Source organism: Micropterus dolomieu, linkage group LG13 (assembly GCF_021292245.1).
Source record: "Micropterus dolomieu isolate WLL.071019.BEF.003 ecotype Adirondacks linkage group LG13, ASM2129224v1, whole genome shotgun sequence".
NCBI lineage: Eukaryota > Metazoa > Chordata > Actinopteri > Centrarchiformes > Centrarchidae > Micropterus > Micropterus dolomieu.
The window spans coordinates 20,104,553-20,176,641 of NC_060162.1; the positions used below are offsets into that span (position 1 = coordinate 20,104,553).

General features: G+C 40.4%; 3 protein-coding genes across 5 annotated transcripts; 1 reads left to right on the forward strand and 2 right to left on the reverse strand.

Annotated features, from left to right (window-relative positions):
- Window positions 1-12,141: 12,141 nt before the first annotated feature.
- Window positions 12,142-12,865, reverse strand: LOC123981941 (heat shock protein 30-like). Its single transcript, XM_046067209.1, has one exon. The coding sequence runs from the start codon at window positions 12,718-12,720 to the stop codon at window positions 12,142-12,144; it is 579 nt and encodes a 192-aa protein (XP_045923165.1). The 5' UTR covers window positions 12,721-12,865.
- A 1,793-nt stretch (window positions 12,866-14,658) lies between these two features.
- On the reverse strand, window positions 14,659-17,580 carry si:dkey-175m17.6 (N-acetyllactosaminide beta-1,3-N-acetylglucosaminyltransferase 2). Its single transcript, XM_046066674.1, has 2 exons — window positions 17,453-17,580; window positions 14,659-16,825 (listed from the first exon to the last, which is right to left on the reverse strand). The coding sequence occupies exon 2, from the start codon at window positions 16,794-16,796 to the stop codon at window positions 15,444-15,446; it is 1,353 nt and encodes a 450-aa protein (XP_045922630.1). The 5' UTR covers window positions 16,797-16,825; window positions 17,453-17,580; the 3' UTR covers window positions 14,659-15,443.
- A 1,257-nt stretch (window positions 17,581-18,837) lies between these two features.
- smad2 (SMAD family member 2) lies at window positions 18,838-37,902 on the forward strand. Of its 3 annotated transcripts, none has more exons than XM_046066670.1 (12): window positions 18,838-18,985; window positions 21,226-21,325; window positions 21,453-21,753; window positions 28,337-28,426; window positions 29,359-29,552; window positions 29,868-30,002; window positions 30,255-30,329; window positions 31,300-31,353; window positions 31,588-31,800; window positions 32,073-32,210; window positions 32,986-33,130; window positions 33,795-37,902. In XM_046066670.1, exons 3-12 carry the CDS (start codon window positions 21,497-21,499, stop codon window positions 33,916-33,918), a joined length of 1,425 nt encoding a protein of 474 aa, XP_045922626.1. In that variant the 5' UTR covers window positions 18,838-18,985; window positions 21,226-21,325; window positions 21,453-21,496; the 3' UTR covers window positions 33,919-37,902. The 3 variants fall into 3 exon arrangements, with proteins under 3 accessions (XP_045922626.1, XP_045922629.1, XP_045922627.1); XM_046066673.1 differs by having other exon boundaries at window positions 30,255-30,317; XM_046066671.1 differs by having other exon boundaries at window positions 21,226-21,753.
- The last annotated feature ends 34,187 nt before the right edge of the window (window positions 37,903-72,089 follow it).

Below are 72,089 nucleotides of genomic sequence, written 5' to 3' on the forward strand. Positions count from 1 at the left end.
TTTTTGGACTTTACTACAGTGGCTTTGTAAGTTTGTAATTTATCTGAGATTGGTAAACTGAAAAATCTAACTTTAAATTAACTTTTAACTTTAAAAGAGGACAAATTTTAACATTTGATTATTTTTAGTTAATATATAATTTGTAGTTGCTTTTCTGATTGCTTCGTTATCAATCTGTTCAAATCATTCTTATAAAAAGTGGCCAGCAACCCAGTTACCTAGAAATTTACTGTATTTTGAGTATGGGCTTATGACTGACTGCAAACCATGCTGTATCTCTTGATCAAAAAATTGCATGGTGCAGCACAGCTAATGTACATAAACATCACAGAAAACCATTGCGGTCTTTAAGCATGTTCGGTTCAGAGAGTCACAAAACAACAGCAGACATCAGATTTATGAACAATCACATGGCAGTGATGAAAACAAAATGACAAACATACACTCTCACCTTTAGGGCACCTGAAAGCAATCCGTGTGACTGCCGTCTACATTCTGGCATTGGACAAGCTCAGTATTACAAATGTGAGTTTTATGCGAGCCACATGAGTGGCCACTACAGATGAATGCAATGCTAGATTGGAGGCTACAGAGCCCAACACCTGAATCCACAGACGATGTATAGTACAAAATATTGTAAGTGTTATTAAAGGAGTAACTGAATAAAAGCCACAGCCCGGATGCTTTGTGCATGTTCTCAGCCAGGAAGGCAGTCTCACTCAACCAGGTATCCTGCCTCCTTTGAAAAGTGGTGACATTTTTGCTTAAAGCCCCACAGCTGCTTATTCACTCAAGATGAATTAGTAGAGTACGGATACACAAATTCACATGTTAGTCCATTGCATAGACTGTATATAAAGATGTACGATGCCTCTCCATTTACTCCCTCTGTACAAAAATTAAGGTAAAATATCCTCTCACCAGATTTTTGACAACTCTGCATCTGATTTGGAAAAGGAATCTGCAGTAGTGATAGGTGTTGGAGCTGTGATCTCATAGTACTATCCATACATGGGACCGACTCAATTGCGAGCAGGGCTCAGTTGTTAATAATGATGTGAAACCCATGTGCTGAGAGAATGAAGATATGCTTTATATGAAACACCTTTTTCATACTAATTAGTTTAATTGTTTGTTCTGTTGTATGGCAACCAGTGTGAACAGTAAGGAGGTGGGGGTGGTGATTCTTTAACAAGGCTGAAAATCTAAGAATCTAGGGCCATGATAGCATCTCTGTGAGGCTGCACACCAGTGCTTTGTGCTAAATGCTAGCTACAGCCTGCTAGCATGCTTACAATAATGACAGTGCCAACATACTAATGTTAAGTAGTAGGAAAAAAATACAACTTTCACCATTTGAATGTAGTGTATTTACATGCTTACATTTGCTACTTAGCATTAGTGGCAAAATACAGCTGAGGCTAATGGCAATTGACCGACATTATCATCCCTAGAGCCAAGGTATAACGTGACTAAAAACCTCTACTGGTCTAGCCCTTGTTGTGAATTTAGTTGTGAAGGCTGTTGCTGCCCAGTTCTTCTTTTCTTTTCCACCAACGAAAACACAGTTAATACTGCAGGAAATATTTTCACCTTCTGTGTGTGATTTTATGAAGATTTTTCTTGGAAAAGACATTTTCTCGTGAGAACAGCTAATGTAAATCTTTTTATGACCTTGTTATAGCTTTCAGACAAAAAGTTGATCCCCCTGTTACAAGGTTAAAGAAAATGTTTGGCTAGAAATGGCCCCAGGATAGCCATTTGTGGCCGCAATTTATTGATATCTTGTGTCAAGCCCTGATCTGATAGATTTCAAATTTAATATGATTTATATGTTTGAATTTCACTTGAACTTCAGTGTAATAATTCCACATTTTATTGCTTGTGTTGTGTAGTTGTCCATTGCTAACTTGCCAACCTTTTACCAGTGAAACCACATTGAAATTTACTGTTTCTTACTATGTTTAAATCCCTAGTTATTTATGCCCGATGGGACCTTTTCAATCCAAATTTTAAAAACAGATGGATAAAAAAAAGAGTAGTTTCATTTTGATGTTAGTGTCTTTGTGTGTGTGTGTGTGTGTGTGTGTGTGTGTGTGTGTGTGTGTGTGTGTGTGTGTGTGTGTGTGTGTGTGTGTGTGTGTGTGTGTGTTGTTAATCTGCTCCTCCCCCTGTGATACATATCCAAACTGGCTCTAGTTTTCCATTCTGCCTTACTGGCACAAGTTCAGTGTACAGTCCATGACCTCTTTGTCTTTACTTTTTCTTTTTCTTCTGCTCACTGTTTTTGTATATTTCTTTCCTCATCTCTGACTTTTATTGTCTCTGTTCTGTTTCATTCAATCCATTTATTTCCTTTGATTTTATTTGTGTTTCTTAATTTCTAATTCACTTGTCCTGCTTTGTCTCTTTAACAGTGCATTTCGTCTTAATTTATGACACACATTTCTCTTCATGCATTCTCCCTCTGTTTTTCTATGTAGTTCTCATATTTCTTCTCTACTGTTTTTCTCTCTGGTCCATCTCACTCCTCATGCTTTGACATCAGCTATCCATCTCAGCTTTTATTTTCTTGATGTCTCACATTCATACAGAAAAAGCACTCGGCATCTCCCAGCTGAGAACTGGAACGTATCGCCACATTTCAGGCACACACACTTTCGGACTTTCTAAATATATGCAAAATGGTGGTATTTGAGTATTACAGTGTGACACATTACACATCACAGAGGCTGAAAGAAGCTAATTAAACATGTGTGTACACATACACTGAAACATATGAGGTGGAGATGCCTTGAAAACAGTGCAACACTATACTCTCACTTCCACCCCATTTGAAAACAACACACACTAACTGCTTTGTAAGAGAGAGAGAGAGAGAGAGAGAGAGAGAGAGAGAGAGAGAGAGAGAGAGAGAGAGAGAGAGAGTGTGTGTGTGTGTGTGTGTGTGTGTGTGTGTGTCCACTCCTAAAAGTATCTGTGAGCATGTGTTTTTATGTGTGTTTATGGCTTGCATACTGACCCTTTGCGCACTGTGTATGTGTTTGTGTGTGTGCGCATGTGTTCAGAAGGTACAGACTATGATTGTTCTCTCTGGGTGTTAGCTTTCGGAGCAGGAAGTGCACGTTCGGGTCGGGGGGGAACCAGGCACACTCAGCCTGCCTACATCTGTTCAAATACCAGAGACCCTCATAATCACACAGGAAATATGTGTGAGTATGTGCGTGTGTGTGTGCGCGCATGCTTCAGAAGCTGCTTTTTGTGAGTGCAGTTTATAAAAAAAATATTTGACCTTTTCGCTGCATATAACGCATTCCCACAATAAGTAACAGGGGAAAATGTGTCATGTAACCGCTGTAATGTTACTCCTAAAGGCCATAGACACTGAATAAACGCACCAGTTATAAAACTCCAATGCGTACAGTAAATTGTTGATGCATGATAGTGTTACTAATAGTAAAGGAATCTCACTTAATCTACTTTATATTAAAATACTCATGGCTCTGTGAATAGAATATGTTAAAGGAAATAGTAGCTAAAATAATATTAATAATAATACATTTTATTTCTATAGGTTATGTACATTTAAAACCAATTAAAAACATAAATAGCATAATATAAAATATACAAACAGTAGATAAAAACATGTGGTGCGGAAATACATGACAGCAAATGGCTCTATTTGATGTTAAAAGCTAGTCTAAAAAGGTGGGTTTTGATAAGTGATTTGAAAGAGTCCATGTCCAGGAGTTCCAGAGCGAGGGGGCTGCAATGGTGAAAGCTCTGTCGCTATTTCTTCCAAGCTAAACTTAAATATGGTTGTAAAAAAAAAGGATACACCTGTGTATGGTTATGGTTACAACAAACAACAAAATAACACTTGATCTAATGCTCTTTCCGCCTCAATACATACAGTATAGAACACACTACTTTCTGCATTAGCACTGAAAATTGGCATTGGACGTAAATCTTGAGGTTCAGAATGATCCAATATGGATGAAATTCTGAAAAATACTGTGCTGAAATGAGATCATCATTTAAAATAATACAATGGAACTGAGTCCTTAGCACACCATGTTGCCAGTTGGACTGAGACAGCGCTGGATCAGGCGTAGATTGATAGTTAAAGAGTAAAAATAGCTTCAACCACCATCTCTGATGGTACCAGCATGGTACCAGCCTTTAAGTAGAGTTGCCTAATGTAAGATTATTTTCGTTCAGGCTGACACATAAACCTATACAGCTACAGAAAGAAATGGCAAAGATTTAATTAAAGCTGCAAGCAGCGTTGGGCGGGCCCTCGCACTTGTAGCGCGTCGGGGTGTGAGCCGGCCGCGTTGCATATTCTGGAGCTCTGCCGGTGTGGCTACGCGGTTCCGACGCCGCATGAAGGTGTTATATGTCATTTCCTGTATCCCTTTTGTGGAGCTACATAGCACTTGGTGCTACAAATATAAATCAATATTGGCGTGTAGATATGTTCAGGGCAGGACAGTTATCAAGCACATAACGTTTGGTGCAGATGTGAGCATGTATACTGAAGTTACAACTTCCTGTGTCACAGCAAAGAGTTGATCTTTGACGCCACGCCACGGACACGCCCATTGACGAAAACTCACAGATAGCACAATTTTTCATCTTCAATGCCTTTAGAAGGCACAGCACAAATTTGTGAGAAATCTGTGAGTTTTCGTCAATGGGCGTGACCGTGGCGTCAGAGATCAACTCTTCGCCATGACACAGGAAGTTGTAGTAACTTCAGTGTATATGCTCACATCTGCACCAGACTGTACATGTACGATGAGAGTCCCGCCCTGAACACATGTACATGCCGACTTTCACTCACAGTCATAGCGCCACCTGCTGGCAACAGGAAGTGACCTTTAACAAAGCAGCCCCCACCGCACGTTTGACCTACATGTATGAAATTTCTGTGGCACATGTATCATGTCCAGACGTACCAAAAAGCCTTTTGGAGCAATGCCCTAAACCCAACAGGAAGTCGGCCATTTTGAATTTTACGGCAATTTTTGGGTGATTTACAGACTCCATACTTTAACGAACTCCTCCTAGGGATTTAGTCGGATCGATTTCAAATTTCTGCTGTGCCTTCTAAAGGCACTGACGATGAAAAGTTGTGCTATCTGTGAGTATTCGTCAATGGGCGTGTCCGTGGCGTGGCGTCAAAGATCAACTCTTCGCCATGACACAGGAAGTTGTTGTAACTTGCTCACATCTGAATAAAACCTTACGTGCTTGATAGCTGTCCTGCCCTGAACATATCTACACGGCAATATTAATTTATATTCATAGCGCCAAGTGCTATGTAGCGCCACAAAGGGGACACAGGGAGTGAGGTTTAACACCTTCATGCAGCGAACGAAGCGCGTAGCAAATTCACAGCTGCACCGGCAGAGCTCCAGAATATGCAATGCGGCTGCCTCACACCCCGATGCGTTACATGTGCGAGGGCCCGCCCAACGCTGCTTGCAGCTTTAATATTCTTATTGTGTTTTGTTTAGTTTGCTTTGGTTTTCGGCCATTCACTTGCATTGCACATTAAAGTGGTACTCCAGCAATTTAATATTGCACTTTCTTAAATAGTGCAAAGTTCCATTCAGTTGAGGGACAACAGTGCAGCGAAAAAAGAGGCAGATAGTATGTTCCCACTTTTAGCCCCTAGTATGGGTCAAGCTCCGAAGTACTGGATCCTACATTTCCCACAATACAACAACATTGTTTATATAGCACTGTCTGTAACACATCCATACTGACTGTTTTATTGGGTGTGATGCTGGTCGTGAAATGGGAAAGGACTGGCGTCAGAGGTTGTGTGTTTCCCTGCATGCTTCCAGGAGGTTTAGGTACAATCCAACCTTTGTATGTGAATCAGGAAAAATCCTAAAATTAAGAAATATTATATAATTCTTCAGAAAGTGTTTGACAAGCTCAAACTTTAAAGTGTGCAATGTGGAGTTTACTTGTTGAATCAATGCACGCTTTTTCATATAACATTAGATAAGGCACCATATTGCATTTGTACTACATCATTTTAACATAAACAGATGCAGACAGACACATGCACACACACACACACACACACACATATATATATATATGCACACACAAAAGACTGACTCATGGCATTTGGTAATAGCAATAAAAGCCATCTGCTTCAAACACACCCTGTTGATTAAGAGTCAGTTAAAGTGTCTGGGATGGCGGGGGAATGAGTGGAAAGGTTAGGAGGGGGGAAATGTGGATGGAGTGAATGTGCAAAAGGGTGGGAGGTGAGGAGAGAGAGTAAAGAGAAAGATTTTTAGTGAAGAAGGAGAAGGATGATAGGAGGAAGGGGGGGAGGAAAAAAGAAATAAAGGAGTCAGGAAATGTTCCCATCTGTTGCCTACACTCAGCATCTTGCAGGAGAAGTGAGGAGATGAAAGCAAAGGATAATGTGTAAAAGGGGATGTCATGGCAACGCCCAACCTAACTGTGACAGAGGAAGTGGAGAGGATGGTGAGGAGGAGATGGAAGTGGCACTGGCATAAGGGAAGAGAAGACTGAAGACAAGAAGATATGAAATGACACAACAGGATAAGGGATGAAGGCTATAATTCTTATCTGGGAGACATGGAGGAATGAAGAGGGGAACAGAAGGGCACCGTCTGACATTTAAAGATCCAGCGAAGAAGCATTCTGTCAGCACTTTCCCTAAAAAAAATACAGAACAAAGAGCAGCTCCATAAATAGAAAATCAAACAAAAGCTGAGTCCCGAAAGTTCTCTCCTCCTCCGCCCCTGTGCTGCCACGTTTGCGGGACAATCCGTCTATTCTTGGGAAAAGAAAAGCCCTGACAGCCAGACGGGAGCCAGTCAGAGACCAAGTACCCATGGTAATAGCTGACATTAACTTGTAAACAACGTAGGGCAAGAAAAGGAGAAAGAAAATGGGTGGGAGAGGTCATTAATGCTGTTTCACTGTACAATGTTAGTACGTTGGTTAATATTGTTTTGAATGTTTATTCTGTTTTTTTAACTTGCTGATCAAGACTGATTACGGTCCCAGGAGAGACTAGTTGTATTTCAACAGTCTTAACCAATGAGTTATTGTTTTATCTCCTATTATGTGATTTGAGTCACACATAGAAGGTAAAACTCGGGATAATTAGACACATTTTCATGCAAACTTCTAACAGCTGTAACACACCTGCTACCCAGGAGATGAGTCTTCTGTGATGTCACAAATACGTGCCTGCAAGTCTGTTTTTAACTTATCATTAGAAACTATAACAATACAATTATTCATTTAGTTGACGCTTTTATCGAAAGCAACTTAGAGTTGTTATATATGTCAGAAGGACACATCGGTCTCACAGTGGGGAATTGAACCCGAGTCTCTCACACCAAAGGCATGAGTTTTAACATAAACAGTCTTACAGTACATGTAGTGCAGTGTCCCGTCATCACTGGAACCTATGAACAGTTGTTGATGTTGCCCGTTTTCAAACCAGAGAAACTACCTTCTTAAATATTTAAAAATTATACAGTACCTGCTAAGAGAGAGGATCCTCAATACTCAATACAGTAAAATCAACTTGATCATTTGATTTAGGAACCTTTAATATTGCAGGTATGGACAGAGCGGCAGTTGATCGTTCCCATGACAATGATGGTCAGAGCTGTTTATCAGCTGAAATATGACATCTAGTGGATGTTAATTAGCTACTACATGCTTCATCCTTCCTTTTTTTTTCTTTCCCAGGCTTTAGGGGAGACAACCTTCAAAGTACTGTAGTGATTAAATAAAATAAACACACAAAGATAAAGAAAAAAATCCCATTATGACGTCCAGAAGAAAATTCCCTGCAAGGTAAAGGTCAAGAAAAGAAAATTCACTTTAACTTAACTTGTAATGTAAATACAAAGTTAAAATATCTCATAATTATTGAAAGTAAAATAAAGATATTGTACTATGTGCTACTATGCGATAGTTAAAGGCAGATCCTAATAATGAGATACTTAGGCATAATAACAAGATAAGGTCTTCTAGTTTTGAGCCTGCATTGAATTAAAATATTAAAAATAATAGAAAATACATTTAGTAATTACAGTCAACTTCTAACATTTAGAGCACATATGGTAATCATTCAGCATTTGCATTAAACACATTTACTTTACATTGTTAGAACAACGTGTGGCATGCAGTAAAGTTTCCCCTCCAGGCTTCAGGATCTTGCCTGTTGTTATCACAACCCTCCACTAGGTCGTGCTGTTAGTCAAGAGTGCCGACGTCACTGGTCAGTCACCATAGACTGGATATCCCACAGTCCAGTGTCCAGCAGGCAGAATTGTTGTCATAACCTATTCTTACAGCAAAATTACGATTTTTTTTAACAATATATGTTGAGGCCAAATTAACATAGAAAGTTGTTTAATGTGCAATAACAACAAATTTCGTCATACTATTTCTTACATGAACTCACCGGGACAGCTATTATTGGTGTATATGTGTGTTTTCACTTGTGCCTCGATAACTGTATTCAAGCAAGGACATGTTTAATTTTTTAATTTTCATTCATGCTTGAAAATTTTCAAAAATCCCAGTGTACCATCAACATCAACATGTTCAAAGATTTTGTGTCACCGATTTCATTTTCTGAAAGTTTAGACTTCTTTTTTCTTGTGTTTTCTGGCTGGTAGCAGATGGAAACGTTAAATAATTTATAGCCTTATTTTGACCAGGAGCAGAAAAATTATGTTACCACATTCGAGCAGCACGGTGGAAGGTCCAGGGTCTTCCCAGCCTTTCTGTGTGGAGTTTGCATGTTCTCCCCATGTCTGCATGGGTTCCCCTTCGAGGGAACTCGAACTGGTGATGACACTATGGGAACGCCTCTGGGCGAAAGGCTCCTACTCTTACAGACGCCAGGAGTTCAGACAGGAGTTTGATCTGCCTGAAGGGCTGAACCCTGAAGCCGTCACCTGCTGCCTGGCTCCAGACGGGAAGCTCCACATCCAGGCGGCCAGAGCTCCATGTGTTGAGGAGGCTGAGAGAGAGCTGACCATCAAGAGGAGCTCGGAGGAGAAACCACAGCAGAGTGTGTGTTCACACACAGAAGGCAGCAGCACAGAGACACACAACAGCACACAGGACAAACCTGAAGACATGGACTCAGCTACATGTTGTTCTAACAATGTGCAGTAAATGTGGCTTATAAATGTGTTGAATGATGATTATATGAGCGTTTTGTTTATTATTGAACATACTCAATAAATATATTTATGAAATATATAAAAGACAAACTTACTTCCTCTTATTGGGTTACAGTTTCACTGAGACATTTTCTGAATGTGTTAAATGGTTAAATCAAATAACATTTCTTAATAAACACAAATTGAAGGGGGAGTTTATAAAAGTGGGGCAGTCAACATTTATCATGCTTTCTTTCTCTCTTTCTTTCCATTGCTTTTGACTTTCTATTAAGTTACCATGAATATGAATTTGAAGGTACTTTATTTGTCACATACATGTAGCGAATTTCCCTGAAGGGAGCATTGGCAGCCAGTGTACAGTGCCCGCCAACTCCAGATTGCCATGCAGTGCCAGGTCAAATGGCACTGACTGGAGAACCTACCTAACATATTTTTTGATGTTGGGGGAAACCGGAGCACCCGGACAAAACGTCACGGGTTACATATGTAACCCTTGTTCCCCGAGAAGGGGAACGAGACAGTGCGTCGGCAACGACACTATGGGAACGCCACTGGGCGTGGCAGGGCAGAGCTATGAATGAAACTACTCCAATCCTTTTGGTGTTACTAGAACGGTAGTGTGTGACGGAGTAACCGGAGGGGGTATATAAGCACGCCCGCACATAGGACACATTAGCTTCTTTCTATTCAGCAGGCACTACCCTCCCTGGCTATGTTTGGAAGCTCCATCATCCTACCTGAAGTTCCTGAGGTTGGCCTTCGGGGGCACGGCTTACCAGTATCGGGTTCTTCTGTTCGGCCTAGCACTATCTCCCCGCACGTTCACCAAATGCATGGATGCAGCTCTGGCTCCGTTGAGGCTCCAGGGCATCCGCATACTGAACTACATCAACAACTGGCTCGTCCTGGCCCAGTCTCGAGAGTTAGCGGTTCGGCATTGAGATGTCGTCCTCACCCACCTTCAGCGTTTGGGGCTGCGGCTCAACGCGAAGAAGAACGTGCTGACACCCGCCCAACGGACTACGTTCCTAGGGGTGGTTTGGGACTCAACGACGATACGGGCCCACCTGTCTCCCGCACGCATCGAGTCCATTTTGTCCACAGTGACCGGAGTGCAGTTAGGCCACACCATCACTGTAAAACACTTTCAGATGGTGTTGGGTCTCCTGGCATCAGCGTCCAGTATAACACCTTCCGGACTGCTGCACATGAGAGCCCTGCAGTGGTGGCTAAAATCCAAGGGATTCTCCCCGAGGGTAAATCCGCTCCGTCTGATATGGGTTACAAGCGGGTGCCTGTCTGTATGGAGGAAATCTTGGTTCCTGTCCCAAGGTCCCGTGTTGGGAGCGATCTGTCGCCAAACAATTATTTCAACAGACGCCTCACTCACGAGATGGGACGCGGTCAAGTACGGCCGCTTCGCGAGAGGCTCCTGGGAGGAGCATCATTTCTCTTGGCACATAAATTGCCTGGAAATGTTGGCGGTTTTCAGAGCGCTGAGGAGTTTTCTGCCCGCCCTCCGCGGTCGCCACATCCTTATCAGAACCAACAATACGGCAGTGGTGGCCTATTTGAATCACCAGGGGGGTCTGCACTCGCGCCCAATATGCAAACTGGCACATCAGATCCTCCTGTGGTCCCAGCAGAGACTGCTGTCCCTCAGAGCGATGTACATCCCTGGGACCCAGAATCAAGGAGCAGACCTGCTGTCGAGACAGGGGCTGAGGCCTGGGGAATGGAGACTCCACTCCGAGGTGGTGGAGTTATTATGTGAAGAGTTCGGCCCCATAGACGTGAAATTGTTTGCGTCCCGAGAGACGGCGCACTGTCCCCTGTGGTTCTCCCTCTTGCCCCCAGCCCCGCTAGGGCTGGATGCCATGGTGCAGACGTGGCCAAGGCTGCGTCTGTATGCGTTTCCCCCAGTCGCTCTGCTCCCGGGGGTTCTGGAGCGGGTCTGCCAGGACGGCGTCAATCTACTACTAGTAGCCCCGTTTTGGCCGGCACGAGTGTGGTTCTCGGATTTAATATCGCTCCTCGAGGGCCCCCCTGGCAGGTCCCTCTGAGGAGAGACCTGTTGTCCCAGGTGGAGGGCCAGATCTTTCACCCGCACCCCGCCCTGTGGCAGCTATGGGTCTGGCCCCTGAGGGGGCGCAGTTCCTAGAGGCGGGCCTGACGACAGGAGCAGTCGCGACGCTGCTCAGCTCTAGAGCCCCGTCCACAAGAAGGATGTACGGCCTAAAGTGGAATGTGTTCACCACCTGGTGCAGAGAACGGGCAGTGGACCCAGTTACCTGCTCGGTAATTGTGATACTGGAGTTCCTCCAGCACCGTTTCTCCGCTGGCCTCTCCCCGTCCACGCTCAAAGTGTATGTGGCTGCCATTGCAGCATTCCACGCCCCTCTAAGTGATGGGCCCTTGGGGAGGCTTCCACTGGTCGTGTACCTCCTCCGTGGAGCCCAGAGGATGAGACCCGTGACTCGTTCCAGGGTTCCCACCTGGGACCTGGCAGTGGTTCTCAAAGTGCTGGCTGAGGACCCCTTCGAACCCCTGGAGTCGGCTGAGGCCAAGCACCTGACCCTTAAGATGACCTTTCTCCTCGCTATCACCTCTCTGAGGAGGGTGGGGGATCTCCAGGCACTTTCGGTTTCTCCCCGATGCCTGGAGTTTGCCCCGGGGAGGGTCAGGGCCATCCTGCACCCTTGTCCAGGTTATGTCCCTAAGGTTCCGGCCAGACTGGCAGGGTCCACGCTGCTGCAGGCGTTTCATCTCCCACCTCATGTGACGGCGAAGGACGGGAGACTTCATCTGCTCTGCCCTGTCAGAACACTGAGTATTTACACTCTGAGGTCTTCCCGGTGGAGGAAAGCAGACCAGTTGCTGGTGTGTTTCGGGTGCCCCAAGGCTGGGCTCCCTGCTTCTAAACACACCATCAGTGTGAACACACACTCTGCTGTGGTTTCTCCTCCGAGCTCCTCTTGATGGTCAGCTCTCTCTCAGCCTCCTCAACACATGAAGCTCTGGCCGCCTGGATGTGGAGCTTCCCGTCTGGAGCCAGGCAGCAGGTGACGGCTTCGGGGTTCAGCCCTTCAGGCAGATCAAACTCCTGTCTGAACTCCTGGCGTCTGTAAGAGTAGGAGCCTTTCCGGTCCTCCTGCTTCTTCTCTGTCTTCCCGCTGACTCTCAGCTTCCTGCCCACCTGCCTGACAGACAGCTCCTCTGGGGAAAAGCCTTGAGTGTCCAGGGTCAGGCCAAAGCGCTCTCCCTCTTTCTCCAGCTGGTAGGAGAGCGGTCTCAGGGCCACACTGCTTTGGAAAGGCTCCGTCTCCTCCAGGATGTTGTGTTGAAGTTTGTCCATCAGCTCCAGACTGCTGCGGAGCTCCTGTAGGTTTCTCTGCAGTAGCTCCTGCTGGTAGAGCAGAGGCTTGACCTCTGGCCACAGACTGCGTACAGGCCAGTACAAGTCCATGACTGGACTGAGGGCAGAGTGGAGTCCGTGAGAGCACAGCATCTTCACTGTGTGTTTAGTGTTGAGTCCTCGTAATCTGAGATGAAACACTGTTAAAGTGTCTGTCCTCTTCTGTGTTGCTTTCTGTCTCAGCAGTGGGACTGCCCCAGCTTTTGTATTCTAACTGGAGGAGCTCCAGAGTCTTCAGGAACCTTCCTGTCGTCACCACAGCTCTCCACTGGGTGGCGCTGTTAGTCAGGAGTGCTGATGTCCAAAACACTGGAAAGATCGTGTGTTTTCAGGACCACTCCTGCATTTGCAGAAGTTAAACATTAGATGTCACTCAAACTTATGTCATTAGATAAAAATTTCCATTTTCCTAAATTGCAGTAATCATATGCTACTTAACTTCAATGGGATCTCACTTTTTTAAATACTTGCTCTACTTTTATTTGTCCAGTTTGTCTTGGTAAAGGAATCTCGTAGTAGTAGAACTAGTTGTTGCAGCTATTACTACTAGTAGCATTTAAAACAGTATAGAGTAGCTTTGTAGTTAAATTTAATTATTAATACATTAAAATTTAGTTCACCTTGCCTCAATCTTTCCATTTCCTCATTAGTGTTCAGCAGCTCAGTAATCTTCCCCTCTGTGTTCCTTAGATAGACTTATCTTCCTGTGCAACCACATTACTCTGAAGCCACTGTCTGCCTATTAGTACCAAAATCAATGATAGAGACCAGACAGGAATGGGCTTTAATACAATGAAGAGAAGAGAAGAGAAGAGAAGAGAAGAGACAACGTTGTAAATTAAGAATTACATGACAATTACATTAAAAACTTTTCATTTAATATTTTATACTGGTTCAGTGAGGACACAGTGACACCAAGTGTCTTATCTGTCTTCTCTATTTTTTGGTGATTTTATATCACAACTTTCATTCTCCCTGGAGGAGATCTCATTTCCTATCTCCTCCTCTTCATTTTCCAGCAGGGTAAATGAAGACGGTTATTGTAATTTCCTTTGTTTTATTCTAACTTTGCCGGGCAACAACAGATGCAAAACACATTTACTTCCTGGTTTTCATTTATTTCTTGTAAATATATAAATGTTTGCTTTGTTAACAGTCACAAAACTAAAATTTTCCCTCACATAATTTGCTTCCACAAATTGCACAGCTCCCATGTGTATACTCTGGAAATAGCTAAACCACCAATTGCAAAGATGGAAATTTACATCATGTAACTTTGTTTAAAGGTACAGTGTGTAAGATAAGAACTGAATTTTTGTTTTTTTGTTTTTTAGCTTAAAACGTTCAAAAAATGAACTAACAGTTACAGAGAAGTAACAGTCCGGATTTTATACACAGTACTGAAGTAGCATGCTAATCATCCACTTTGTACCTCAATAGTCCAATAGTATAGTTCAGCCCCCCTGTTGTTTCATCTGCAAGATGTGTCAGAGTGGCGAGTTCATTATGTTACACAAGCTGTCTTAGCTTTTTTAAAAATGTGAAAATATTTGGCCTCTACACTCCGTCGCTTGATGGGAGTTAAACCCCAGAGTCAGAATCCTAGTCGGAGCTGCTGTAAATCACCATGGTACAGTGTTCTCTGACGTCAAACTGGTCTCCATCTGTCTCAGAGGCTGTGTTTGGTTCACTGGGAGGCTGTTGAGTCTGGTTCTGTTGCCTGCACGCTCCGATTCCAGTACCCATTCCGGACTCAGTCAGCTAACAGGACCGCTAAGTTAGCTGCACGGCTAACTGAGCTAACTAGCTAATGGCAGTTAGCAGCAATTATGACCTGATATGTGAAATGCTTCCCCTTATTATTTAGGAGTATGAATTCAACAGGTGGAGTAGTCTCAATTTTTACACATTGTACCTTTAAACACCCACAGTGCACTTATACTGTGAGTGGACTACCAAACAACTAAAATATAATATATAATATAACTATAACACCATAAATAAAATAAAAAATAAGGATATTCAATAGAATTATGTTTTTAGAGACAAACATTTATTTACATTATACATTTTTTGCTGGAATCCCTGAGGACAGCAACAGACCTCCAGTAACACCACTATCACTTCCAATTTAGAGTCTTTCAATAAATAGTTGGATAACATTGCCAGAGTAAGTCACAATCACATTTGCCATGAATTCAAATCCTCATCAGATATTTTTAAAAATCAATCATTGTGGTGTTTTGTCTTCTGTAACCATGAATGAAAAAAGTGAGTGAGTGTTGATTTTGTAAAATCCAAGGCCCCTTTTAAAATCAGCAACATATTGTGCAGTTAAAAAAACTTGTAATTGTTCCAAAATCAGATAACATAATTCTTCTATACATTACACCCTTCCTGGCTAAATGATAACCACTGTCAAAGTCAAGCATTGCTATAAATGATTACTGAAGTTACAAAAGATATGCATGAAAATGTATAAATTTCATCAGGATCAGTTGCATTTTAATTATTCTGCAAAGTTGATGTGAAACACTTTGAAATGGACTCTTAGTTGGAACTGCTGAAAATATGATTTAAACAAGAGAAAACACAAATAAATGCCTTCATAATCAAAGTACCCCCGAGGTAGATCAGTCTCCTCCTCAGTCTTATGTAACTCTTCGGAGGAAAGGTACACTGCATGTGACCTTCATAGAGTACCGCCTGCTTGACATGAAGATGCAGTCACAGTGTGTAGCCTGAGCTTTCCAAATGAGTGTGGTGGCAGCATTCATCCTGTGCTTAATAAATCCTATTTGGCAGGCAAATGAGCCTCAGCATTGACCTGGCATGTTCTGGAGCTGCCTCCACAGTGTCAGCATCTCCTTGGGACTCCGTCTGTGAACAAGCAGAACAGATTTGTAAGCGCAGGGATTGTCCCTGTTTGTCGATGGGAGATCAAATGTTAGAAAACCCGGGTGGTGGCTTGGAGTGAGCCCGAGTCTGTGCAGGCACATGCCCAGATACACATCGTCTATCGGGAAAAGGCGGACCCTCTCAGACATCGCTTTTAATCGTAATGCAAGTGAGCCAGAGTACACTACCCCTCCTCCTCCTGCGTACGGTGGGTACACGCCTTTGTAGAAACTTTCTGGTATGTAGTATTTAGCGGACGGCTCACGGTTTGGCATTGCATTATAGATCACATCCCCCAGAAACAAATCCATGTCAGTTTCATTTGTATAGGCTTTCCAGAGGTTGTGCTCCTCCCATTGCTTGTGCAGGTAATCCAGAAGGGCACCTGTTCGGACAAAGACATCATCATCCCCTTTGAACACAAACGTGGCAGTGGGGCAGTATTGCTGGAGCCAATGCCAGAACAGCAAGTCCTTTAGGGTCAAGTTAAAGAAAGTGTCTCTGAAATCCCACTGTAGGATATCCGCGTATTTCTGGTTCTCAAGCTCCAGGAGGTTTTTGAGGTCTGGGTGAGGACCTGTACCAGAGTCCTGCCTTCCAAGCAGAAACACTGTGCGCACTAATTTGCCTTCCTTATTTGATTCCCCCTTCACCAGACCACTGTGTCCCCAGGTTTCACGGATGGCCTGCCTGTTTTCAAAGTTCCCCACTTGAGATTTGATGGCCATGATGAGCATGGGAGAATCCAGACCAAAGCTGCTATTGTTCCTCCTACACATACCAGGCTGATTGATGAGGAGCGGATACTCCCGGCAGTGCATTGACCAGATAAATGCCCTCATTTGTTCTGGCAAGCTGTTTAAATCCTGCACACGAGGGACTGAACACTTGTGTGACATGCAGTCAGAAAGGCATTCATCTTCTATTTCTGATAAAGGCTTAACTTTTGGCTTCCTCATTATCCCAGTTGTGTTTCCTCGCAGTATTGGATTGTGGTGACGGTCCCAAGCATGCTGCAACTGGTTCCACAGCGCGCTGTCCTCCAGACGAAGGTTCCAGAAAGGGCCAAGTGGGTGAGAGGCCAGTGCAGAGGAGTTGGCAGAAATCCCTGGGGCAATGTAGTGTATGATTATTTTTGGAGGCGTGTAGGAGATGGTGACGAATATGGTCACCATGATATAAATCAGAAGGTGGCTGGTCATCATGAAAGGCAGCAGGCACATGCACAACAGTCTCCCGTTGCATTTGCAGCACCTGCAGAATTTGCCCATTTCCCGCGGCGTACAAATCGGACTCTCACCTGCACACACATATAAAATATTACATGAGAAAAGATTTTTGTAATCATAACAGAGAAAATATATAAATTGCCGCCCTATCCTGAATGACCTCAGACCACTGCAGTGACATTGGTCTACCTAGGAGATTTTTACAGCCAACACTGCAGGCAACCCTCTGGAGTTTCTGTCTCCTAGGTGATGGTCCAGTGAGGTTTATTATTTGTTTTTGTCTACACACTCAAAGCTTCATATAATACCTACCTGCCAGTAGACACACAGCCCCTGTAGACACAGTGTGGAACATGTAATATGCAACTAAGTGGATTAACTCTCTCTTTCTTTAGCTCGGAAAAGTTGGGTTAACAATATTTTGCCCATTGGCTTCAGTGGAGTATTTGAATTATTTTCCTTTTCAACAACAGCACTTATTAAATGACCATATTTCACTGCATGTAAAATATTGACATGGGATAACAGTCTAATATCCTAAAGTCAACAGCATGTTGTTACTCTACAACCTACAGTAGCCTATAAACTTGCAACAATTTGCCATGGAGTCTACTGACAGTCATTCTTACAAGTGTTTGCCAAACCCTGAGGCCACTAGTTAAGGCAATGACTGAAAGACAAAGCATAAAATTACTTACAAGTGTGTGGACTCCTTTCGTTGGTGAAGCTGACTGAGATAAAAGACAGTGACTTGTTGTGTCACCTTTATGTCTTACTGTTTTCATCCAGCTTGATTACTGGCTGGTTATAACGCGGCCAGTCTGTAGCGCATCACGTATGTCCATGATGATGAAGGATAAAATGAAGCATCCCTTAAATCTAGAACAGGCGTTCTCATAACACAGCAGTAGCCGCAGCTGAGCAACAGGTCCCAGGTGACTGTGCGCAGAGAGCATGCGCCTCTTTGGCTCCTTTAACAGTGTATGGTGAGGAAAATAATCACCGGTTTGAAGTACCATCTATGCTGACACACCAGGCAATGATTCCTCCACAGAGAGACTTTGATTTGCGTGCACGTGCCGAAGGTTCATTTGTCTGAATATTTGCATGATATCACCAAATGGCCTATAGGTTGTCGCAACCACAACCTTCTGATGATTTATCTAAGTGATTACTGCTTAACATTTCACAACAAACACGAAAAAGCACGTAGGCTTAACCTGATGATCCATAGCCTACTCTGCCTTTAGGGAGGCGTCATGTCCTTTTAGAAATTTGTTTGCGGTTTTCAATGAATAAATAAATAAATGAATTTTAATAAATAGCACAAATGAAGCATGCCTGGGCTATTTTGAAAAAAAGAAAACTGTAAAACATTTAAGAAAAATAGACGATAATGTTTATCCTTAATAGACCCAACTGGGTCTATTAAGAATAAACATTATGCATTAATAATAATGTATAATAACATTATTAACTTAACTGAGTTAAGTGACCAATGATAGGCTAAAGTAGCCTATAGCCTATATACTGTCACACGATTTCAATGTAATATTTATATAGGCTTATATAGTTTATGGTAACCCTGTGTAGTTTGTCAGCAGCAGCACAGTTTGCTTTATTTTTAAAATCAAGTGCTTTCACTGTAATTCACAATTTGCATAGCACAGGCCTACAAGTGTGCCTCGTCGCGGTGTGTTAAAACACTCAATTTTGAGAATGGAAGAATTGTGTAAAAAAAAATAAAAAAAATAGTGGTAACATTGTATATTTTATTCGTCTATCTATAATATGTAGCCTATGTTTATTCTATGTTATTATATTGTATTCTCTCCTCTTTAATAAACGAGCTACAGTGTTATGCAAGTGCAAAAGGACAATCAAGGTACCCACTGACAAACATCACCGACATACCTTCGTACGTAACAGCGTATGACAGGCACGACCTCGAGCCAATAAAACACACGTCTGGCAACAGGTTATCGGCTGAACCCCGGGATTCAGCCAATAGAAAGATAGAGGAGGCGGGGCATTAAGTCGTCTCGCTGCCGTTAATGTTTTGCATGAAGCGATACATGTTTGGTTGCGCTTTGAATGAGGGGCCATCATCCCGGCGGCTCGGAGGTGGAAAATACAGTTTAAAGTCTCTCTCGGTGCATTTTAAATGAACAAGAAGGCTTTTCTGACAGACACCTGAGAGGCCGTTTAGTATCCTTTCATCTCCTCGTCGGGTAAGTGTGTTTTTAACAATGAAACTGATCGGATTTGTTAGCGACGGAACGTGCAACAGACCTGTTTATTTGTCTGTGACACAAAGTAGCAAGCTTGCTAGCGGATTTTTCGTACTCTCTTTTTTTTTTTTTTTTTTTTTTCCTTTTTTTTTTTTTATGTTTGTTTTTGGAGGCGAAGGGAGGAGGAGGAGAAGGAGGGGGGCTGTCATTTCGAGACAAAAGAAATCTGAATATTCTTCACTGTGCCTGTATATCACAGCAAATGTCACCTATCTGTGAAATGAACTCGCTTTTTTTGTGGCTTGTCAAAGTCTACATCCAGTGGCTGATTAGTCTGAATTGCCGTTTGTAGCGTTAGCTTATTCTTCTAACCGTGTGTGCTGTGTGTGTTTTGTGTGTATGGTCTCGGGGGAACAAGTAACCCAAACAGACAGTGTATCACAAAAAAAAGACGAGACATTGCAGACAAAATAAGGTTGCTTATTTTGCCCACAAGGCCCTGATAGCCGTGGTCAGCATTTCCAGTAGACATATACATTGTGGCCACATCGGCACGTTTTTTTTTTTGCTTTTTGTTCCTTACATTAAGACTTTCTGTTCAGTTTTATAGGCTTCCACATACAGCAGTGTTTTTATGTTGTTATAAGAGTTTATCCCACCTCCTTTCGTGTATAACCTTTAGCAAAAGGAATAACCACAATATTAAGTGATCCTTTACTTTGCTATATAATACTCTTCAGTGGTCACAATCAAGGTATTGACCAACCTACAGTATTTTACTTCCAGCCTTCTCTTATTTAGACATCAATGCAGTTATTTATGTAGTGTATGCTAGCCCTAGTGGATGGCATGCTCGAATGTTTAGACAACAAACTAGCAACTGCAGGTACTAAGAGTATGGCTGTTGTTAATTATTTTCAGGAAAGGTCTGCCTCGTTCTGAAAACCATTCATACTTGCACTATTAAGTAAGCAGTCCAAGGGTTAAGACTGGGAAATGGATTCTTAGAAGGAGCTTGGACTTTCAGAGGAACATGCCGAGGACAGTTATCCCTTCTTCCCTTCCTCCCTGGCACCTGAGTTGAGAGGTTGTGCTGCTATCTGTTTATATTTTAAGCCTATTTGATAAATAATGTGGTGCTCTAATCTACACCTGACAAAAGTGTTTCTTTTTTGAGATGACTGGGCCCACGGAAAAAAGATACGATTTCAAATTTGATTTAACAAATCAATTTGAGTATTCTCTGTAGATCCTTTCTGGACTTGCTTTGTCTGAGCATGTGTGTTTCCTCATTACGCTGGAAAATGGATCTTGGCAGTAAAATGAGAACTTTAATAAAGGATAAGGTTACATATGCAAATCAGAGCTCATGTAAACTCATGTTTTGCATCCATAGAATTCCATATTTTGGTAGCTGTTTTCAGCACTGTTGCCTGCCTGATAGGAATTTCAAAATAGTGAATTACTCACCTGCCAGAATGGTTGACGGTCTGACAAAAGGATCTGTGAAACTTAAAAGGTTTGAATGAGTCGGCACGCTTTGTGTGGTAAGGCTTTAAGACCCTGCTCCTAAGAGGGGTTTAACAAAGTCCGTATGAGAGGGTGAACACTGGTTTTAGCATAGTTTTACTATAGGAACAGCTTAGATATTGACATAGATTTGTCACCTCAGTAAAAAAAAAAAAAACATTGCTTGAACATGACTTTAAAGGTTGACCTCATAAAGAAAAGAGACCATGTATTGGTTTGGATCGTCCACAGCCTTGTCATATGGAATATAATGGATAATTTTGCAAAAGTACATGGTTCTGTTGTTGGTAGTACACAAAGAAATGATTTGTTCAGAACTACAGCTTTATGTACATCTATGAGATCAAGTGACCCAACAGTTTGGTATATATAGTGAAATGTTGGGTGGTGATAGGTTTATATGATAAATTGCCACTAGTAAAAACAGTGGTAAATGAAGGATACATCTGCTCACTTTAATAATCACCAATGCACAAAATTTTAAGTGGTTTTGTGAGATGGCAAACCTGTTTATTTTGTTATTATAATCGAAAAGCACTAAACAGCAGAGCAAAGCGTGCACCAGCAGTAAAATGTATTTATCAGAGGTTGACCTACAGAGAGACGAATGGTGAATATGGAACAGAATCCGTGAATGCTTCCAAACTGTAACTCTTTGTGTTCACACGTGTTGATGTGTGCTTTCTTTTTTTTCCCCCTCTGTTTCTTAGGTGTCTTTGGATGTACTCCTCTCCACTCCTTACGTTGTGTGCTTTCAATCTGATATTTCCCAAGACTCATCTAGACTGATGCCTTAGTTCCAACTAGACAGTAATTAAAAACGCATACATATATTCTGTGTTTATATAGTTTTAAAAAAAACTCCAGTGGGAGTTCAGACAATAACCCATCAACCATATTACCCTCCTTCCCCTCTCCCTTTTTCTCTTTACGTCAGACTAAGAGGGCCATCAAAACACACACATACATACATAAGCCACCATGTCCTCCATCCTTCCCTTCACTCCCCCGGTAGTGAAACGCCTCCTGGGGTGGAAGAAGACTCCTGCAGGGAGTGGAGGAGCAGGGGGAGGAATTGGAGGAGTCGGGGAGCAGAATGGAGGTGGGCAGGAGGAGAAATGGTGTGAGAAGGCTGTGAAAAGCTTGGTGAAGAAGGTGAAGAAGACGGGGCAGCTGGACGAGCTAGAGAAGGCTATCAGCACGCAGAACAGCAACACAAAGTGTGTCACCATACCCAGGTGAGATGAAGACAAACACACATCCGGTATGTCCACGGCCTTTCTGGCTCTGTCTTCTACATGCTTACACACACACACACACACACAACACACACACACTCACACTCACACTCAACGTGGTCATTATTGTAGGGAATTGTAACAACCATGTGTCATGCTATTATGAATTATCAAAACGAATCAACTAATGGCTTCAGCACTAACACATGGCATCGAGTCGTGCTCACATTCAGACAAGCACACATCCGCAGTCCCTGTGCACTGGTATACCACAATACCACCAACACAGATCAGCGCAGCGAGTTGTGTCAACACACATGAAAGCAAGAAGGAGGGTGACTGGTACCCACAGGCTTGCAGTAAGAAAAGTCTTTGTTGTGCAACAGAAGGTCCACTTCCGCTTTCTGTTGTTCAGCAGGTTAGCAAGGCAGCAGAAGTGAAACCTGATTGGAGGAAACAGATGTCCAACACGATGCCAGCCAAAGTTGTCTTAACTATATGCAGGAAGCATGTCTGCGCGTTCCCCATTGTGTGCTGCGATTTGGATGGTTTGCTCTATTTTGATCAATCGCTGGATAAGTGACAGGCTCTGATCGTGCCTACGCTTTGGTCTTTTTACAAAATCCTGAACTGCCTGATATACTGAAACTATGTTTCAGTATTTCCTTTCATCTCATTACAGTTTGACATAGGCTTAGCTTGTTGGAAGGCATTATCTGGATTAAGATCATCGGATGTTAATCATTAATCATCAGTTAGCTTTTTGTTTTATGTATTAAAAGCCTAGAGTTGCACCAATACTCTGCGAGCACCAGTATCTCTGTCCTTCTGCAAATGAAGTTTGTTTAGATACCATGTATTTGAAAAAAAATGTGAAAAATTTAGATTTTTTGCCGGTTTTACAATCACGATGCCTACTCAACATTGTGATGTCGGTCAGCAATCGCTAATGGACGATGACATTGTCCATCGGCTCAACCCTATAATCAGGCAGACTATAGTAAACAAAAGGTAAGAAGACAAAAGGCATTCTGAATGGCTGATGTCAGTTTAGGATGGCGTTATACGTTTACCCTGGGCTTTGGTGCACACACCAGCTCCCACAGACATATATATATATATATATATATATATAAAATGATGAAAGTTGAAGACATTCTCCACTATTAACAAAACAATGGAAGTTTACAACCTATGACAAAACTGTAGAGAGAAGAAATAATTTAACAAAGTATTAATACTTCTAAATAATTAGTCATTTAGCTGAAAATTTTTTCCAAAGCGACTTAAAATTGCTATAATATCCTGTGGAGCAACTACGGGTTAAGTGTCTTGCTCAGGGAGACATTGGTGGCTGTCACAGTGGGAATCAAACCCGGGTCTCCCACACCAGAGGCATGTGTCGTATCCACTGTAACATCGCCACATATGATGAATGTCTTTGCGAAGGCTGTAAAAGAGCAAAGGAGGAAAAATAAACCTTTTATCCATTATATCTGTTCACTTTCCTCTGGAAACGGAACACTTTAACCTCAGAGAATAGAAAAAAGTCGTTTGACTGTCTTGAAAGTGAACTGTCCACCCAAACCTGCTAATACTGTAGATGTGTAATCGGAATGATTACAGGTCTTGTGGCTTTCAGTGTAGACTTCTCCTGTGTCACATGACTAGGTACACGAGCCAAGTCACCAGACCAGGTGAAACCTTACCACGAGAAAGGTGGCAAAGTCAGGGGAGCCCCATGAGAAGCATGTGATTAACGTCAATCAATCCGCAGAGGATCTGCAGAAAGGGGAGATAACTAGGCTGCTCTGTGAAGATTTTATGAGCTTCCCGTCTCAAATTTTCTATGTAATCCACCCTCTCTCTTCTTTCTCTCTGAATTTCCTTTTAATTATAAACTATCAATAATAGAATCTGTCCCTGCAGAGTAGTTGTGTTTCATCCACGTCCGCCAGAAAACGGCTCACCTGGAGCTGATGGGGATTTAGTGTCCTGCTCAAATACAGTTCAACAGGGCAGCTTGTTTTTAAAAATGGTGTCTTGAAGCTTGGTCGTTCATTGAAGAATGCCATTCCTTATCACCACACCACCATGCTTCCTCGGGTTAATTTTTGACAGGTAGGAACACACACGGGCCTCAAGACTACCCATTTATTATGGGTATTACAATGTGATCAATGTAAATCTGGCATGCATTTGGTTAGACAACTATCAGTGTATTTGCATTGACAGCATATTGTGTTGACCTCCAGGTGAGAAGCTGAAGAGGTGGCAGGATAAATAAATATGGCAGGTGTCTGGGTTAGCAGAGGCGGTGCTAATACTAGTACTGCGTGTGTTTACTTTTCATGTATTATGGAAGGGTTCATCTTCTACGACTCTAGTAATATCAGATGGCGATGTTCCTGGTGGGGTGATAGTGTCTCAGCAATGCTGGCTGACGTCAGGCATTTCTAATCACATTGTGGCCTTAATGCATGCTGTGTAGATTTACACTTTGAATCGACACGCTAGCTTAAATGTGTTTAATATCAAAGTTATTGAACCAGTGTGAGCATCAGTGCTGGCTCAGGTAAGTGCAGTTCAGTGGAGCTCTCATCATTGTAGCCGGTACTGCGAGTGTGAGTGTTGTGGAGTTCGGCAAATAAAGTATGAAGCAGGGCAGTGCTAGGATTACATGAAAACTGTTGACCCAAGATGACACTGCAGCATATATCAACACACGGTATGTGGTTATATACTGTATGCTGAACACTATACCCGAAACTAGTCTCATTGAATTTAGAGAAGTACATGTGGAAAAGGGATAAAACGTGCACGTGAGGCTTAAGTGTCTTTGCCAGGCCTCTCTGTTTCTTCACTCTCAGGAATGTAGGCTAGATAGTAGCTTCTGAAGTGGTAGTGATAAGGTGACGGTGGTTCATGTTAGACATTTACTTGAATACTGCTGCTGTCTTCAAGAAATTTTTATTATTATTATTATTATTATTATTATTTTTTTTTTTAAATCTCTGAATTTCAGGGTTTGGGACGTACAAGCAACGTTCTTTCAGCTCTATATAATGAGTCACCAATCACCTACTTGTTTTGCGCTACTTTTTGTTGTTTGTGCTGAACCAATTGGTGAAGAAGTCAATTGTTGGTAGTACACAAATAAATATATGGAAAAGTGCTTTCGTTTGCTTAGCTGCTTTTCTTGTATTAACGTGTTGCCATTGGTCAGCAAATGGTAAACACTGAAAGGAGTGAGTTTAAACAGAAGTGTGGCAATGGAAAGTGTTTTCTGTTGCCATCACTTTTCACAGATTTACGGTGGCTTGGTTAAAGTAGCTCCATGTTGGAGGCAAACCTGCCATCCAATTGTAGGCCTGGGTGAACTGCTTGACGACAGAGCTCAGTAGTTTCCGGTAGATGGCATGATGATGCATAGATCACTTCCCTTTGAACACAAAAGTATGGTTGATTTAAAAAAAAAAGAAAATAAATAAAAAAAAGTTTCTTAGGCTGTTGGTATTTGTCTGGGGTTTTTGCTTGGGTGGGGGAGAATTTCAAAGAGGTGTCTGGAGGATTTCTCCGAGATAGCAGGTGTAGGACTATGTAGATTTCTCTGAGTGGAGGTAACAGGAAGTCCTCAGCTGTGTCAAGAGATAGCAGGCACGGGTAACTTTTTGAACAGTAGACTGTTCTTGTTTTTATGTTGGTCTAGTCAAAAAAATTTATACATTTATAGTCAATTTTTACTTGTACTGGGCTTAACCTTTTATGTACTATTTTAATCATTTTAGGTGTGACCTATTACGATCTGTCCAGGGACAGCAGATGTAAAATAGCCTTTTGGTTAATTCTTGCACATTATACATTTATTTATGTTAATAGTGTGCATTGTCCCTGTTAAATAAACCTGAAATAAATAAATTAAAAAACGGTGTACATCAGCTCTGGGTGCAGATATCCTTGTGATGTTTTGCAGATTTAACATACAAGTCTAGCTTTGTGAGTGGATGAGGATCAGGAGTCATGCTCAGAGAGAGGACTTTTGACAGACTGCCAGTAGGGATTGTAGTGGTGACCTTTTAAGTGAGAAAGGAAGAAGGCAAGACATTAGCTGCGTCTGGATAGTCTACATGGGGCTTGTAGTTGTAGAACACTTTGGCTTGGCTGATAAGTGCCAAGATACCGGGTCTTGTACAGACTGGTCTGGCAACTCTCTTTTCTCTGATCAGACAACAGAATCGCCTCCTACTCCCCTCTCTTCTCCAAGATGCTATGGAAAAGAACATCCGAAGAGCTTTAGAGAACATGTTAGCAACTGTCGGGATGTGTGCTTTCTTCAGTTATACACACTCTTTGTGTTTGTACATACACGTGTTGTGTATCTGTTTTTTTGTTTTTTTGTTCTGTTATTGACACATTTCGTGCAGTCACATATCATTGCTGCATAGATGTACAGGTGAAACTCAAAAAAAATAGCATATCGTGCAAAAGTTCATTTCAGAAATTCAAATTAGGCGAAACTAATATTATATAGACTCATTACATGCAAATTGAGATATTTCAAGCCTTTATTTGATATCATTTCGATGATTATTGCGTACAGCTTATGAAAGCCCCAAATTCAAAATCTCAGAAAATTAGAATTTTACATGAAATCAATAAAAAAAGCATTTTAAATACAGAAATGTCAGCCCTCTGAAAAGTATAATCATGCATATGTACTCAGTACTTGGTTTGGACCCCTTTTGCCTGAATTACTGCCTCAGTGCGGCGTGGCATGGATGCTATCAGCCTGTGGCACTGCTGAGGTGTTATGGAAGACCAGGATGCTCCAATAGCAGCCTTCAGCTCTTCTGCATGGTTCAGTCTCATGTCTTTCATCTTTCTCTTGGCATTGCGTTCAGGTCAGGCGAGTTTGCTGGCCAATCAAGCACAGTAATCCCATGGTCATTGAACCAGGTTTTGGTACTTTTGGCAGTGTGGCGCCAAGTCCTGCTGGAAAATGAAGTCAGCATCTCCATAAAGCTCGTCTGCTGAAAGAAGCATAAAGTGCTCTAAAATGTCCCTGGTAGACGGCTGCGTTGACTCTGGACTTAATAAAGTACAGTGGACCAACACCAGCAGATGACATGGCTCCCGAAACCAACACAGACTGTGGAAACTTCACACTGGACTTCAAGCATCTTGGATTGTGTGACTCTCTATTCTTCCTCCAGACTCTGGGACCTTGGTTTCCAAATGAGATGCTAAATTTGCTCTCATCAGAAAAGAGAAACAGACCAGTTCTTTTTTTCTTTAGCCCAGGTGAGACGCTTCTGACGTAGTTTGTTGTTCAGGAGCGGCTTGACAAGAGGAATACGACATTTGAAGCCCATGTCCAGGACCCGTCTGTGTGTGGTGGCTCTTGATGCAGTAACTCCAGCCTCAGTCCACTCCTTGTGAAGCTCCTCCACACATTTGAATGGCCTTTTCCTGACAATCCTCTCCAGGCTACGGTCATCCCTGCTGCTTGTGCACCTTTTTCTTCCACTCTTTTCCCTTCCACTTAACTTTCTGTTAATGTGCCTTGATACAGCACTTTGAGAACATCCAACTTCTTTTGCAATTACCTTTTGAGGCTTTCCCTCCTTGTGGTGGGTGTCAATGCTGGTTTTCTGCACAACTGTCAGGTCAGCAGTCTTCCCCATGATTGTGAATTCCACTGAACCAGACTGAGAGACCAATTAAAGGCTCAGGAACCCTTTGCAGGTGTTTTGGATTAATTAGCTGATTAGAATGTGACACTTTGAGCCTACAATACTGAACCTTTTCACAATATTCTAATTTTCTGAGATTTTGAATTTGGGGTTTTCATAAGCTGTAAGCCATAATCATCGAAATTATATCAAAGGCTTGAAATATCTCACTTTGCATGTAATGAGTCTATATAATATATTAGTTTCACCTTTTAAGTTGAATTACTGAAATAAATGAACTTATATGATATGCTAATTTTTCAAGTTTCACCTGTATACATATCTTAGAAATACTGTGATGTGCTGAAATGTGACTTATGTGTAGTTTAGATTGCAAATGCAAGCAGACATCGCAGCAGCTTATTGAACCTTAAACCCTTGAAGACACATAAAGTGGTGAGGTATTATTATTCATATCTTTCTACAGTGCGAGTTTGATCACATATGTAAATTATTATTTAAAATCAATTCATCTGGCGTCACCTTTCATCTAATAAGTTTTAACAGGCAGCCACAATTCAATCCCCTCTACCCCCCTTACATCACCTGTTTGCACCACATCACTCTCTGTCCAGTTTGGATTTGTCACATGATCACCTGTCACCCAGTTAGCGTCTCTTATTGAAAAGTGCGGTTCTATTTTAAAATTTCCGTCCTTTGTGCCAATAAGAGACCAACTGTACATGTTTGTGATTTCATCCTACTAATTTGGAATGAAATGCCTCATGTTTACCATCTGTTTGCTTTTATTTTTATCCTTTTTGCACTTGTCCTGTGTGTGTGTGTACGCGTGTTTGTGTGTGCACATGTGTATGCATGTCTTTTGTGTGCGCGTGTATGTTTGTCTGTAGTAATTGCTCAGATCTATGGGGTCTAGGCACAGGCCACACGATAGAGCAGTGGGACTCTACAGGCATGTACGGATACCATGACCACAGCAGGTGAATATACTCAAACGCACTCTAAACACACAATGAATCAACAATCCCTATCCATCTCTTCAAACCTGTTCCTTTAATGTTGTCTTTAATGTCTTTCTGTAGTCTACAGTATCACTACATACTGGCTTGTGTGGCCACCTCTTTTTATTAAGATCATCAAAAGCCTTTGAAACAGTCTATAATGTCATAGCCTCATAAAAAAACATATCACTGCCATTAGTGCAATAATGATTTATATAATACAGGAATAAGGAATAATTTTGCTGTATTTTAATGAAAATGTACATCAATTGGAGTTGCAATAGCAAAGATGTCACACAATGTGAGTGATGTTCACTGCCTATGCTACAGATGAATTGGTAGTATTGATTACTCTTCAAAATAAATAAAGATGGGTTTTAGGGTGATTTCCACAGAGATGTTGTGTCTATAATAAACAATCCTATTTGCAGTAAAGCAAGGTTTGTAAATTATAGGCTGAATTTACAAAGGAGCTGAAAAGATTAATGTGGTGGTGTTTTGTTTTTTGGATACTAGTTTCAGAGATTACTGTAACTTTTATTATATTTTAATGCGTATTTTTTCAATTCCCCTATGTTGCTTTTAAACTTTTTTATATTTCCCTGTTGCTTTTATGTTTTATGTAAAGCACTTTGAATTACCTTGTTGTTGAAATGTGCTATACACATAAACTTGCCTTGCCTTGCTCTTTGTAGCTGTGCTGATGAGTCTCATAAAACGAGGTTTAGCCATAAAACATAACCAGCATCCTGAACGCCGCTGGTTGGCGAGTTAGTGGCCTTACTTGTTTGTCCTGTTTGTTTCCATTTGGATATTGCCTCGCTGCAAAGTGCAAACCTTTCTAAACATCCCGCCCAGTTTATGGTGCCCTGTGAATATCAATGAGCTGTCCTCTGTCCCAACCTTCTCAGGTCACTGGATGGGCGTCTTCAGGTGTCCCATCGTAAGGGCCTGCCCCACGTCATCTACTGCCGCCTGTGGAGATGGCCCGACCTTCACAGCCACCATGAGCTGAGGGCCATTGACGCCTGCCAGTATGCCTTCAACCTCAAAAAGGATGAAGTGTGTGTCAATCCCTACCATTACCAGAGAGTGGAGACGCCTGGTAATAATTCTTGAAATAGTTTTTAATCTGAATGCTGCTGGCTGTGATCTTCACGGTGCCTTGAAGGTCTATAATCAATCATCATGCAACTAAAATTGGCATTATCACTTTACTGTACTTCACTGTAGTTTTGCCAGATTGTGTAGTGGAAACCACTCTGGATGTGTTTATTTCCCTGTGTTTTCGTGTGTGTATAAGAAGCACAATGTTGTTGCAACAGCACACTTCGTAAAAAAACAACAACATGCATTTAATTATATGATTTTTAGCAAAATCAAATTTGCCTCTGCCAGTGACGCTTCCTTTTCTCTCCAGTGCTGCCTCCGGTGTTGGTGCCACGCCACACAGAAATTCTGACAGAGCTTCCGCCTCTAGATGACTTTACAAACTCCATCCCTGAAAACACCAACTTCCCTGCTGGCATAGACCCTCCTAATAACTACATACCAGGTCTGTATGTGGGGCAGGAACATTTTATTTTTTCTTACGTCAGCTGTCAATCAAGCCAATAGATTTGTTTTAAATAGAAGTTAATTAAAGTTACAGTTGCCAGTTTGGTGGTTGTTTGTACTGTACATATGATCATAGAGGCATGACCTTTATTAGCCTATGACTTGCATGAACACACATAGACCTGCAGTCTTTCTCATGTGCAGTGTGTTCTTTAAAATGCATTCTTATCATATGTTGTGTTTTTTACAGAGACTCCTCCACCTGGCTACATCAGTGAAGATGGAGAGACCAGTGACCAGCAGATGAGTCAAAGTATGGAAACAGGTAGACTAGCTGAGTGTTGTGCTAGTCTACATACAGCTGTATATCTCACTAGTTGGACACACTGTAAGGTTGAGGGTCAGAAGATCAGTTTTGACATTAAAATCATTCTCAAAGCCAAACTTTATTTTCTTGCGCTTATAAACACATTATTACCGAAGTGAACATAAGCAGTACAAATTACACTAGGGTTGTCACAATACCAGAAATTTAGTAGTCAATACCAATGCCAGTGAAATTCCACAATTCTTTATACCCATTTTGATACCACAGTAAAAAACAAACAACTACACTCGTTTAAAAAACAAATCATATGAAAATTACAAAGAACTAACAGCTGTGAAAGTTGTGAGAGGATGTCCAGGACAGATGACAGTTTATTTGATGTCAGTATATTCATAAATGAGCAAGCTATTTGAAATTACAACCTTGCAATATGCCAGATTAATTAATCAATTAATTTCCTTAACTTGTTTTTACAAACTTTAAGGGTTGTTCCTATTTTATTGCACTTTTAAGATTGTCCCTGACTCCGACCATACTGTCGGGTACCTTAGACAGACATTCCCTTATTTGCGCTGCAAACTGCATCGTTGGTGATTTTCAGTTGATGTGAAACACTAGCCTAAATTGGCTCTCCAACATCACATCACAACATCATAAAACTAGGAAAAATCTAAGCTTTAACACGGAGATATTGAAAGTAACAGCTGTGAAAACCAACGAATGTTAAATATTAAACTAACTTCATCCCGGTTTCCATACACGATATCAGAGCTGTCGTCTCAGATGCACTTGTTGGATCCCGGTACATACTGTACTGTAGAAAAATGAGTACCGTCATGTTTTCAGAATTTTGGCATCGACTTGTTACATCAGTTTTTGTGATATTCCCTAGTTTACACAATCTGTACATCAAATGTAATACACTTTATTAAAATGTGTTATATGATGTCTCTTTTGTTTCTCCCAGGCTCACCAGCAGAAATGTCGCCAAGCACCCTGTCACCTGTCAGTCATGGCCTGGGTAAGACTGCTTTATTTGTATTTCTGTATCAGTTTTCCTCAATTCTATTGCAAGTCAGTGTAGAACTCTTTAAAGTAAAAAGTGAGAAGTATTTTGATTTATTGTAGAGCCATGGTAGTATTGAAAATTAACTGAAATCTTCAAATATAAAGGTGTAGAAAAGCTAGCTATTGAGGTGATAGAAAAAAAGGAGTTAAGGATTTTGAATATGTAATGTGATACATTTCTTTTCAGACCTTCAGCCGGTTACCTACAGCGAACCAGCTTTCTGGTGCTCGATAGCCTACTATGAGCTAAACCAGCGGGTTGGAGAGACGTTTCACGCCTCACAGCCATCTCTGACAGTCGATGGCTTCACCGACCCTTCCAACTCTGAACGCTTCTGTCTAGGGCTCCTCAGCAATGTTAACAGGAACGCAACTGTCGAAATGACAAGGAGACATATAGGTACAAGCGCACTCGCGCACACACACACACACACGGAGATGTACAGTAACTTATCAGTACAGTTAACAAAGTTAACTTTCTTTGAGCAAAGTAATATCTTTACAGAGAAGGAAACTTGTAAAGATGAGGGAAGGCAGTGGAATCCTATTAGGTCAAGGTTTGTCAGGCTTATGGGAAGTAGTAGTTTTCGCATTAAATTATTTTTTTTATGGACATTCTTCTTCCCATTCTTTTTGTAATTTTTTTTTATCTTCACATTTTTCCTGTCTCAGGTCGTGGTGTGAGGTTGTATTACATCGGAGGGGAGGTGTTCGCTGAGTGCCTCAGCGACAGTGCCATTTTTGTCCAGAGTCCTAACTGCAACCAGCGATACGGCTGGCACCCTGCCACAGTTTGCAAGATACCACCAGGTTTGTATACATATATAGTATTTTTTTCTGTTTTTTGAGCCTGGTGGATACTACACAACTGTCAAAAGGCCTCCTTTCTGCTTTGGAATTAGGATATATTTGCACAGTTGACATTTTATTAACAAAAAGTGGACTGAGCTCCTACTGAAACTTAAATCTGGCATCTTGGATCCATAATGAGGAACAAGAATTGCTACCACCAAATAAAACTTTATGCTTACCTTTTATGATGGCTTTGTTGCTGAACATTATTCTTCTTTTCACCTGATATTGATTAAAATGAAGCTTGAGAAAGCTCACTAATGCCCTCCACAATATGACAGTTTTTCTCAGACTCTCACCCACACTCACTGACTCATCTGTACCCATGACTCTTTGAACATTTCATTCCTGGCCAAATGAGCAGTGTGAACAGTATCATTACCAAGGCACAGAATTGTACAGAAAAGGAAACGCGGATCTTGTGGACATTCAGGGGTCAGTCTTGTCAGCATTGTGGAGAATATTCACCAACATACAATACACCCACACCTTCCAATGCCTCTGCTTGGTGCTTTGAAGTAAAGTGCGCAGAAATGGTGAAGTGAAATCACCAGTTTTGAAAACACACATTGTTGTAAAGTAATTAATAATTAACCTTTTGGGTGTAACTAACACATTCATAAAATTCAAACTTACCAAGATGGAGAAAGGTGTTCTATGTCTGAATTAACTGTTGCTGATGGTGATGACTAGTCTATGTTTGACAATTGTTTTGCATTTGTTTATTTTTTAGGCTGCAATCTGAAGATTTTTAACAACCAGGAGTTTGCTGCACTGCTGGCCCAGTCAGTCAATCAGGGGTTTGAGGCAGTCTACCAACTAACTAGGATGTGCACCATCAGAATGAGCTTCGTCAAGGGCTGGGGAGCAGAGTACAGGTATGCTACGCACACCATTCTCTTTTACTGTACTCTTCGGTCTACCCTGTCTTTGTTAGGCTGTTATACCAGCAGCATTCGCCTTATACAGTAGCAATAAAATATTTCTTGTAAATCTCAACTTAAATGTTAATGTAATCAAATCAAAGATGAAACCAAAGCTATTTGCCACTGCCAGGGCATTACCTTTTATCTAGCTTGTTATAACAAGTTACCATCAGAGTCCAGAGCCACGATCATAACATCATAACAGGCACCTTCTGAGCAACAGGTTAACATGTATGAATCGGTTTTCTTGTTTGTTTGTTTTTCTGAACAGGTATCAGCAGAAACATTTTTATTTTATCAGGGAGCAGCATAAACAGTCAAATCACAATGTTATTGCATCTTAGCAAAACTTTTTATGCAGCATTCAGGTAACAACTGGGATAATAATGAGTATAAATACTTTATCACTTTGTCAGTATTTTCTTTCAGTACTAATGAAAATACTACTACGTGAACATAGGGGGGATTCTGTCATCATCTAGAAATGCTACTAGGGTTGTGATTAACATTATAACCCATAAAGATCCATCACATATCACACTTTGGGCCTCAACTGGACCAAGCAAAACAAGTGAGATGTTTTTCCTTACCCTTACGCTTTATTTTATCTCTGCAGACGTCAGACAGTAACCAGCACTCCATGTTGGATTGAGCTTCATCTCAATGGCCCCCTCCAGTGGTTGGATAAGGTGCTGACCCAGATGGGTTCACCATCAGTGCGCTGCTCCAGTATGTCCTAGACAGGGTTTGGCTGCTGCTGCTTACGCAAAGTCAAACTGACATCTCACAACATTTGACCAGTATGTCTTAAGGGAGACCGCCGTGCAGTCTTAAAACTGATGTGCTAACAACATTATGAAAGTGGAAAAAGGAAAGGATTACACTATGGACCTGGAGGACGGGAGAAGACATGATGGACAATAGTGGAATGTTAACACTGATGTGTCAGTGAGCCTGATCACCTTTGGCTCTGTTGGATTAACGATGACATTCTAGTAATCATGGACCTCGTAATTGAAATGACCCTGCAATATCAAAATGACAAAGAGAGTGATGTCAAAATGGACCAGACTATATTCAAAAATAAAATGAGAACAGCTGTTTCTGGGATTGAGCATGTGACCTTCTAATTTACAGGACAGTCTCTCCAACCACTAGTTCTCCTTTCCGCTTCACTACCTACCACAGCACAACTTTGATTCAGCGTCAAGATTTCCATTCACACAAGGTTGACCAACAGTAGTACTGCCACTCCAGGCTCATGTTCAACCAAAGTCAGCTTTGCGCCTGGACATGAGTTTGTTTTGTTTTTTCTCTTGGTTTTTGTGACCAAAATTTCATTTTTATCTGAGATTTCCACTTGTCGTGCTTTTCTCCCAATGTTCCTGTGCTAGACTGACGGTCTTCAGCTCTTTTAAAGGGGTGACCACTGGAAGAACAAGTTGATGTATGCCCCTTCTTCGCATGTACACACACACACTGTCACGCAGACAAACCTTTCCATAACTTACTATTTTAACACCCTTTTGCTTTGAAATAACGACAAATCAGTTCCCCTGTGTTTTAATGTTGATTGATCCTATTCAACCATAGGTGTGCAGTGGGGTAGATGTTCGAGTGTGAGGAGTTTTTATTGTAAAGTGTGGTCAGTGGCTAACCACTACAGATAACTGGAATGATTAAGTAAGCTAAGGAATTCTCAGCACAAGAGCGTGGTACATGTCACTCCACTGTGAACTTGGTTTCAGATAGTAATAAAAGCGTACGGTGTTAGACAATTAACAGTTTGCCCCCACCTTAGATTCTTTTTGTTAACATTTAACAGTGCATTTTGCTTATAAAGAAGAGATAAATGCAGTTCCAAGAGTCTAAGCCTCACTGACTCCCCCTGCTGTCTAACAGACAAAAAGACACCCATCTCTAAACGTTCCACTGATGTAGTCATCGCACAAGCCTCGTGTGTGTGTGTGTGTGTGTGTGTGTGTGTGTGTATATATATATATATATATATATATATATACTTGGACTGATGCAGGGTTTCCCCATTATTGACATTTTATTGATAGGAAGATGAAAATGGAAGTCCTGCAGTGTGGGACTTTCAAATATTTGCTTCTATACCATACTTGCACTGCCACAAATTATGCCCTATATCCCTTGATAAGTTGCCTTTGATGTAAAATACAGCAAGATATGCTTTGAAATGTACAGATAGGAATGTTGAAAAGCCCAATTGAAGTTTGGACAGTTACAAAAAATATATAATACATGTTCACTTAAAAGATGTTATTCCTTATATTGTCTGAATTGGCTTATTAAAAAACATCCATTTGATTTTCAGGAGTTCAAATTTTTTCAACTCAAAGTGTTTAAGCTTTAAGCATTGGACAAGCTAGTTATACAACACAGCTGTTATTTTCTTTACATATTCTTTTAGCTGCGTTTTTGTATTTTCATGTATTTTTTTATATATATATGAATATATTTAAAATCTTCAAAGCTTTCTTCCTTTTTATTAGAATTGAATATTTTTTTAGAATATGCCCTCTGTTTGAAATGATCACAGCTTGATGATGAAGTATGTAGGATATAACATTTTCACTGAATTTACCACTGACTGAGAGGCCAAGTCACTATATTTACCATCCTCTATTAATCAAAACCTGATTTGGCTGCTAAAATGGTTTTGGTTTGGTAATTTTGGAAGGTTGTATCCTGCCTTGCTGTTACTAATTTTTCAGCTCTATGGGTAGGACCCAAATTATGATAGTGCTGCCCCAAAGACTGAATGTTTGTATTTACAGTATATCCTGTACACTGCAGGTCCACTGTGTCATAAACCTAATTGCTGATGAAAACCTAATAGCTGCAGTTTTCCAGTATTTAATTGTATTGGCTGAATCATAATGTTGCAATTTGCTGATGTCCTTTTGGGTTTTGGTTAGTTGCAAATTGTTACAAGTCAATATACCTGTTTGAAAATATGTTAATTTTCAGTATACCATGGTCATTAGAAAATGAAGATCAAATACAGTATTATTTTTCAGTATCAAAGCAGTTGGTATTCTCTGACTTTGGAAAGTGAATTTGTTGAATTCTGTCTTACTTAAGCAACACAGGACATTCCAGTTTGCAGTGTGACAGCTGCTGCCAATGCAGATGTTTAATTCTCAAGACTCCTTGAACACTGTTCATTAACCGCGAGTGTGTTTACATGCACACATGATATTATATCCCAGTCAAGGCCTCTTTACCCTAATGAATGTCACCGCGAAGCAGAATGTCACCATGAGAAATGGGGTTGTAAGTGGGACATGTATATAAAAATATACTATCTTGGCTCATACTGTCACATTCCAGATAGCTTGTTTTGACTTTCTCCAAATTGTGACCAAAAAAAAACTTGACAGTGGTCTTAACTTGGTGCGCAGTAATGCTGATGTGCATGTAAACACATTTTCTATTTGATTATTCACTACTACAACATGTGGGGGGAAACGTACATTTAAAAAACAATTGTAGGACACCTAATGAAGGTTTAATGAAGGCTTAGTTTATCATATAATGGCAGATAAAGAAGTCCAGAAATCCTGATGTTTTATCATACATATTGTGAGCATCCTGCAGAAACTTAATAATTCAATATTTTCATTTGATACACATTTTTAGATGACATCCTCTGCTACAGGGTGATGTACTTCAGCACTTGGACCAAACCAAAAACATTGACACTTCAGAAAAATCTCAAAAGCAAATCATGGTCCCTTTTAATTATTTTTTTTTTTATGTTTCTTGACCATGGCAAATCATGAACTATACTTTTTTAGAAAGAGATTAGATTAGATTTTTTTTCTATTACTCACTTGTAACCAGACTGAAACCAGCCAAATGAAGTGATGTTTGTCTCTCTGTATGTGTATCTGTCTGTCCACCTGTCAGTCCTATCTTTTAGCTGGTCTGTCGTATTTTGTTTATTAGGCAAAAAGATGACTGGACTTGTCATCGCCAAAGTCAGTACACATGCTAATATGAAAATATAGTAGATTGTTCTCATTGCTAACCCACATGTTTGTTCTATGCAGTGACATTAAATAGTTTGGACTGAATACTGAAAAACATTTTACGCATTAAGAAATATGCATAGTGTATTTTCTGATGGCTAGACATGCTGTTTCATGCATATTGTCAAGGTCCAGCAAAAGCCTTTGTATCTACTTATTTCTTTTTCTTTCAGTGAGTGCCACCCAACATTGTACCCCAAAACCAACTAGCTTTTTTCACTTCCTGAGAAGTGTGTTTTGGAGATAGAAGATGACACCAAATGAGGTTTGATGTAGGATACATCTACACATTTTGAGGGTCCATATTCCTATTCAAAGATTACACAATGTTTTTTTATACTTATTATTATTGTGATGACAATTGTGTATCCCCAAATGAGCCTCTTTCAGATGAATCCCTAAGAAGGTGGCTGTTTGGAGAAAGTGAAGTTCCTACATGTCACTAGTGATGTTATTGTATAGCTGTACTTATTTTGCCATACATGCTGGTCCTTTTTTCTTGCTACTGTATCAACGGAGCATATTCCATTAGACAATGCAGTGTTAGGATTTCTGTCTTCTTCAAACACTGATTATGATCTTCGTAGGCTTTCCAACTATTCTACATATACAGACAACTTCTTACAGTGTACACTAATAAAGCTGTTTTAATCCACCTGAAAATTGTGTCTTGTGTTGCGTGTCTGAATCTAAAATCACTTAGAGTGGTATACATATGTATACACATAGTGCAACATTATATGTGATGACACTGTTCATGTGAAACTGATGAAGTAAAAAAAAACAATGGCCTTAACATATGAGTTCATGTCTCACTATATTCTAATTTAAATGTGTCACTGTTAATGATATTTTAAAATTCTGACTTAGATCTACCAATGGCGGGCTGATAGAGGGCGGGGCTTATCAATGAATTCCAGCAGGCAAAGGTACTTTTCGCGGCATTTCAAACCGACACCAGAGTAAGCTAGCTAGGAGCACTTGCTAGTAACTATTTACCTCCCAATTCTGAAAACTCTGTTTGCAGTCTATGGTCGGTACAAGTTAAACTGTTAACCTTGAACACCATTTGGGCTGGCTGCTTGTTGGAGTCCTGGTAATGGCTAACCTTAACCTTACCTAGCAGGTAAGCCCAAAACAACCCACAGTTAGCCTTCCCTCACCTCAACACTACCCATAACTTTTACCTTTTTTTTTTTTCAAATTTGACTGTAAAAATTACAGTATGCTCTTAACGATTAATATGCAAAACTGTTTTATTTTATCCACTGGTCTCCAGTAGCCCCAGTTTGTGCCTCACTATCAGCATTTGCTTTTACATTTGCCACAAACAGCCAAGTAACTTACCCCTGATAATACAGTGAAAGAAATAATCAGGGCTTCATTTACATTTTTATTGTGAACAGCACAAGGCAAAAGTCTTATTAATTTATTTTATGTGTTTTTGGTGTAGATAAACATAAAAGCATTGTAAACTAAAAATGTGTGCGCAATGCAATATTGAATTGCATGAACAGATGCACAATTGTAATACACTTTAATTGCCAGCAGAGGGAGGTAGAAGCACATTAATGAAATAGGCTGCCTGTGAGACCAGCTGTGTATTCATCAAGCCTAATGTGTAGTTTCATAATCCTAATTTAAACAGTCTACATGATTATTAAGCAGTGAATGTGTTCATTTAGTACTGTGTTTTAGAGCATGCTTTGCAAATTAAACTACAGAGCGACACATGACAGCCAACAACAGTTCTTTAAAAAAAAATAAAAAAATAATCATTTCAACCCTAACATACCATTCAAAAAACGTTTTGAGGTGTCTAACCTGTCTCTATTGTTTGTCAGTGTTGCCTCCCTATTAAGGTTTTTGTAAATCCAATCATGCTGTAATTCTGGGTTTTCCGTTTTTCTAAACATACACTCACAGACACACACACACACACACACACACACACACACATTAGATCCCAACCCTGAAACAGTAATTGATAAATAGCAAATAAATAAAATCTCCCTCTGAATTATTTAGATTTGTTTACTGTCAACGAGTGGAACCTCTAACCCCTCCCTTCTGTGCACTGTGCAGCAAGCTACTTAGCGAAATGACGGCCTTACAGTTAAACATCCCAGAGACATTAAAACACATTAAAAACCTTTGCAGTTAAAAGGTTTGATGGACTTGGAGTGAACAGTCTTTGAGAGTAAAGAGACGGTGTGTGTGTGTGTGTGTGTGTGTGTGTGTGTGTGTGTGTGTGTGTATAACTGTTGTTCAGTTACCTTATTTATGAGAAACAAGCACATTAGTTGACTCCCAGCATATTTTTATCTGTACGTGTGTCCTGCCCATCTGTGTGAATGTGCTCCTGCGTTTACATATTTTAGGCATATGTTTTGTTCCCATGTCCACCATGTACAAGTACTTGGCACCTACTGGGTCTCCCCGTTTACGTCTGTGTTAGTGCACATATTGCAATCTGTGTGCAAAGTGTGTTTTTGCCTGCCAGAGTGAGTACTCTTTCTAAGTGACCTGCTTGTGCTCCATTACCAGAGCATCATTAAGCTGTTGTTGTTGATACTCACCCTCCTTCCTTATGGTTTGGCCTTGGATCTCATTCCCCTCATTCCCCTGAGCCCTATTACAGTACAGAGCAGTAAGCATTTCCCAAACAAATTAATACCATATCCTGAGTGTGCCTAAACTTTCTGGAAGTGTAATATAAACTGGTAATGGTGGCGGTCATTTTTATCTCTTGTGGTTGCAGAACTGATTTCAGTTTATGTTAATGTTTCTTAATAGTTTATAGACACAAGCACATTTATTCTTGTAACTGTGGCATCTGCTTTATGGGCTGGATATTGATCAGACGTGCTGTAACCATGCTGTCTAGTGGAGCAGCTGCAAATGCAAAATGCTTTGCAACAACTAGGAGAGTAATTCAGATTGGTAAATTACAGTAAGAACCATATGTATTGCAACAGTGAGCTTACACCAGCCTGTTAGTCTACAGTGTATTATGGATTTTATATGAACACGAGGTTGGCTGGTCCAGGAGAGTAATGGCAGGTTCAAATTACTTTGCTGGTAAGCATCTGCTCCTGAAGAACAGAATATTTTCTGTCAATATCATATCGCATTAAGAGTAGATTATAGTGTGTAATTATGGGCTTTCATTGGTCTCTGTGTTAAAGAAATTTGTTTACTTATATAATACATTCAAACACACAAAGACAGATATGTAAATCACTTTTACAAAGCTGTGCTGCTTATCTTGAATCACACGTTTCAGCAGAGCCAGAGATTCAAATTATTTGCCTGATATGTAATGTCTTGGTGGTGTCTATTCTCTATTGCTATCTATCCCTCTATCTATCTTTTTGTTGCTGTCTTTAGACGGGTTCTTGTATACAAACACTACTAGCCAGCGGGCAAAAGTGCTTTGGTAGCTGGTCAGACTGTAGTCAACCGCTGTAATCAACATAGATTACGCATTGTTTGTAAATTCTTGTTGACTAAATAATAAACAGCCATTTCAGAGTTGGATCTGTTTGTTTGTGTTTCATTTCGCATATTAATATAACATGCGTGACTGTACTGCAAGTCATTGAAACCGGACATAATGTTGTTCAAGTCAGCTGCTAGCCAAAAAGTTAAAGTAAGAATGGAGAACGATGGCGTTCTTTTCACAGCTGTAAGTCCTGCCATTAAGCCTAGCTGTGTCACACTCAGAGATGCAAAGAACATTGTCTTCCGTTGTAGACGTTGTGCGACCAGCAAAAAGCTATCAACCGCAAACAATTTTGTATTGAAGCATCTGCTTAAGCAGCACAGCTGCAGCACTGAATACTTCTCTTATAAATGTGTGTGCAAAACCGTAATGTTAGTTCAAAAGTCAAGACGCTTGATCTTTTTATCTCAGATAGTAGCGTTAAAAAACGTACGTAAAAATCATACTCATTGATGCTGTTATGAATACGCAATTAGTTGAAATGTCGGGAGGGACCTGCTTTGTTATTTATTATTTTTAAAATAACCCCCTAGCTGCGCGTGCATCTCTCCCGTCTATATATCTAAGGTAAAACTCCTGCCTGTCATGCACAGGAGAGAATTTTTTAAAAACATATTTAACTGTCCTTGTCTACCATCTTCGATTCTTGGTGACATAGCAGTGTAGGTCCTGACATATGACCTGAACGCTGACCAGACTGTCATCTATCATTAATATGACTTTTGTTTCTGACGTTGTTTTTGTGCCGTCTGACGTCCCGGGGTAAGGTTCCTCCCAGGGTTCCTTACATTTCACCTACCTGACCCCTTAATTCTAAACCTTAGACATGATGTGTGTGTGTTTGTGTGTGTGTCTTTCATGGACAAGCCCTCTTTACTTCTTGGCTTTGGGTCTTAGAAAAGCACTTTGTGTGTGTGTGTGTGTGTGTGTGTGTGTGTGTGTGTGTGTGTGTGTGTGTTTGGGAGCCATAGGACCTGAAGAGGGGTAATCATGTATAAGTTATGTCAACTAATTAAGACTGGCCCCTAACCTATTGCTGACCCCAGGGAAATAACAATGCACCATCTAAAAGCCTTTGTACCGGTGTACCTGTGGCCTCTTGGCCACACTAGAGTGTTGGATGTCCTGTGTGTGTGTGTGTGTGTGTGTGTGTGTGTGTGTGTGTGTGTGTGTGTGTTCTGGCTGGCCGGTAGTGCAGGGCTACCTTGATCTGGTAACTGGAGCACGAGGACAGAAGAAATGAGAGAGCAAGGAGAAAAGAGAAGGGGTGAAAGAAAGTGCCTCTGCAGTGAAAGAAAGTAAGAGAGGCAGAAGCCTAGCCCATGTAATTAGGCCTAAATGAGTTTTCCACTGACTCAGTGGATTGTGGCGATGCAACGCTGGGACAAAGACTGGAGGTCAGGGAGTCATTGAGTCAGGGAGACGAGGCATACTCTAGTCACAGGAATAGAGGGGATGTTGGAACTGTTGGCCTCCTCTGGTCAAGGTTTTTCAGGGGAGATACACTATGCCTGTTTCATTACTGCTGTTGCTTTAAACAAAGAATGATTTTATGTGAATAAAACATCCATCTTACCAGCTTCACTACTTTATGTGGTGCTGTGTTGGGGAATGCTTCCCATACTTCTCTTAATTAAAGGATCTGCATACCTCATAAGTGATTCACTTACTGTAGCAGATTAGACTTGAACTATGTGGGCATGTGCTATGGCTGTCACTCTTTATTCAAAATACGCCTTTTTTATGATATTTTGACATGTCAGGGTAGGCAAAGGACCGGTACCCCGGACTGATTGTATTGTATTATTTTTTTCTATGTTTAATCTATGTGAAATCTATATGAATTGCCAAATATTTTTATCCAATTTGCAATATCTCTATGATGTGCATCTGCACTGTGTACTTGGTGGAGTTTTCCTTCCCATGAGAAATGTCAATTCAGAATACCAACAGTGGGAATAAAGTCTGTTGTCAAGGGGGCGCTGAGTGCAGAAGCTGAGAACTGAGAACTGAGGTGTGGACCCAAATGCAGACTGTAGGCGAGGTTGTTGCAGTTCGAATAAAGATTTATTAACACAAAACTAAACAGGCTTACGCTGGGAGCTCAGCAGCAAATGTCCAAACAAAAGGGTACTCCAAACAACACATAATCCAAAGGGAAGAATCCAAGAACAAAGTACAAACCAATGAAATAATCCAAAAGCGCAGGGAAAGCACAGAACACTCAACACAGACGACGCAAGGACGTGACAAGGACTGAAGACAACTGAGGACAATACACACTAAATGAGCAGGGAGGGAAGGGAAGGGCTGCTTTCCGATCCACAGTGTACATAAACAGTACTCCCTACTTCCTGCTCAGGGAATGTCGGTTAAGGGAACTTCCCTTGACAAAATTCTTCCATTCGGAACAACCTGCAACATCATCAAAGCGCACGTCAGTTCTGCAGTGTGTTACCCTGGTAACGTAAACACCTCAGATACCCGCTGCCATTGTGGACATTTACTGAAATTAAATATTGAATATACTGTATATTAAAACAAACTGATACAATTACAAAACATATATTTTAGTAACTTCTTCTTTTTATATTCTATTAAAATGTATGTAACTTGTGAATGAATGTGATTGGATTAATTTACAAGATATGCAGCGTCATTCTTAAAAAAATTCATATGAGCATTGTTGTTTTTAGGTAACTTAACCTCTGAAATAATCATATAAATAACGATAAAATTAGTTGCAATGACAGTAATTACAGATATACAAACTCTGTGGTCTGCTCTATTGTTAACACGTATGAGGCGCAAAGGCTTATGGGTGATCTTTCTTGACAACTTCCAGCAAAGTGATGAACCGTTGTTCCCTTCTTCCATACACAGTTCTCAGTGCCCTTTGAAGTGAACATGTTGTGCTCCCTGCGGTTTGGAATCTCACTTAAAATGGCCGAATACCCTGCGCAGTCCACTTAGCAGGGAACTACAGGGCGATCGGAACGCACCCAAAGCACACCAGGTACAGAGGATTACCAAAATAAAACAGGAAGTGAAGTTCAGAGGAACACACAAGGACAGATCTACCAAAGTAAAACACAAAACATGGAAAGACAGCAGAATCAGGGCACAGACAGGAGACAAGACTAAGGACTAGGACACACTGTTTCCTCTATATGCATTCAATGCCACTACTAAAATTACCCACGATCATTAAACTATGCGCTACAAATGTTTTAACTTGCACACTGAGCACGGCAGCACTCAATGCTCGGCTCGCTTCCTCTCCTCGTTCTATGCAGAACATATGTGACAGATGGTGTTATAAGAGCAGTGTAACTCTGAATCGGGAGGTGTGTAGCGAGTGTTTGATTGTCCTAGCGGCGGAAAGTGTCGCAAGTGGAGGAAAATATTCTGGCAGTAAATGTACGGTGTCTGTTACAGTGTGTTAGCTTCTCAAGACCAAGAAAAGTCTGTTGTTTCCCACCTGCTGGAAAAGTGAAGCCGGTTAGCGCTAAGTTAGCTAACATTTCCCCTCCCCTTCAGACTACTAGCTTCTACAGCAGCTACATAGCTGCTATGTAACTTAACATTAGCTCAATTTATAGAAAGTAACTGGAAGCTGTATTTTATTACTACCTACTTGTCTAATATTGAGAACATCAGGTACAAACTTAGACTAAACTAACGTAGCCTGCAGCTCTGTCCTGTACAGACTGATTCAATTATTTTTCAGTTTTCAGTCTGAAAAAGTGGTTTTGGAAAAGAAAGGATGGAGGTGACTGGAGCAGCTGAAGTTAGTAAAGCTAATTAGTGATGCGAACTAGTCCTTTTAAGCTGATGAGGAGACGTTTCTCTTTGGATTTTAATGTGCAAATAAAATGCACCTCAGAAGGGAGGAGGTTTCTCATGTTGCCTATTTTTTATATTAATGTCTACAGATAAATGTCAGAAGCTGTAAAATGAAGACACAAAAGGCAAACATGAACAGTCCTATCTATAATGATTCTGAGGTCATATTAACAGGGTTTTCCTGCGTTAAGGCTTAGGGGTGATGCCCAAAACATGCTGTGCCATCACTGTAAAATCACTGTGGAGCAACAGAACCAACCAAATTACTTTCTCCAGATCTAAAGGTTGTAGTTCCTCCAGTAGACTGATCTTTGGGTGCTTTTTATATATTATCTGCTCTAGCTTTTCCAAGTATTTGTTCAGCGATATGGTGAAAATAATGGACCAATATGATGTGAAATTACATATTTTTCATTGTAAAACATAACATTTTCTTGGTGGAGCGGTTTGTCCTGCCCCCGCTGCTGAAAACAATCCTAGAGGAAACACTGACACAGACCATAATGATAAAACACATAAGTACACAGATCAGGAAAACACGAAAACACAGGACTAAGGAAATAATGACAAAAACCAGAAACCCACAGGGAAGAAAATACAACTTATAACATCTGTAGCCAACGACAGAACTGTTGGACTCCTTACGATGCTTTCCCCAATTTCATTTAGTACAGGGAGCTTTTTGTATGAACACTGGGGAGGTGATGCTGAAGCCCCAGCTGTTGTAACAGTGTTTGTGTGTGTATGTATATGTGTGTATGTGTTTCAGCTGTGATAATTATACCTATTAAAGCAGTTTAGTGCTGTGTTGTTAATGATGTTCGTCTCACGATAGCAAAGAGCACAGGATGACATCAATGCTATTGGGTTACACCTGTCCGTGTTGCATTTGGTTTCATTTCACTGTGACACAAGCTTAAGCCAAATGTATTTATGAATTGACAGATATTAGGAGGACAAAAGGAAGTCAGAAAAATGCCCAAACACGAGTGAAAAGGAAAAACCTGCCCCCTTAATTTTAACAGCTAACAATGATTATTTTTTAAGCGATTAATCTAAAGATAATATTTTTGATTGGTCAATTTATCTAGTGACTAATTTATCCGAAATCAAAAACAAGTCATTCACATCGCATATTCAGTCATCATCCTGAAAAAGAGACACATAAAGCACATTATAATGATTTAAAAGGAGTCTAATTTCCCCTTTGTTTTCCCCTATTTGTCAGATGTCGGATCAGAAGAATACTGGATCTCACATTGTAGAGGATGCTGTGACACACAGATTAATGTAATCACTGTACCTTTTCCCTGAACTGGATACGCAGTATTTTTACTTAAGTACTTGACACTAAACCTAAAATGGTTATGACATGGATTCATTTCATCACTGGAGTAATATGCAGTAAGATATTCATCATTTTCATAATAGAAGAATCGCTCCAGCCCCGATGGTGAATAAAATTACTGGTGCTCTTTGGATGGGGAAAGGTCGTTGACCTTTGGACTTGTTTTCAAAATCAAGTGGAAAAACTGAAAAATGCACATCAAACAAGCCTGCTTGTCCGTACTTGCAAATCCCACTCCTGAGACTCATTGTAAAATGTTAAAGGGCCGTACTCACTGGCTTAGGCCTGGAGGTGTCACTGTTAAAACCATTAAGTAAACTACAACTAGTCCACTTCAGTATCATTCAGCTGGTGTACAGTGGTCCTCAAACCTGTGACAGTAATGGCCAAATTGCTCTGGCATTGTTGGTGATTTCTTCAAAAACTCATTTAGTTTGAGATCACTTTGCCACAAATCCATTTGGGAAGTAGAGTTCAAACACATTTTTTAGTCTTATTGGTCACCTGTGAGTTCTACATTATCCTCAAAATGATTCAACCAACCACAGGCTATTAAGATCAATCAGCAGGAAGTGTGTTTGTGGTTGAAATGACGTCAGTTACCCTTTCGTGACCTGCACTCAGGTTGGGTTCAAAAGGTCACTGGATAAGAGCAGTGGTTGTTGGTGTCACAGAGGGGGTCATACAGTAGTGCATTTGTAATTGCTGTCCGCTCTCTGTGTGAATAGGAAGTATCGTGCTTAGCTGAAAATGTGGAAATACTTTTCTTCACAAAATCTTTTACTCTTTTATTTATCATTGTAGTTCTTCCAATCTAATCATGAATGTAAATTTACTGTAGCACGAGGAAAAGCACAGGTGTAACTAATAACAGTAATGATGGCTGCTTTTCTTGCACTGAAATGTCAAAATGTCTGTAGCAATACACTGAGGCTTAATGGTCATGCCATGCTGTGTAGTATTGTAGTCATTTGCTCACGGCCAGAAAGCCATGTATCAGCAAAGTGACATGGTAGTACTCCACAGTCAATTTCATTATGATGAAGACCTTCAAGTAACTTTTTATGACACCTGCCTCTTAAGTTTGTATAAGCAAGTCACCACTGCACTGAACAAGACCAGGCAAGCCTGAGTCAGTCAGAATGCTTTAACAGTTAAATATAATCAAACACTACAATGCAGTCTCATAAAATAGAGCAGAACGTATATGAGATAAAAATCTCATTCCTCAGCTTCAGCTCTGAGTTGGCCCATCTTTGGCTCAGCTTCCACTATGCTGGACCCTGACTCCGCTTGTACTGATTTTATAGCTACATATGCATGAGAAGAACATCAGTAATAAATATAACTAACAATAATCCATTTTCTAATTCTATCTATGCCAGGGTCGCGGGGGCTGGAGCCAATCCCAGCTTACATCGGGTAAAAGGCGGGGTACACCCTGGACAGGTCGCCAGTCCATTGCAGGGCCACACATAAACAAACAACCACTCACACTCACACCTAAGGACAATTTTAGAGACACCAGTTAACCTAGCCTACATATGGTACAACTGGTGCAACCGGTTTGAACCCACAACCTTCTTGCTGTGAGGCGACAATGCTAACCATTGAACAACCGCGCGGTGGTGCCCCTGAATGTGTGCCTGAGCAAGAAACTTAACTTCTACTTGCACCAGAGGTGTACAATGATTTATGGCAATTGGAAATTGCTTTGGAGAAAAGCATCAGCTAAATGTATAAATTTAAATGTAGTTCAAATTATCAAATGTTAGCATGACTACACTAAGATGATGAAAATGTTGAACATTATACCTGCCTAACATCAAGCTAGCATGTTAGCATCTTCATTGATTTTATCATTTAGCTAAGTACAGCCTTAGAGCATTATTAAACTCAACCAAGAGTCTAGTTTAGTTTAATCATTTAACATGTAACATCTCTAATTGAGTAATAATTTCCAATTGATATGCTAATGTTATTGCATTATCTGTAACTTGTAATCAACAGTCTTGATAACTTTTCTGATTAATTTAAAGCAACATTTTATTTTTTCAGATTTCATTTTGACAAATTGTTACAACATTTAAGACTTGTTACATTATCAGTTGTTACACAATCTTCCTTTAGGTACAATTATCTTGACTATTAATAATATCAGCTAGTGAAAATGACTGGGTTGTATAAAATAATAAGAAAGACTCTGTTTCTAACTTAGATGAGGACATTCATGGCAAAGTTCTCCTAAGTAAAATCTAGATTGTGGAAGTCAGTGATGCCGCAGATGCATTTAAGCCATAGCAGAGCCATTGAAACTTTACTAGCACCTAAAGCAGTCAGCACATTCTCTTTAAGGTAGAGTAGTTTCCTTTTAAACATTTTACACACATCCCTCTTCTATACAGAAAATAGTGAGGATGTGAGCTGATCACTAATTGCTTGTTTGTGCTTGTCCATCTGTGGTATGCTTGGTTTTTCAATGTGTAAAATCTACAGTATGTAGTATATGTTATCTTGTTACTCTTCTTAGTGATGAGTTACTGTAGCACGCACACACATATTCACACCTTTCCTTTCTTATCATCACACACACCTCCACCCCCTTATTATCCCTCCCATCCCTCCCCCTACATGTGCTACATGCCGGGGTGTGTGTGGGGTTATGAAAACAGTTAGGCTTAATAATTGATGTTCTGCATTTCAATCAATTTCACCACAGTGTTAGGCTAATTAAGGTTAGCTCCATCCTCCCAGGGGCTGTGTGTGCGTGTGTGTGTGTGTGCATGAGTGTGTGAAAGAAAGCGAGTGTGAGACTGTGTGTGCGTATGTGTGTGTGTGTGTGTGTGTGTGTGTGTGTGTGTTTTCCTGCTCCTGAGGGCTCCACGCTCCATTTTATATCTCAGAATACATGGGAATTCTCTATTTCAGGAACAAGAGATGAGAGAGCTTCTCTCTCTCTCTCTCTCTCTTTCCCTCTCTCCCTCTTTCTCTCTTATGTTCTCTCACTCTGCTCCTCCCATCTCTCTCTCCCCAGGCAGGATCCTAAATGCAATTAACACAGCCGCTTTACTGCCTGCTAATTATTAACACATACATACACACACACACACACACACACACACACACACACACACGCACATGCACACCCACCACGCACACACATACAGTCACACACACACACACACACACACACACACACACACACACAGCGGAAATGATTATTTTATGCTGGACTAATTTAAAGTTCATTGACGATTGTTTTAATTAATTAAATAAGAAAAGTACACACTTTAAAAAACGTCAGGCTGCCAGGCGGGCACTGCAGGCGTTTGCATATGAAGGTAATAATTATCCCCTGTCTGTGTGTGTGTGGGGTGGCACACCTACTACACTGTTATTGTGTGTGTATCTGTGTCTGCGTGCATAGTTCACCCAGCCATACAACCTTAAGGTGTGTGTAAGTGTGAGTCTGTGTGTGTTAATGAGTCTTTAAACCCTCTCTGCCAGTATTTAACATTAAGAGGAATAACTAAAGAGCCCAATTAAGAAGCAGAGACTGCTTTATGTGCAGCAAATTTGTTTCTGTTATTAAATATTTACGGGTGGGCCATGCTTCACAGTGGGATCGGACCTCACCTATGGTAGATCAGAATAATTTGTTTCTGTATCAGTGATAAATGTGGTAAATGCCAAGTACACATGGTTACATGCACATCCTGTTTAGAGGTGCTGGGTCAACCTCCGCACATGATTGCTTCTACACTTGGCTGCTTCACACTGGTTCAGATGTATTAATCAAATCACATGGTGTTGAGTGACAGACGTTAACTCCTAGGGATATCACCTGATATAATTGCTTTCATTTGGATTATTAATGTTCTGTTTTATCTATTTAATACAAACATACTTTCATAGCACTTTGTTCTCTAGAGGAGTATTAGTATTGTCCACACGGACACGGGTATTTTTTATAACCGGAGATTTCCCTCCTTTGTTAAAAAAAAATCTCCATCCACATGATAACACAAACACACGCTATCAAGCACTGTCAAGAGGATGCCAAACCACCTGGCAGTGATATGACCCTAACTGTAAAGCCACGTTGGCCAATCAGAGCCTAATAAAATTGTAAACAAAGCAGGCAGTGTCTGACATCAAACACAGCAGATAACGGCGCACACTCTGATGTCGCAAGGCAAAACCCCCGGTTTTACTGTCCACACGACAACACTGCAACCGGCGTTTCTGAAAATCCTCACCCTGCCAGGGATTTTCAAAAATGTTCGGTTTCAGTGACCTGATACTGCGTTTCCGTGTGGACGAACGGCGGAACCGCGTAAAAAAGTCACGGTTATGAAAATACCAGTGTTCGTGTAGAGAGGGCCTTAGGCTACGTTCAGACTGCAAGCCAAAGTGACCCAAATCAGAATTTTTGCTCATATGTGACTCAAATCTGATCTTTTATGCTACTGTGAATAAGCCGATTCACATGGAATCTAATCTTTTCCAGTTCGGATTTGGGCCACTTTCATATGTGGTCCAAATCCAATACAGATCAGATCTTTTTAAATGCGACCTCAGTCTGGACACTCAGATCAGAACTCATGCGACTTTGACGTCACTCTAGAGCAGCTGTTCCCCCCTGGACGGAGCTGTTATGAACACTACTTATCCGAGCGGACGCAGTAGAGCGAGAAAGAGTTGTGGGGCAGATGAGTTGTACAGTGTCAGAAACAGTAATGAATGTAGGACAGAAAGTTGTAAACATTTGTCATAAATGGGGAGAGATGTGACCCCGGGAGTAAACTGGTTGAGGGCAATGGAATACGGGAGTCTCCCGTGTAATTCGGGGGGGTTAGGAAGTATGAGCTAACCGGGGCTAACCTCTGTGGCTTACTTCTGTACAGCTTGCTGCATGTGACGTCATTTTACTCTTCTGCGCATGCGGGTCACTTTCAGGCTGTGGACAGTTCACACTGGAGTCTAATATGGGCCACATTTAAAGAATAATGTGAACTGTCAAACAAAAAATTGGATCTGGGAAATAAATTGGAATTTACCCTTCGCAAGGCCCCGCCCCCCTTGGTTACTGTTGCTAAGTCCAACAAACTGTCGGCGCTGCCACTGTCTATTACTGCACTCCCTGGAGAAATATTGGCAAATTTGTTGGGAAACGCGATATTAGAAAGAAGCAGAAAGTTTTGCTGTTCCGTTATACATTTGAAGGTAGTATTCAGGCTGGCAAACTGACCTAAACAGACGTGAAAAAATGAAAGATAGAAGCTAATGCCTACCACTGACACAGTACAAGTGAACCACCGCATCCCCCGACGATTGAGACAAAAGACAACGATATTAAGTATCAACACTGTTCTTGTAAAGCTGGATAGGCCCCTATTTATTATTACAATCATTAAAAAGCAGAACAGTAGGGCTTTATTATGTTACATTTAGTATGAAGTTAGCTAGCGTTAGCTAACTATTACATTAGGAACGATCCACAGCCGACATTTTTCTGGATTTATTTTTTGCAACAAAAGACACAGACCTGTGAGTTGTGATCAAGTTTCTGCTACTATGACAGTTATTAATTAGTGGCATACCAATGATTACAGTTTGCTGGCGCTATAATCTTTGATTGGACTGACAGGACAGCTGATTCGTTGGTTGCCTAGCAACATAAAAAAACGCAGCACACTGATCTTTTCCAAATTCAACCAAAAAAGGCATTGCTGCGCATTTTTGAACCTGCAAAGCGCTTTCTGTCTGATCGGGGCCTTAGATGGGTTGTGGTTTTCAGCACTGGTCACACAATATTTAGACATGTCACAGTAGGACAAGAACATCTGTAAATAATAACAGTTATGGCTTAGTGTCATTTAGCAGCTTCAGTTTCAGTATCCTGATACTGTGCACACTGGTTCACTGTCATACTCTCATGACTTACTGGGGAACTTTAATAGAACATTGCCATTGTTAATGTTATTAGTAACACCTTATCTTAGTATGATAATTCAAAATGTCTTCTGTAAGGAAGGCTTTTTTCACATAAGCCATTTTGGCATGTCATAGCTGGAAAAGCATGTGTTATTGATAACATGAAAAATGACTGCATGCGATTTAGATGAGCTAGTTCTGGTATTGTGCATGCTGTCGTTAAAAGAACGTAATGTGTGTATACTCTGTGTTGCTTGTTCTGCCCTGCTGGGTTTACAATGCTTTAATTATATGCCTTAAAGATATTGCAATATTAAATTTATTGGGAGTTTACAGTACAATGTGCAGAACCAGACTTCCCACTCCCAGCTACATGGCCACTCATAAGTTAAACGGTGGCAGTATTGACAAGAATTAGAAATTATTAATACAAAAATCCCAGAGTAGCCCATGAAACCCACTAAATAAATGTTTGTATGTCCAAAAGTAAAAATGTCAAAATGTAGTGAGTCTCTAGAGGCCTAAAATGTAAGGTCAGGCTACTTTATTTAAATTAGGCTATGTGAATAAACAGTTCTGCTAATAAAAAGGTTTGGGTATGCTGTGATGATGTTGGTTATAAGCGTATTAACAGCGAGTGTCTAAAGGGGATATTTTCTTACCATGCAAATTTGTATTGTAATGATTCTCAACAGAAGATAAGTACACATTCCATTTGTTGTTTTAGCATGTGCTAACTGTATAAACAATATAAATTACAGTATATGTGAAAAATATTCTTAAATTATTTTATAGCCTATCAGCTAAATTTCACGTTGACTGCTATTCATTTAAGTACTGTGCACTGTCTGCTTGCAAAGTTAGAGTTGAACCACTTCCCTTTTATTCCTTTCCCTTATCTAGACACCCTTTGATTGCACATGATTCTGGACAACAATATTAATAACTACAATGTAGGTGAAGTAGAGAAACACTGAACAAAGAGACATACACAGAGGTAAGAAGACAGACGTAATAATTGATCTTCTACTGTTCTTGTGTTTGAAGAGTGCATGGAAATCATGTGTGGCCTCAAGTAACTAGACACCAGGTGTGTTTGTTTAATGATGTCAAAGGAATTGGAAAAAGGAGAACCAAACAAAAGAGACAGAAAGACTGTAATATAACTAAAAGATGAAAGAGAGCAAATGAACAATGACAGACCTCATATTAACATGTGTGTGCTTGCATGTGGTGGACTCAGGTGTTTAAGTACTTTCTCATTACACTTAGAAGTTGTCGGACACAAGGCCAGAGACACAGAACCACCGTCCTCCCACCTCCTGACCTCCTCTCTTCTACTAATCTCATTTCATGCTTTCATTAGCTCTTCTTGCCTTGTCTTTTTTTTTGATCCACTTACCTCCACATGTTCCCTTTTGCAGTTCTCTTCCTTTTTAAAATACATTCTGCAGTCGTTTGGTGATACAGTAGTTTAGCTAAATTTGCTCAAAAGTTTGATACTTTTTTGTGAAACTGAATTTATGGGAGAAACAGTCCCCCTTTTTGTAAAACATTGTCGCTGTTGTCGTATTTGAAGAACATACTCTTGTTCCCATACTCATCACTGTACGTTTTACACTTTGGTAGACTGGCTGTCACAAGTCTATGTAGGCAACTTCATTTGTATATTGTATTTTAGGGGGTGGGTTGGTGGGTGTTAGCGGGGTTTGCCAAAATTAATCGGCCGAAAATATCCTAATATGTCAAAAGACCGAATTAATTTTACAGAACAATTACGCTGACATGTCGCCAGTGTGGAAGCTCTTTAAAATGCCCGAGAAAGACACAAAAATTGCCTTTTGCAGACACTGGTCTGCTGAATTGTCTCCTAGCACATCCTCTTCATCTGTGGCTTACTTCTTAGAAGAAGCAACAAACGGTCTGACCCAGTTTGAGTATTTGTCACTCGTTTCTGAGAAGACGATTAGCCGCACCTAAATTTAGAGTGCACACGTATTCAAGCTTTTATGGTAAATCCATTGAAATGGACAAGTGCAAGCTGACAGGCAGGTTAGCGACTTTATCCTGTCATTTTCTCTCTTTACAAATTGTTGCAGTATGATAGTCAAACCTGAAGAGAGACTATGAAGTTGTGATACGAGAACCACATACAACATTATTTATCCAATTGGGTAGGACTTGATGAATTTAGCACGAGGATAAACATGTGACAGCGTCTGGTTTTCAAAATAAGGAGTCTATACAGTATGGAAATAAGATTAATTGGATTATATTCACAGAAAGTATAAAACATATTACATGTATGCATTAAAAGTAAATGAACACATGTAATTTACTAGACGCTCTTGGGCCTCGGACCCATCCACCATAGTCCACCCATCATAGTCTCTCCAAATCCTGTGGGAAACATATTTTGACTATTTAATTTATGCAATGGTAAAAAAAAATGGAAAATAAATAAATGGAAAAAATGTGAACGGATTTGTTCTGTGTTCGGTATTCGGCAAATTTTTTCATTATAATTTTCATTTTGGTGCAGCCCTACTTTGGTGTGGGAGACTTGGGCTGATTCTCCCTGTGACATCCACCACTGTGTCCCTGAGCAAGACACTTAACCCCTAATTGCTCCAAAGGCATGCAACCTCTGACATGTATGACAATTGTAAGTCGCTTTGGATAAAAGCGTCCACTAAATGACAAATTATTATTATTATTAATTATAAGTCTGGTCTCTTAACTGCAAACACACTGGCTTGCCTGGTCCCTTTTGTTTCATTTTCTCTCTCCCTGAGTCTGCTCTGCTGCCTTTGTCCATCAGCAGAAGTTTTATAAAGTTGCAGAAAAGACACAGTCTTTTGGATTTTTCCATCCGTGATTTAGTTTTCACAGCAGCAGGTGGGCAGCATGTGGAGAAGGCTTGTTAATGATGTAGCCTGCTGAAACGAACATGGTTCTGAATCACATCTGCACTGGTGTGTTCACTGCTCACTGGTGCTTTACCTGGTCCATGCTTCTAAAATATCCACCATATCCGCGTCTTACCGTTACCGCATAATACTAGATAACAGAAGATCTCTTTCTGTATTTCTCTCCAAAATCCTCCAAAAATACCTGGCCAACTGTTAATATACCTGGGTGACCTGCCCAAGTAAAGTCTATACCGTATGTGGGAAACACTCGTGTAATCTCCCAATGCAGACCTCCAGCAGTCTTCAACTTCATTAAACCAGGTGTCTTCTTTACCATGTACCCAGGGTTTGAACTGAGCTGGTGGACAAAGACTTATACTTTGCTCGTTGGATGTGGATCTGCAGAACATAGTACATCTTAATAATCTTGTCCACATGGAAACATTTAAAGCCATGTAACTGAGAAATGCAACTACCTTATTTAAGCTGGATTTAGTCTGCTAGAAACATGTCTGAGACTTTGGTCCATATTGACATGAAAGCGTCTCACAGCTACTGAAGATTTGTTGGCTGCACATTCATGATGCAAATCTCCCGTTCCACCACATCCCAAAGGTGCTTTATTGGATTGAGATCTGGTGACATTGGAGGCCATTGGAGTACAGTGCACTCATTGTCATGTTCAAGAAACCAATTTGAGATGATTTGAGCTTTGTGACATGGTGCATTATCCTGCTGAAAGTAGCCATCAGAAGATGGGTACACTGTGGTCATAAAGGGATGGACATGGTCAGCAACAACACTCAGGTAGGCTGTCTAAACAATGTTTAAACAATGTTACCTGAAGTGTTGATGGCTCCAGGCTTTCATGATGTAAATGCTAAATTCTGACCCTACCATCTGAATGTTGATCTATTGTCTAATTTTACTGAGCCAGTGCCAACTGTAGCATCAGTTTCCTTTTCTTAGTTGACAGGAGTGGCATATACAGTAGTGTGATCTTTTGCTGCTGTAGCCCATACGATGACTGTATAGAGGAGCACTGTTGAAGCATTTTCATGAACAACCAAGATGGCTGCTGCTGATTTGGAACGTTCAGTGGAATCCGCTATTGCGTCAGCAGTAAAGAAACAGGACATCTGGATTCTGATGGCAAAAACGGCAGCACACTTTCACAAACGTGTCGATTCTACACCATCCCAACTCATCTCTGCATGCTGTAGTCTGTTTACATTTTTCCTTCGCTCAGTGCTACGTCACATTTTTCGTTGCTCTTATTGGTTAAAGGTCTATCCAATTGCATACGGAGGCATAATTGTCTGCACCCTTAAATAACTCACCTTGGACATCAAATATGAACTGACTGGTTCCAGACTAGTTTAGGGCTGCAGCTAACGATGATTTTAGTACTCGCAGCTTCTACCGATTATTTCATATATTCAGTGATGCATCGTTTAAGAAGTACTTTTGCTTGACCGCGCCACTCCCCACCCCCACCCCCGCCGCTGTCAAGCAAAGTGGCCAGTGAGTATTGTCTATGTCAATTTATTAAATGTCAGTCTTGTCTACTTTAGCTACAAAGCAGATTACTGTCAGAAAAAATGGCAACATTTAAATCTCACATGCTCAGTTTTCTCTTTATTATCTACTGATTGCTACTTTTTACGAGAAATCCAATCTTTCATTATACCTCTTTGTTAAAATCATGTGAGAACTTCTTGAGGGCATGCAAATTAATTTTGGACTATGCAAACGCACTTTTTGTTATGTTTTGACAAATCACAATAGTGTTAAAGGTTCAGTGTGTAATATTTAGGAGGATCTATTGACAGAAATGCAATATAATAAACATAACCATGTTTTCAGTGGTGTATAAAGACCTTAAATAATGAACTGTTATGTTTTTATTACCTTGGAATGAGCCAGTTCTATCTACATACACCGCGGGTACACTTACATGGACTTCGCCATGTTGCGCTGCCATGTTTCTACAGTAACACAAACGGACAAAAGTTGGACAGAGAGCAATTCCTCACCACGTTGAATATGTATGAAGATGAAGAAGAAGAACAAGCAACGTCAGTAGTATTAGTACTAGTCAATTGGTTTATTAGAACACATTATTTAGCACAAGAGCCGAAGGACCGTGTCGAACACGTAGCTTCTCTTGCGCGCTTGAAAAGGGAGGGGTGAGCGGTGACTGATGGTGCATTCATGTGGTGTCGGAATAATCAGAATATTTTTTTCCTACTTAAATCTTTCTTGAAAAAAGAGAAATAAACTGTACATGTATGTACAAATTTCTGTATTTTACAGAAATTTGATACATGCAAAACCACCTATTGCATATACATATTTTGCAAACATGTAATCTGTAATATGGTTATAACTAGTTTAGTGTCCACGTAGAGTGAACTAGATGTATGCGTGTTGTTTATATGCTCTGATAATGCTAATCCATCACGTCTTTGTAGTAGCGCCTATGTTGATTCCACATACTGACGTAAGAGCACATGAACACACACTGAAGTCCGAAGAATGACTTCACAACTCGAGTAATGGGACCATCCGAGCGGCATGTGAATGCCCCGTGAGCCACTGGTTGCAGTTTGCAACCCTCACCACTAGATGCCACTAAAACTCTCGTATTGAAACTATAGGTTTATTCAACATTCAAATAGAGAAAAATCGAAACAGGCAGTGATATCCTTCTTTTACACCTGCTTAACAAAAAATGAGTATGTGTGACAAACATCAGACATGTGCGTGTTTATATGTAGGTTGTCTATTGCTTTTACTTTTCATTATTCAGAATATACCTAGAAAATGTTAGAGTGTACTCAGCCCACTGATGAAAGAATGATATATGGTTCTTTAATTAACACACAAAATGACCGTAATCACACATCAGCAAACAACATTTATTCCTACATATTTTTAATAGATTTTTTTCCTTGCGTATATTGTTTTCTTAAATGTTGCCAGGGCTTGAGTTTAATTTTTTCTAACATTTCCAAATTTTGTACAAACTTTGCATGAGCATACACAGAAACGTTCTGTCTTCCTTTATCTCGTTCTTTCTAATTCTTTATTCCCCTCTCCCTTTTTCTGTTTCTTTTTTCTCTATCCATCTGTTTTACCATTTCATCTCTCCATTTCACCTTGCCCTTTATAGAAAAAAATATATTTCCCATTAATTCACCTCTTATTTCCCCATTTTGGCTGCCATTAAACACAGAGGCGCTGCAGCAGGACAGCAGGAAGACATGGGGTCCGGGGGTGGGGGTAAGACCTCAGGCCTGAGGGCACGGAGCCATATTGTGAGGTTTTTTTGTTCCTGTGATATTCTCCTCTAGCCTGACCACCTTTTGTGGGTGTGCGTGTGTGTTCGAGTGAATGCATGAATATGTGAGTGCCACATATAGGGGTGTATTTGTGCACATGCTTGTGCACATTTGTGTGAATGAATGAATGAATGTGTGTGGCTGTATGTGTATGTGTGTGAATGGAGGCCCCTGGCCAGGCCATACGTTATTGATGCTCCTGCCTCAGGGTACGTCGGGGGAAATGGATGTGTGCGTGTGTGTGAGAGTGTGCTTGTGTATGTTTGTGTGTGTGTGTGTGTGTACTGGGGGTCACGTTGTGTCGTCAAACGGCGGCTGGTGAAAGATGGCCAGCGCTGATATGATCAGTCATCTGTTGATCAAGATGTACTGCTGCCGCCTCGTCGCTGTTTCTCTCTTTGAATTTCACTGTTAACTCGCTCTCTTTCACTTCTCTCTTTTTCTCTTTCTACTCTTTGTCTCTTTCTCTGTCTTTGTCTCCCTCACTGTGTCTCTTTTCATTTGTCTTTGAATTTCACTCTTGCTTTCTTTTTTCTCCTAATTTTTTCATTTTTAATGGACCCTGCTGTAAGTACATTTGTTACATTTGAAGTTTTTTTCAAAGTTGTGAGAAAAAGAAATAACGTTTAAATAAGGAATTACTAATATAAAGAAAACCAGAAAACGCAAAATAAAGGTACAAGGCAATGAAACACAACATGAAAGATACCCTGAATACATAGTAGTAAAAAGAAGAGTCAAAAGAGTAAAAGAAAAAGGAACATCTATCTAACATGGCTTCTTTTTTGTCCCTTTTTCTCACACATTCTGCCATTTCTCTTTTTTGCAGTTTCTCCTGTCTGTTATCAACATTTTATATATATCCCATTTCCCTATTTAGTCTTTATTTTTTTCTTTCAAACATCTCAACATATTAGTTATGAACACTGCTTTCTCTCTGTCTCTGTGTATGTTTCATTCTCCCCCGTTTCTCTGTTTTTTGATCTCTCTGTCAATCACACAGTCTGGGTATTGTCTCGTGTGTCTGATGTGACTTTGCAGTTTGACAGTATTGATGTCCACGTGTGTCTGTGTGTCTATGTGTCTTTATACGACATTTTTTTCCCTCTCTTACGTCGCTCAATATTGTTCTCCTCTGTCATCTCTCTCCTCTTGTGCCTCTGTCTCTTTCACCCTAGTCTTTCTCTTCCTTTCATTAAAGTGTCTTATTACATGTACACACACACACACACACACACAGAGCCAGGAAACAGTAACACACAATCTCACACATGCTCAGTAACCCATGTAGATGTTCAAATGTTGAGACATGTACACACACACACACACATACACACACACACCCCCACACACACACTGCGGTAAGTAGGTAATGTGCTTTAGAAACAGTGGTTAACTGTAAAACACCAGTCTAAAGTGCTCTGCTCTGCGGTGAATAGCTAATGGGCTTCAGAGAGTTCGGTTTTTTAACCTTAAGGCGCTGTTGTTTTCTGTGGTTAAAAGATAATGGGGTTTTATTGTGTGGTTAAGGTGTGTGTGTGTGTGTCTGTGTGTGTGTGTGTGTGTGTGTTTGTTCCATGCTAAGAGATTAGCACCAGCAGTGATTTCATTTGAATAAAAAATGTACATGCTCGTACCAAGTTTCAAATAAATCAGTTCATGAAGTGAAGCATTAAATGAAAAATAATACATTAGAATAAAGCTATTCACTAAAAGTAAAAATAAACAAGCGCAGACTCAAAATCATTAAAGTCTGTTTCTGGTGTTTTGCAGTTTTTAAAATATATAAGTTCTCATCTTGTTACATAATGATCAAGAGGCAGCAGGGTGGTTTATTGGTTAGCACTCCAGTCCTGGCTTCTAACCCTGCTGCTTGAGGCCTTTCTGTGCAGTTTGCTTCGCCTGAATGAGTGTCTTTGTCTCCCTGGGTGTTTCCCAGTTGGACATGCTCCAGCCCCCCTGAACAAGTGTTGTGTCCAAAATCACTCCCTCCCTCACTCCAAGCGGTAACCTTCAGGGCTAAAAGATGAGCCAACATGGAAGTGCCAAAAACTGCAGTTCATCCATCGGCCACTTGAGGCTGGCTCTAAAAGCGGGTGAATCTCCACAGACCCACATGTTAAAATGCCCAACTTTACAGCAGAAATAAACATGTTTACAACCTGGTACTCAAAACAGTTTTGGTCTCTATAGCTAATTTCCCCCTTCATGACAACTATACGGGGGTGAACTATATAACTCACCTTTTTAAATTATTAAGTCTTCTGCATAATTAAGGGAATTTTGAGTGCCAGGTGGGTGCCGTCACAGGTGGCTAGCCACACCAGTATGGTTTCATTCGGCCTACCTCAGCTCCACCTCAGCTCCACCTCTTTGCCCATTTTTAGATTATGGCGACGACCGGAGCCACCACACAATGGCTCTTCAGAAACCTATGGGTGATATCAGAGAGACTATGTCCATGTTTTTTATACAGTCTTATCATTCACCACACCCTATAAAATGGACACTCAATAGTTTAAAGATTTCAGATGCATAATAATCATTGACAGGTATCTGCATCTGTAAAATTTGGAGTATTTTATTGTGGGATTGTTAACAGAAAGTAGTGTACATGCCATGGACACTACTTTTTTCATTGCATTGTGGAATTCTTAAGGGCACTATTAGTGGGACGCACAAATAAAATGGCAGATGGAAAATATATCTATCCATCCAACCATCGTCAACCGTTTATCCTGCGTACAGGGTTGCGGAAGGCTGGAGCCAATCCCAGCTCACATGGTGACTCCGCTTTAATCTCACACAGTTGCTGCTGCAGAGAAGCTGCAGAGCTGCAGTCTCTATTCATTCAACTTACACAGTCAATGTCCAGCTATTTGGAGGCTTTTGAAAGACCCTTTCCTCTTTCTCTCTTTGTCTTGTGCATAGTGTAGCGTGCGTTCAGTGCTTCCCACAACTGCATGCAAGTCGTGGTTCCTCGCAGGTCTATTTCAAGTAGCCGGCTGTTTAAAAACAGTAAAATATTCTTTGTGTGGTCATCAACGGTGATAAATTATCCGAAATCCCGCGAGGTGTGGACAACTCGGCACAACACCAGTGAAGCTGCTAAATTTTGGATTTATTTCCGCACTTTAAAAACATTTATTGAAAGTTTTTTTCTTTTTACACGTTTATTTACAGCATTAAACATTGAAATGTATATTGTTAGGCTGTATATTAACTTATTGGGAGAAAACTTGTAGTAAAAGCAGACGTTGAGCACCCCATATTGCCAAAATGGCATGATCCTCATTTCGCTGCGAAACTTTGACTGTGAGATTGACAGTTGAATAAGGCTTGTGTGTGTGTGTGTGTGTGTGTGTGTGTGTGTGTGTGTGTGTGTGTGTGTGTGTGCGTGCGTGCAGAGTATACTGGCACATCTATGCACATGTCTTCTTAAATCACTCGCCATTGTGTTGGTGTTGTTTTCTGTGGGAAACAGATAATGTCTTTACAATGTGTGGTTAGAGTCAAGACCAGCACAGTTCAGTGTATACTGACCCCAGCTGATACATAATGTAACAGCACTGACCACACTGATGTATTAGTGGACTAAATGACTGTATTAATGGTGCTCAATGCAGGGAGGGAGGAAGGCACTAAAAGGCCTGAAAAGTGCTGTAAATGAAGGTGTGGAACAGTGATTGACTATGATAGGGTGAGTGTGTGTATGTCTGTGTGAGTTTTTGAATTTCTGTACTTGTGAGGGCCAAATGCCTAGAATTATTAGGGAATCCATCACAAGTGAAGACACTTTTCAAGGATTCCCAAGTCTTTTTTTAAAGGAAAGTGCCACAAAATCAAATCGCAGGATAGTGGATGTTGACACACTGATGGAGTGGCGAAAAGTTCAAAGGTCAAATGAAACCTATAGCAGGTTTGATTTTGTAAGCGATAACACTGCTATTTTTGAATGTTGAATGGACAAAAATATGTTTTCTTCCATGTTGCCTAATCTTCCCTTAGATGTTTCATTGGGTACCGGTTGGCGTATATGGGCATGTGTATTGTGTTCTGCTTGCATATGGGATTTTGTGTGTGTGTATGCCTCTGCCTTTTATCCTGACATGCTTCATGTCATCGTATTTGTCCCCTAGACGAGTAACGTTATCTACAACTTTTTCTCCCTTCCTTTCTTCCTTTTTTTGCTTCCTAGTTTCCTTTCCCTCTCCCTACCCTACCTTCCCCGTCCCCATTTGTATAACATTCATCCATCCTTCATCCCATTCCCTCTGTAGCCCTCTCTCCTTCCCTTAATTCTTCAGTGTCTGGCCCGAGTTGTAAACAACTCTGGCCTTCTTAAATAGCCTTCAAAGTTGTACCAGCACACACACACTCTCTCTCTCACACACACACACACACACACACACACAAAAGCATATCTCATCAATGTTTCAGAGGGAGGACAGAATATCAGTTAGCTATACCCCATACCTAGTCCTCACTTATTTACATCCGGCTACCCCCGCGCCACTGAAACCTCAACAGCAACATCAATGATTCATCAGCCAATGTTTTAGCAAAATGCATGCCTCCTTTGTCGATACGGAGGAGGAGAGGAGGGAAAGAGGAGGAGGAATACGATGGAAGGAAGTAAAGAAGGTTGTGATACATGACAGAGGAAAGAGAGAGAAGAGTGAAGAAGGAAAAGATAAAGAACATTAGATGGCAGAAAAGTAAGGAGAGGGATGCAGATAATAGGGAGAGGAGATTTAAAAAACGTCAGAAAGCAGGAGGAAGTGAGGACAGAGATAGGACGAAGAGAGGGATGAGGGGAGAGAAGGAGCAAAGGGAAGGTGAGAGATGAGAAAGTGTGAAGATGGGATGAGAGGATAAAGTGTAATGAAAGAGGATTGGGGGGAAGAAGATAAAGGGGTGGGAAGGGAAAGGAACTGGGAAGACCTGCAAACAATGAGGAGAAGAAAGGGGGAGATGGGGAAAGGATGGGAGGAAAGAAATAGTAACAGTGGGAGAAGTTACGGAAGACGGAAATGAAATAAGAGGGAGATCTGAAAATAGGCAGAGAGGAGTAGGAGGAGGACATGAAGGATCAAGGAGAGGGAAAAATCTGAAAATTGGGGGGGGGGTTGGAAGGGGCAGAGCAGAAAGTAGGAGAGGAAAGATGGAGAGGGGAAGAATGGAGCAAAAGTTATAAAAGGGAAAAGGAGAAAACAGTTTAAAGAAGACAAAATCGTGATTGGGGGAAGTTAAGAGAGTAAAGTGAGAAAAGAGAAAAAGGCAGTAGAGGTGATGAATTGAAAGAGGATGGATAAGACGGACAAAGGAAATCTGGACAAAGGGAGAGAAGGAAGGGAGGAAAGGAATGAGGAAGGCGCTATGGGAAGAAGGATGGAGGGGGGAAGGCAAAGGAGACTGATAGGACTACGAAGAGGAGAAGATAGGAAAGTCGAGAGACAACAAAAAGGGAGAGAGGAGCAAATACAGAGATACTGATGCCCCCTTTTCCTCCCACATCCTATTCTTTTCCCCTGCCTTTTTTCCTTTTCAGTGTCCAACACTCGATCCCTCTTTTACGGATGAAACATGGTCTTTTAATCTTATTTTTGTCATAAATCAATGACATTCTGCAGACACACACAGACACGGGAGTCCAATATGTCTTTTACTCTTTAGATTTCAGTAGAATATGACCCCACTTTCCTCCTGGGGCTTTATAGGAGTTCACGGACATTTACACATTGATTTTAAAAATGTACCTGCGTTTTGAGATTGCGGTATGTGTGGTTTTGTGGTGTACAGTTACATAAGACAGAGAGAGTCTGAAGTCAAATGGCAGGAAGGACTGTGCCAGGACACTATACAGTATGTAGAAAAACACAGTGACCATTTACCTTTGATTATATTTCTTGTCTACTTCCTCTTTTTATGGACAGTCACTGAATCCTATTTTATGAATTAAACACTAAATCAATTTGCTGGTTATATTAGAAGATGGGTGGGTTTGATTTGATATATTGTAATAGCAAGAATTGTTCTTCATTTGAAAATTTTATTTGCTTAAAATATGCTTTTTTTCAAGAGTTATCACATGGACAAGTTTTAATAACCTACATTTATCATTAAATTACTTTTTATGGATTCAAATTGTGATGATTTGATAATTAGTGGTCGACTGATATGGGTTTTTGATTTGCCAACGATGATATTTAGGGAGCAGGGTGGCTGATATGTAAGGGCGATATCATGATGATTTGGGGGCTTGGGTTGCATATAATAAAAGACAATAATCTTTAATATTAATAACAAATGAGACATACAACTGCAGAACAAAATTTCTGTTCATTTATGCAGCACTACGGTATGTACAGTACAGTATATGCGTAATTTTCAGAAGCAAAGCCATTCAACTGCATTATTCTATACATTACATCATTTAGAATGGGAGAAATGTATTAACATTTGGAGAAGATGGGAGCATAAGAGGGACCCACTGGAAACTTGAAAGGGCTCGAAACTAACTTTGTCATCAACTTCCCTAAACTTTCACAAAGCGTATTATACAATGTTTGTTTATGTTTGTTTGTTGACAAATTTGTTTACAAGCCAAATAGCCAATCTAAGCAGTCAAAAAAGAATAGCTTTACACATATTACCTTTACAAACAGAGACAACATTGTGGTAGAGCGGAGATTCTGTCTACTATCTCTCATTAAACACTGAGCCAAGTTATCTCAGTGTATTGAAGCACAGACAAACAGACAAACAAACGCAGAAGGACACAGACTTGCACACTAGTGCAGAAACGTTATGTTAGCTAATAGCAAGAAGCCCATAACCAAAATCTGCAAATTGATAATGTTAACGCTAGATTTCTGACTCCTGTTAACATAATCCCGCTTGTTGAATCGAAGCTATCTCTAGTCCATTAGCCAATGCAATTGACCATAACTAACGCTGTGTATCTTCACAGCTATCAAATCCATCACTTACGACAGCAGATTGACTTGAGATAAGAGGAGAGGTTAGTCAATTTATCAAATTTATCACAGTCTGCCTCAGCTGACAGCAGGTGCTGCTGGTTTTGCCCACTTTAGAATAATTCTGCCAGCTGGCTATTAATTTTACTCTACTACCATTGATGAAGAAAATATTGGTTATGTAATGTCCTTAACAACGGCAGACAACAGGCTCACCAACAATAAATCATCCAAATGACAAATCTGTTAAATGTTTACGACCCCGGCTCGTCGAAATCAGGAGTGGAGTCTGGGGGAGCCCATGCAATAGTTTCTAAGCCATGTAAGTAAGGACTTGCCATATCATGTAATTTACGATATCAGTATTGTAAATTACGTTTTTAAATTAAGTTTTAATATGATAAAAATTTGATATGATAAAAATAAATAATGTGGTAATGGCAATATTCCAACTTGTAGATGAAGTCATACTAGAAATATTGTGATGTTATTTTAGAGCCATATCTCCTGTCATCTTTTTTTTTTCATAGTACTGTTGTCCAAATTAGCTTTTGATTCCATTAAGCTTGGAATTGCTAACAAAATAAACATTTTGTCTGATGTAATGCACAACAATGGAACATGGTTTTATTTGAAATTGTATTTGTTTTATTTAGAAATGTCAATTTTTTTTTCTAGCAATCCACAAACATTCAGTTTAGTGTTTTTGATTGACTGCATGTGAATAAGAGGATCAACAGCTGGAAGGATAAAAAAACAAAAGGAACCGAAGGAGCAGAGAAAGACGGACAGAAACAGAGGAAGACAGAGGGGTACTTGGCCTTGACTTTGAGGCAGAGTTGTTTCAGGGTAACAAGGACGAGACACTGCTGCTGTGTTTCTCTCACTCCCTCTCTCTTTCTCTCTTTTTCTGTCATTTGGCGCCCAGGGTGAAATTATGATAATAAGAGAAAGGAAAAGCTATTACTGTGGCTGCTCTCTCATTATGTAAATGATATTAAACAGGCCTTCTGTGTGTGTTATGTGCGTGTTTCTGGTGTGTACGCAAGCCTGAGCAGCCAGGTGCACATGCATGCCTACGTGTTTGTGTATGATATTGTGTGTGGTGTGTGTGTGTTTGTTTAGCTGATTGTGCATGTTTAAAATGTCTTTCTCCAAATGTGTATGTGTGCGTGTGTGTGTGTGTGTGTGTGTGTGTGTGTGTGTGTGTGTGTCCTGGGGCTGTGGGTGCTAATCTCCACACAGTGATTACAAGGTGTCAAACTCCCCCACATTGATTATGACATGTTAATTACACCCCATGTTTCCACCTGCTCTGATGACACAACACGCACATTAAAAGGTGTACTGTACGTATCTTTGAGTTTGTGTGTGCACGTACTACCAACTGTGCACCTGCCAGGATGAGTACGGGATGTCTGAGCTTGTGTCCTTAACTCTGTGTTTGCGCGTGTGCATGTTAAATGTTTAGACAAAGCTGCAGACAACTAGCAGTCACTAAGATGTCTCAGATGTTGTAGTAATTGCGGTGGATAGTTGAGGTCAACTGCATCAATGTGTGTGTTCCTTGCAGGCAGCTGACATCTTCATGCATCACAGGAAACTGCGTTTTATATTTTTTTGTTGCTGATAATTGTCATGTGATTGTGAAGTGATAATATTTTATCTGTATCAACATTGTTCCTAGTTTTCACACACAGTAATTGCAGTTGAAAGCTTCCAGACTTGGTTGCTTTCTCCTGGCCATTCGTGCATGTAAAGGATGAAGAGTAATCTAAAGCTTTGTTAACGGCCTCTGAAAGCTGCAATGTTCTTTACATGTTCGTTTTGCTTTTTCTTGAGGATTGGGCCTCCAACCTTAGCTTGTCCTGGTTTTTAGCACTAAAGTTGGGGTCATAAAAATGAAAATGGGTTTATCTTCTTGGGAGTATAAATGTGCTCTCTCCTGTTATCTTCTGCGTGTTTTGTTTTAGTTTGCATATGAGTGTTTTCATTGTGTGACTATCATCTGACACCTGCATAAGTAATCCACCCACCCTTTTTCATGCTGTGAAATATTTAAAACCATGAAAGATTATTGATTGTTAAACACGATTACATATGGCAGGTACTGAAAATGAACTGAAAAAAAATCTAACAAACCCCCCAAACAAATCAAGTTGATAGACACAAATTGCTTCAGCCTAAATGATTTTGTTTGATTTTAGAAATTTTCTAAAGTAAATGAAATGGTAGTGAGGTATTCAACTGTTAAATTGTTATTAAGCAAACAGGAATTGTTATAGATAATGCAGTGACATAAAAAAACATAGGTAATCACGAGCAAACAGCTTTTGAGATTGTTTATTTTATATTTGACAACCACTATCACATCATCAAGCCAGTAATAAAATGCAGAAATTCGATAATAATCAATAGCCATTGTTTCACCTGATTTCACATACAGTAAATTGCCTTTAAGCAAATCACACAGGGAGCTATTCTAAGAAACTAATTACAATATTCTTTATGTGATTATGAAAGTTTCTGACGAATATTGACAATCTGCTGAACCTCTACACTTTCTATTTATGTCTTATCGCTCTTTGTATTTTTTATATTTGTACTTGATTGCATGTGCACTTTAATATGTCACTGCTTTTATGTGTGTGTGTGTTTGCTTGGTGGTCTGTCCTGCTCTATTCCATTGCTTGTTTATATGCTTCATACCACAGGTCCCCTGGGGTTTATAAATATTGATCGTTACAAAGGATGGATAGATGCTTGATAGCCTGTCCAGGCCCTGGGAATACACACACACACACACACACACACACACACACACACACACATACACTCTTAAATCCCTCTTACCGAGTAGCCTCAGCCCTATAGACTCTCTCTCTCTCTTTGTTATTTTGATCCAGAAACCAAAAGCTGTAATTTTAATTGCTTTATGTTAGTGTTCCTACAGAATCTCAACTCAGCAAACACACCAAAATATTATTATATAATATTATTTCAGGATTTTATATGCTTATCTGAAGTTGTAATCCGGAGCTCAGGACCTTTGCTCTTGTCTTGCTCTTGCAACTTGTGATCTACATTTTACATGACAGTATCCACAACTCTTTGGCGTGCAACATTGGGCTGTTAACAATTAAAGTTGCAGGAGGGTCCTTAGATATAAATGTAGAACTCTGAAGAGCTTGTTTGCAAAAGACAAAATGAGACAACCAGCATGTAAAAACAATGTTAAACTTAAATTCTTATCAAATGTGATCACATGGCTGGCCACTAATTAAATGATCAACTTTCAGGAGCATCATATTGTTGTGGGGTGTCCCGGTGGCCTTGGGGGTAAGGTTCTATCAATGATTAAGGTTTCATAAATGAGTTAGCCAAAAAAATTATACTGAAAAGTTGATAAGTGTTCACAAATCATCTTAATCGTGAATTCCTAATAATATAAAGCTTTTTGAAGCACTCAAGCACTAACAGAGTATTGTGTGATATCTTCTAAATGCATCATAAATCCATTAATGCATATGCTGCTCTGCATTTTTTCTAAACCTGCATGTCATAGATGAGTGTGAGGAAGTGCAGTGGGGTCTCTTGAGATCAATCACTTTTCACATTTATGTTCTGGTGAGAGAATATGACAACTAAGATTTGAAGCTGCCTATTAAACTACATTAAATCTATGTACTATATTGTCAAAAAATGAAAACAACACAACAAAGTAAATTTTCACTTATATATAGTCACAGCTTTGCAAATTGGAGAAGACCCAAGACAGAGTAAATCTGAAGATGAAAGCTTTGAACTAAGTGTTTTTATTTCATCAAGAGATATATCCACTAAGTTGAAGAAGGTTACATCTGCACTCACAAGATCATTGATTAAAAGATTGCTGTCTAAAGGCCAGTAGGCAACACAAGTCCTTCACTGTTGAAAATGCTGCCACTTTAATATAAATTTTTTTGCATCACTCTGCAGCAAACATCCAATATTTTTAAGCTCATTTTAGAAACTCTTAACTTTGCCATTTTTACATGAGGAGGGCTCCAAAGTGCCCGACAGAGACTTCTCTAGATGTAATTTTATATTCTCCATCATTGTTGGGATGTATGTTGATGGTGCTGCACATGTTCAAAGCCTTAGAGAGAGTGATAGGATGGCCCCCTCAGAGCACACAATAGATTGAGATGATTGGATTGAGGTTTGGCTAAAAGTGCAGCAGGACCACTTGAAGAGGCCGAGTGTCTGAACCGGAATAATGAGACAGCGAGATCAGACGCTGTATTACCACGATCCCATCTGCACTGCCAGATACTCCTGAGCACTCCATAAACCGTCTTTCTTACACACTTTTTTTAAAAGGTCCCCTGTGTGGGTGAGTGAATGAAAGAGGGAATAATGAGATGGAAAGATAAGACGAGCTGTATTTCCTGGTATGCAACTGGGTTCCTAGAAGTTTGTAAACACTCCACAGTTCCCACACATGTTAACTTATCCTCTGTGTCCATCTGACTGTGTGTGTGTTCTATATCAAGGTGGATTATTTAGGGACTCCAGTATACCTGTACATACATACTGTGACTATAGGGTGATGAAGATGATGATGTGGGGCTGTCTATTGGACTGGTAATATCATGCCAAAGAGATTTTCAACTATTACATATGGATGCAGTGTTTGGGTGTCCACATATATTTGCCCATGTGGCGTATAGCTGTGTATGTGCACATATGTAAGGCAGAGAGAGGGAAAAACAGTGTGTGATTCTGTGTGTGTGTGCGCGCCCCAGCTCATCTCTCAGGGTGTGTGTTAGTGTCTAATTCCCAGCGACAGATAACTGGTCGGAGCAACACTGTGTCAACTCTGTTTAGCCCGGACAGGCCTCCTGGAAATTAGACTTAACTCATAACCACAGACGCCAATTGTCCTCCTACATACAAGCTCACAAACACACACGGACACATCTAAGCCGAGAAAATTCAGCACATGAATGGACATGGATCGACAATGGTACTCAAACAAATGTGGACATGCACGCACAAAGGCGTACACGTGCAGATATTTTACAGGAACACATACAGGGGCACACACAAACATTCCTAAATAAACATACGCACACACTCTTCCAGAAAACCACTTATTCAGTACCTGTCACCTCTGCTTAATAAATAAGAATCTGGTTTTGTCTCTGTGTGTGTTTGTGTTTGGGAGGAGAGGTCTAAGGTGTGTGTTGATTTGGGTGTGTGTGTGTGTGTGTGTGTGTGTGTGTGTGTGTGTGTGTGTGTGTGTGTTTGTGTGAGAAAAAAATAGAGATGGGGTGAGTGGAGGAGCAGAGCTGTCTAGATTAACCATCTAGTCGGTGTGGTCAGGCCCCTTAATGAAAACCAATAGAGATTCACTCTGCTTTAATGAACAACACACACACCTCACAGCCTCAATTTACACCTGCAATGAGGCCCTGTCAGTCATGGTGCATCTGTGTGTGTGTGTGTGTGTGTGTGTGTGTGTGTGTGTGTGTGTGTGTGTGTGTGTGTGTGTGAGAGACTGAGAAAGGGAGTAGACAGGACGTCTTTTTTTCTTGTGTCCCTTTCTGTCTCCATCTTTCCTTCTGTCTGTTCCTAACCTTCTTTCTCTCTATACATACACACACATATATATATATATGTATGTATAGTTTTTACTTCCACTCCTTTCTGTCAGAGGTGGTAAATGTTCATGGCTTTGTCTGTGTGGTGTGTGTTTGTATGTATGTGAAGCTTGCAGAGTCAATCTGGTAGGTGACACCCCTGATCTGGCTTCTATAACCAGTAAGCAACTCTGGCAATCAGAAGCCAACAAATTAATTACCAGGTGCGTATGTATTTGTCATTGAGCTTGAAAGGTTACACACGCGCGCACACACACTTGACTGTAAACTCTGGGACAACAGACTTGCTCTCTTTCCCACTCCCTTCCTCTTTCTGTTTTTGGTTTCAAAGGCCAAATGTGCATTGGATGACAGGATGACCAGTTTGCTCATTTTCAGATTCAGAAGGGGTCATTATTTGTTAGCCCTTGTTTAATTTCCTTCACTGTAATTACCTTTAATTTCCTGCTGAAATTGTCCACACAGTCCTGCATGCTTTCAAATATAGTTAAATTTTGTGTAGTTGGCAAACTTCTGGTGTGTGAGCAAAGTGACTGGCCAAATTGTCCCTTAGTTCAATGTTAATATGGAAATTACACTGACAAATAAATCAAATGACCTCCTTTTATGGTTCTGTCTCTATTTCCAGTTCTTCATTTATCCATACTGTTTAACATTAGTAAATGTTACCAGAGCAAGAAACTAAACAGATTTTTATTCTGTTATCCATAATCCTTTTGTCATATTGTTATAGAATGATATGGAACATAAAGCCTCTTTACCAAGAAAACAATTACTCAAACCATCCTAAACCACTATATGAGTTAAACTCAGATTTAAACTTGGAGCTCTTGTTTTAATGCAAAAGATCAAATTCTCAGATCATGTTAATAATCAAATAACTTAGCTTCATAGTAATATGTGTCTTTGTCTTTTATAGTACACACTTAGATGTGTGTGTAGTGTGTGTGTGTGTGTGTGTGTGTGTGTGTGTGTGTGTGTATGATGCAGATCATTCTGTGATTGAACGAGTTGACTGTGTTTGGCTTCGCTGAGTCAAAATAAGGCTTGAGAGGCAAAGGCCTCTTTGAACTGGCAGTCAGGGCCTCACCAGATGTTACTTATTAGATGATCAAATTGATGCCAAACAGCAGTGCAATCATGTATTTGTAGTAATACACTACAAATCTGCCTGCAGGGATTTCAATGCAGTTTAACTTTTTTTTTTTTTGGGGGGGGGGGGTCAATTAACTTAAATTAGTTTATTAAAAAGTAGCATACATATATTATATGTATATTCATTTTAAGGGATCGTATGCTTTATGCCAGAAGAGAATAGGAAGAACAATAGGGT

What these genes read in the sequence shown, in the direction of transcription:
- LOC123981941 (XM_046067209.1), bottom strand. Translation starts at nt 12,720, where the DNA reads ATGCTGTGCTCTCACGGACTCCACTCTGCCCTCAGTCCAGTCATGGAC.
- si:dkey-175m17.6 (XM_046066674.1), bottom strand. Translation starts at nt 16,796, where the DNA reads ATGGGCAAATTCTGCAGGTGCTGCAAATGCAACGGGAGACTGTTGTGC.
- smad2 (XM_046066671.1), top strand. Translation starts at nt 21,497, where the DNA reads ATGTCCTCCATCCTTCCCTTCACTCCCCCGGTAGTGAAACGCCTCCTG. An exon ending in CCAGAGAGTGGAGACGCCTG is followed by an intron (nt 29,553 to 29,867) that starts GTAATAATTCTT and finishes TTTTCTCTCCAG; the next exon opens with TGCTGCCTCCGGTGTTGGTG. An exon ending in GAGTCAAAGTATGGAAACAG is followed by an intron (nt 30,330 to 31,299) that starts GTAGACTAGCTG and finishes TGTTTCTCCCAG; the next exon opens with GCTCACCAGCAGAAATGTCG.